Source organism: Dasypus novemcinctus (genome assembly GCF_030445035.2).
Source record: "Dasypus novemcinctus isolate mDasNov1 chromosome Y unlocalized genomic scaffold, mDasNov1.1.hap2 SUPER_Y_unloc_1, whole genome shotgun sequence".
Classification (NCBI taxonomy): Eukaryota; Metazoa; Chordata; class Mammalia; order Cingulata; family Dasypodidae; genus Dasypus; species Dasypus novemcinctus.
This window is the reverse complement of record NW_027261977.1, coordinates 2,939,054-3,011,142: the sequence shown is the minus strand read 5'-3', so window position 1 is coordinate 3,011,142 and position 72,089 is coordinate 2,939,054. Positions and strand designations below refer to the sequence as shown.

Genomic DNA, 72,089 nt, shown 5'->3' with positions numbered 1-72,089 from the left:
TCCCCAGGGTATGAGTGAGACAGGTTCTGGAACAAGGGCTAGGAGGGAGACTTGGGCTAACCATGTCTTCCACCTGGTGCAGGGTGAAGATGGAGAGGTCATCCCCAAATTAATTTGGTGGCCTTTCAAATTAAAAGGGCTGTTGCCCTCACTGCTGTCAGGCAAAGTAGCTATTCCTTTAGCTTATAGATATGTTCATTAACTACTTAGAAAATGCACTTTATCAGTACTTTTGACATATTCAATATTTCTTTGCACATGGTCTAACAGAAAAGATACCACCATAATGATCAGACATTTATCAAAGCAGGAGATATGCACAGTACTTAATATTAATTAATGCTACACAATGCATAAGTGTCTCTTTTAGCTGCAATTAATAGATCTAAGCTCTAAGTTTGCAATACCATATATATTATCTCTCCACAAGAGAAGGCCATAAAGCCAATTGTTTAAGTTCTACTCACCAAACTCTGGTATTCATTGCTCCACTTTGTATGTCCATTACACAGCCAGCATCCTGCAGCCCCACTGGCCCTGGACATAAGCTAGAAACCTTTGGCACTATGAAACAGTGCTAGTCTGGATGTGATATCCTTTGTACATTTAGCTGTATCGAGCCATCATTAGCTGCTGCAGGAGTTGAAACTGTAACATAATCCCATCCACTTAAGGAGCAAAACCAGACATGTAATGGACACCTGTATTGTTTTATTTTTTTTAATTCATTTTTTAAAAATATTACATTCAAAAAATATGAGGTCCCCATTCACCCTTACCATCCCCACCCCACCACTCCCCCCACAGCAACACTCTCCCCCAACATCATGACACATCCATTGCATTTGGTGAATACATCTCTGGGTATCGCTGCACCTCATGGTCAATGGTCCACATCATAGCACATACTCTCCCACGTTCTATCCAGTGGGCCATGGGAGGATCTACAATGTCGAGTTGTCCCTGCAGCACCACCCAAGACAACTCCAAGTCCCAAAAATGCCTCCCACATCTCATCTTTTCCTCCCATTCCCTGCACCCAGTAGCCACCATGGCCACTTTTTCCACACCAATGCCACATTTTCTCAATTACTAACCACAATAGTTCATGAATAGAATATCAGTAAGTCCACTCTAATCCTTACTGTAGTCCACCATCCTGTGGACCTTGGATTGGTTGTGTCCATTCCACATCTATGACAAGAGGGGGCTTAGATTCCACATGGATACTGAATGCAATCCTCCTGCTTTCTGTTGTAGGCACTCTTGGCTTCATGGTGTGGTGGTTGACATTCTTCAACTCCCTGTTAGCTGAGTGGGGTAAGTCCAATAAACCAGAGTGTAGGAGTTGAAGTCTGTTGAGGCTCAGGGCCTGGCTATCATATTGTCAGTCCAGAAATTCAGATCCCCTAGATATATCTTAAACCCCAGCACCAACTACAATTCCAGTAAAGTAACAGGAAAGTCTTGTGAAAAGAGATCACATCTGAGTCCAGCTCCATCACACAGAAACACCAACTCCAAGAAGGGCCAACTGACATGGCAGTGAACTCCATCTGCCATGACCATAAAACCTGTGGGTCTCTTTAGCCCTCAGAAGAACCAATACCTGGGGTTGTATCTACTTTATCTGTCTCTGAGACTCTGCTCAGGTGTGCATAAGGGCAATCCTTCTGACATGCTCCAGACTCTTTTTTAGAGATTCATAGCCATATAAACTCATTTGTCCTTTCCATTTCCCCTCTTAATTTAGGCCAAAAAGCATTTTTGACTCCTGTTATTATATGTAGACAGGGATATTCTGCTGGTCCACATTGAACCTTAAATTCAAGGTCATTTTCTAGTTATGTCACCAGCTGGTACTTGGTAGTGATCCCTCGGTGCCAGGGAGGTTCATCCCTAGGTGTCATGTCCCATACTGGGGGGAAGGCAGTGCATTTACATGCTGAGTTTGGCTTTGAGACTGGCCACATTTGAGTAACACGGAGGCTGTCAGGAGGGAACTCTTAGGCACAGTGCTGCTCTGGGACTTGTTCTTATTTCAGGTGTATAGGCTCACAAGCATAGTCATTAGTATCAGGGGCTCACTGTTGGAGACTCATTCCTTCCTGGTCCTTGCCGTTGCAACCAGGACACTACTGCTGCTCCCGTAGGGACCACAACAGAGCCTCCCCCCCAGCCAGGAATCCAGCACCGCCCCACCCAGCTGTTGTTTTTAATTGTTTCCACTATGAGTATATCCAAACATTTCCATGCACCCCAGACACATGCCCTGTATAACTCCCTGTCAACCATATGTCCCCTGTCAATAACATCCCATACCAGTATTCTTCTGCTGCCATTGTTCAACCACTCTGCGATCCAAAACTTCCTGAACAGTGAAGCCCAATATAATGTCAGGTTCCCTTAATAGTAAAATGGAATACAGCTATGAGTTTAAAGGTTAGATATAGAATACATATTGATTTGGAAAAATTCTACATCCTATATTTTTCTTTTCTTTTTTCCTAATTATTAAGCCTCTCTTCACAAGAGCTATAGATCACAGTAATTTATATATACAATATACAGTATTCCCACATATCCAATATAAAACTTTTTCCCTTCCACAGCAATAATCTTTTAACATATTCATACCATATTTACTGAAACTGATGTACAGATATTGAGACAATAGCTTTCAAACAAGGTAACGTCTGTGTTTACATTGTGGTTTATACTTTAGGCTATACAATTTTCTAAATTTTTGGTTATCCTATGTTTTACATTATGATTTACATTATTAGTCTCTCAGCCCCTAAATATTTTTGGTGTAATATTACATGTTTTATATTCATCCTTGCATACTCTTGTGAAACACTTCTATTGCCCTCACAGTTACGTTGGTTCCATCTATTCAATATCTATTTCCCCCTCCCCTTGGGGCCCACAGTGACAGTCAATCTTCATTTCTTGAGGAGCCATGTTCAGAGATACTTGCAACAGTGTTGAAGGCTTGAAATGCTCAACTGTTCTAATGCCCTGGGAGCCACCATTTCTCTTGAGAGATACAGTTCCCTCTATTTGATGGCATCAGTCCTCCCCAGGGTGTGGGTATACCTTCACTTTCATGATAAGGGTCTCTACCCAATGATATAACCCACTCTGGCAAAATGAGCATTCACATATTCCCTAGGAGTCTGTCCTACATCAGATTTTCCCCTTTAAGTATCTTAAACAGGTAACTTTCCTAATTGTATTTTGAAAAGGTTTTCTCAACATTATACTCTCAACCAACACCTGGCAATCTCCTATGTTTGTATGTTGCCCCACCCTTCCCCCAATTTCTTGGGCAATATTACCCATCCGCCCATCCCTAGAACCCCTCAAGCCTGCAAAGCCCCACCCAAATGTAAGCCTATGCCCCCATTTTATCCCTTCCTTGTACAAATATTTACCTCCAGCTTATCATAAATTTCACCCATGTAGATGTCAGCTTACATCCTTCCTCTACCCCCCGATTTCCTGTAAGCCTATCATCCAGTCTCTAGCTCTCTGAGGCAGCTTGGTTTACTTATTTCATATCATTGAGGTCATGTAGTATTTGTCCTTCAATGCCTGGGTTGCTTCACCCAACAAAAGGTTCTCAAGATTCATTCATGTTATCACGTGTGTTTGTAGTGTATTTGTTCTTAAAGGCGAGTAGTATTCCATTGTATGTATATACCACATTTTATTGATGTACTCATCTGTTGATGGGCATTTGGGTTGATTCCAACTTTTGGCAAAAGTGAACAATGCTGCTATGAACATTGCTGTGCATATATCGGTTTGTGTCCTTGTTTTCAGTTCTGCTGTGTATATACCCAGCAGCGATATTGCTGGATCGTATGGCAAATTTATGGTTAGTTTTTTGAAAACTGCCAAACTGTCCTCCAGAATGGTTGGATCCTTCTAAATTCCCACCAGCAGTGGATGAGTGTTCCTATTTCTTCACATTCTCTCTAGCATTTGTATCTTCTGTTTTTTCCATAGCTGCCAATCTTATGGGAGTAAGATGGTATCTCATTGTAGTTTTGATTTGCATTTCCCTGATAGCAAAAGATTTGGAGCTTTTTTTCATGTGTTTTTTAGCCATTTATATTTCTTCTTTGGAGAAGTTTTTGCTTAAATCTTTTTCCCATTTTTTAAATGGATTGTTTATCTTTTTATTTTCAAGATGTAGGAGTTCTTTATATGCAAGATATAAGTCTCTTATCAGATATATGGTTGCCAAATATTTTCTCCCATTGTGTAGGCTCCCTTTTCACTTTCTTGACAAACTCCTTGAGGTGCAGAAGGCTTTAATTTTGAGAAAGTCCCATTTATCTATTTGTTCTTTTGCTGCTTGTGCTTCTGGTGTGATGTTCATGAAGCCATTTCCTATTACAAGGTCTCGTAGGTGTTTCCCTACACTGCTTTCCAAAGTCTTTATGGTCGTGGCTCCTATATTTACATCTTTGATCCATCTTGAGTTGATCTTTGTGTAAGGTGTGAGATGGTAATCCTCTTTCATTCTTCTACATATGGATATCCATTTCTCTAGGCACCATTTGTTGAATAGGTCATTCTCTCCCAGTTGAGAGGGTTTCGTGGTTTTATCAAATAATATATGGTTATATATATGAGATTCTATATCAGAACTTTCAATTTGATTCCATTGGTCTGTGTGTCTCTCCTTGTGCCAATACCATGCTGTTTTCACTATTGTAGCTTTGTCGTATGCTTTGAAGTCAGGAAGTGTGATTCCTCCAATTTCATTTTCTTTTTCAATATGTCTATGGCTATTCGGGGCCTCTTTCCTTTCCAAATAAATTTCATAGTTAGTTTTTCTAGTTCTTTAAGAACACTGTGTTGATTTTTATTGAGATTACATTGAATGTGTAAATCAATTTTGGTAGGATAGACATCTTCATAATATTTACTCTTCCTATCCATGAATAGGGAATATCCTTATGTTTATTTAGGTCTTCTTTGAATTCATTGAACAGTCTTGTACAGTTCTTGGTGTATAAGTTTTTTACATCTTAGTTAAATTTATTCCTAAATATTTGGTTTTTAAATTTAGTATTGTAAATGGTATTTCTTTCTTGATTTACTCCTGAGCTTGCTCGTTATTGGTGTACAGAAATGCCACTGACTTTTGCGCATTGATCTTATAACCTGTGACTTTACTAAACTCATTTATGAGTTCTAGAAGCTTTGTGGTAGACCTGTCAGTGTTTTCTATGTATAGGATCATGCCATCTGCAAATGATGAAATTTTGACTTCTTCCTTTCCAATTTGAATGCCTTTTATATCAGGTCCTTGCCTCAGTGCTCGAGCAAGTACTTCTAAAACAATGTTAAATAGAAGGGAGACAGTGGGCATCCTTGCCTTGTTCCTGACTTTAGGGGGAAGGATTTTAGGATTTCTCCATTGTAAACGATGTTGGCTGTGGGTTTTTCATATATACTCTTTATCATGTTCAAAAAATTTCCTTCTATTCTGATCTTTTGAAGTGTTTTTATCAAGAAAAGGTGCTGTATTGTGTCAAATGCTTTTTCTGCATCTAATGATATAATCATGTGATTTTTTTCCTTCAATCTGTTTGTATGGTGTATTACATTGATTGATTTTCTTATGTTAAACCATCCTTGCATACCTGGAATGAATCCCACTTGGTTGTGGTGTATAATTCATTTACTGTGTTGTTGAATATGATTAGCAAGTATTTTGTTAAATATTTTTGCGTCTAGGTTCATTAGAGAAATGGGCCTGTAATTTTCCTTTCTTGTGGTTTCTTTGTTTGGCTTTGGTACTAGGGTAATGTTGGCACCATAGAAGGACTTAGGCAACATTCCTTCTGTTTCAATTTTTTGGAAGAGTTTCAGCAGGATTGGTGTTAGTTCTTTCCAGAATGTTTTGTAGAATTCACCTGTGTAGCTCTCTGGCCCTGGGCTCTTTTTAGTTGGGAGGTTTTTAATTACTGATTCTATCTCTGTACTTGTGATTGGTTTGTTGAGAGCATCAATTTCTTCTTTTGTCAATATAGGCTGCTTATGTGTTTCTAGGAATTTGTCCATTTCCTCTGAATTGTTATTTTTGTTGGAATATAGTTTTTCAAAGTATCCTCTTGTGATAGTCTTTATTTTGTGGGATCAGTGGTGATATCTCCTTTCTCATTTCTTATTCTGTGTATTTGCATCTTCTCTTTTTTTTTTTCTTTGTTAGTCTCACTAAGGGTTTGTCAATTTTATTGGTCTTCTCAAAAATCCAGCTCTAGGTCTTGTTTATCTTTTCAAGTGCTTTCTTATTTTCTATTTCATTTAGTTCTGCTGTTATCTTTATTATTTCTTTCTTTCTTCTTCCTGTGGGATTACTTTGTTGCTTTTTTTTCTGATTCTTCCAAATGTGTGGTTAGTTCTTCAATTTTTTGCTCTTTCTTCTTTTTTGATGTATGAATTTACGGCAATAAATTTCACTGTCAGTACTGCTTTTGCTGCATCCCATAAGTTTTTGTATGTTCTGTTATCATTATCATTTGTTTCAAGATAGTTATTGATTTCTTTTGAGATATCCTCTTTGACCCGCTGTTTTTCTAAGAGTGTGCTGTTTAATTTCCATATCTTGGTGTGAAATCTGGGCTTCTGACCCTTGCAGATTTGCAGCTTCACTCCACTGTGGCCAGAGATATTATTTTGTATGATTTCCATCTTTCTTAATTCATTAAGCCTTTCCTTGTGGCCTAGCATATGGTCTATCTTGGAGAATGATCCATGTGTGCTTGAGAAAAATGTATATCCTGCTGTGTTTGGGTGTAATGATCTATATATGTCTATTAGATCCAGCTCCACTAATATACTGTTCAAATATTTTGTTTCTTTAGTGATTCTCTTATGAGATGTTCTGTCCAGAGTTGATAGTGGTGTATTAAAATCTCCCACTATAATTGTAGAAGCATCTATTCTTTCCCTTAGTTTTTCCAGTGTTTGCCTCATGTATTTAGAGGTGCCCTTGTTAGGAATGATTGTTCATTCTTCTTGATAGATTGTCCCTTTCGTTAATATGTAGTATCCTTCTTTACCTCTCACAATTGTTTCGCATTTAAAGTCTATTTTGTCTGATATTAATATAGCTACTCCTGCCTTTTTTTGGTTATTGTTTGCTTGTAAGATTGTTTTCCAACCATTCACTTTCAGCCTCCATGAATCTCTGGGTCTAAGATGTGTCTCTTGTAGACAGCATATAGATGGGTCATGTTTCCTTATCCAAAGTTCCAGTTTGAATCTTTTGATAGGTGAGTTTAATCCATTGACATTCAGTGTTATTACTTTCAAGGACTTGTTTATGTTAGCCATATTTTGATTGGGTTTGTGTTTGTCATATTTTGGTTTTTCTCTTCTCTTTTTGTCTTTTTTGTTGCTTCTACACTCTCCTCCAACTCTGCCTCTCCTGTTTTTTTCCATTCTTCCTGCAGATCTCCCTTTAGTATGTCTTGAAGGGGGGGTTTCTTGTTGGCATACTTTTTCAATTTCTGTTTATCTGTGAATATTTTGAACTCTCCATCATTTTTGAATGCTAGTTTAGTTGGGTAGAGTATTCTTGGTAGGAAATTTTTTTCATTTAGTACCTTGACAATATCATACCACTGCCTTCTTGCCTCCATGGTTTCAGATGAGAAAGCAGCACTTAATCTTATGGAGCTTCCCTTTTATGTAATGGTTTTCTTTTCTCTCGCTGCTTTTAGAATTTTCTCTTTGTCTTGAGCATTGGATAATTTGACAAGTATATGTCTTGGGATGGACCTGTTGGTTTTTATGATATTTGGTGTGTGTTGTGCTTCTTGGATATGTACATCTGTCTCTCTCAGTAGACTTGGGGAGTTTTCAGCCACTATTTCCTACAATACCCCTTCTGACCCCTTTCCCTTCTCTTCTGCTTCTGGACACCTATAATATGTATGTTTGTGTGTTTTGCATTTTAATTCAGGCCCCTATGTCCTAGCTGGATTTTTTCTATTTTTTATTTGATCAATTCTACTATCTGTTTGATTTCTGATATACTGTCTTCCACATCACTAATTCTCTCCTCTGACTCTTCTAATCTGTTGTTATTTGCTGCGAGTGTATTTTTTATTTCATTCCCATCATATCTGTTATCTTTTTGCACATGTCTGCTATTTCCTCTCCAATTGCTTTCTTCATATTGTTAAACTCTTCCTTTACTTCATTAAGTTTGTCTCTGATATATGTTCTGAGATCTTTCATTACTTGTCCGAAGTTCTGCTCCCCTTCCTGTTTTTTAGTTTGTTTATTGGATTCAGCCATGTTTTCCTGATTACTGGTTTGGTTTGTAGTTTTTTGCTGCTGTCTGGTCATCATTTTATCTTGACGGGTTTCATCGGTTTCTCACCTTCTTTGTCTAATCCTGGGGATTATATAGCTGTTGTTCTTGCATAAGTGTTATATCTTCTCTTTGTCACTTGTTCTTTTTATGCTAATTTCTTGTTGTTGGCTAAGTTCACTTTGAAGGAAAATATTACTGCCAGGGAAAGACAACTGTGTAAAAAAGGAAAATGTGTAAAGTAGAATTTGTAATAAATGTTAACAGAGCAACAATATGAGATCTGGGAGGATGGATATTAGATTCATGTAAGTTGTGTAGAGTTATAGCAGTAAGTAGACTACCTATAATGAGGTATTTGACTGAATATGGGAGGAATATATTATGAATTAAAAAGCCAGTGTTTTAATGAGAGAGGGAAAGAGAAAAGAAAGACAATAGTATCAAGAGTGGATAAAAGAGAGTCAACAAAACAAAGATATTAGAAATTTAAAGTTAGACAATTTGGTGGCCAAAGAAAGGGAGATGGAATATAGGAGAGACAGTAGATGATGGGCATATCAAGATGTGGGGGAAAGGGATAGTGTAGGTTGCCAAAATCAGTTTACACAGAAACAAGGAAATGGAGGATGAGGAAACCCAGCAAATGTGAGGTGTTCCCTGCAGCACCTATTGTATAATTAAGATAAAATAAAATAAGAGGAAAAAGAGGTAGAAGAAAAAAAGGAGGGGTTGGCAAAGAAAAAGGGGGGAAACAAGCAAGAAAAAGGAAAGAAGAAAGAGAGAAAAAAAAAACACCAACCACTAAATAAATGAAAAAAGACCTTAGGTATACAATGGGAGAAAAGACTAGGAGATAATGCAATATTAACAACCAAGACAATAAAAAAAAGAGAGAAAAGAGAAAAAGGAAAGAGAAAAAAAGGGAAAAAAACACAAAAAACAAAAAATTGCAAACATCAAGTGCTAGAACAATCAACGACCTCAGATGGACCTCAGGGTGTGGTGGATTCGGGGATGGGAAGTCTGTGATATTGAAGACTCAAGAGGTGTGTGTCTCTGGGGTGTAGGCCACCAGGGTTTAGGGGACAGAGACCTGGGAACCTCAAATCTGGTTAACAGGGAGCCTGGGAGCACCACAGTGCAACAAAGCCTTCAGGATCCCCGCAGTTGGGTGCCATTCCTATGGGAGGGGTCACATCTGCAAACTCTGACCTCTGTGTCAGAAACCCAAAATTCCCCCTCTCACAAGAGTCTCTTCTGTCACTGTCTCACCAATTTGACTTCAGGACACCTCCTGCCCTGCAAGCCCCCAAAACAGCCTGCTGGGGGTGCCTCTATATTGCAACCAATTTAAGGATGCTGCAGATCGGCAGCCTGGCCTAGGGGGCAGGGCTCTAGCCAGAAGCACTGATCTCTGTGTCAGAAACCCAAAATTCCACACCTTGCAAAAGACTCCTCCATCTCTGTTTCACCTAATTGGCTTCCAGATACTTCCCACTGTGCAAACCCCCAGAACAGCCTGCTGGTGACGCCTCTTTATTGTGACCAATTTAAGGACCACTGCAGATCAGCAGCCAGGTCTAAGGGTCAGGGCTCTATCTGGAAGCGCTGATCTCTGTGTCAGAAACCCAAAATTCCATGCCTCACAAAAAAACTCCATCTCTGTCTCACCAAATCGGTTTCCAAAGACCTCCTGCCCTGCAAGCCCCTCAATAGCCCGCTCAGGGCTTATGAATTCCCCAGCACCACAGAGCCTCCAGGAATCCCCACTGCCATGCTGCCCACCCCAAGAGGGAGCATCCTGTGTGCAGCCCCTATCTCCATGAAAGAGAGCCTCAATTCTAACTTTTACACAAATCTTCTCTGTCACCGTCCCACCAAATCCATGTCCAGACACCTCCTGCCCTGCAAACCCCCAAAACAGCCTGGTCCTGAAGAATTTCCAACACTGCCCAGCCGCTTCTTTGCAGGAGAGACTATAAGCTGCACCCACTCAGACACCATCTTGCCCCCCCTGTATTGTTTTAGTGGTCAATGACAACTTAGCCAATAACTCAAATGGAGAGGCAACCTGCAGTGTATTGAATTGAAGGCCTGGTTTGAATGCACAAGAGAGCTTGACAATGCTAAAGTTGATTTCTTAAACAACTTTGCAAAGTTTCTCTGCTTTTCTAGCAGTTGAATCAATTCCACCTGTGATTTAAACATTAAATCCACTCACAGGGCATTACTGATGTTTAAAGACCATTTTCAGGTTACCTTTCACAATTATCCAGTTTGAAAAGGTGAACCCCAAACCTGATTTCCTAGGCACAAGCAAACTGACAAAGTTAAACACAGATTTCAAAGTTAAACACAAAATTAAGCAATGATTTAAAAAGAACAGAGAATTTTATACACTCATATGTGTAGGAACACTTTGATTTTAGATATGATTTCTTATTTTCCAGGAGAGGCTTAGTAACTGGTCCAGATCTTGATCTCTAGTCACACCTTTTATAGCTACAGCTGAGTTTAAACTAATCTAAGTTTGTGGTGTACTTCCTTATTTCTCTAAGGAGACACAACATGAGGTTTATGGGCCTCAGATCTGTTCTCTTTTCTTACACTGGTTTAACTGGAATTCAAGGTTTCATACAGAGGTTGCTCTTGGCTACACTGCGGCCACATGGTAGGCAGAATTTATTGTTCCTTAAGAACACACTCATATAGGGAATTTACTGGTGGGCTAGAGACAATGCCCATTATTCTAGGAAGAATGAAGAAGCACTTTTTAGTCAACTGATCTGGCATCACAGAGCCCAAGCCTGGCTAAAATATTCACCACTCTACATAATTTGGAGCTAATGTCCTATTCTCAGCATCCTGAGAATTTTAATTTCTGGCATTGCTGTGGGTGACCTTGGTCCTGGGGGATGCCTGAAAATTCTGGAGATCAGACCAATGTAGCGAAGTCAAGTTGGTGGGAGACATTCTGAGCAGTTACCCCAAATCAAAGTGTCTGAGATGTTTCAGGAGATATTTGGCTGCCCTCTGAATGGAAGGGGCCAAGGAATGGGGGTGATTCAGAGTTTACTGCTTTGTTTCTCAGCACCCCTACCTTCTATGGTCCAAGACTGGCTGCACCAAACAGAAGCACCTGAGCTAATATCCAAGAATAGTTAGCTGCTGTCTGATTCCCACCACCCCAGGAATCACAGAGCCCCTCCTGCTGGGTGTTTCTGGGGCCATTCTGGACTTGAAAGATAGACTGAATAGATAAGATGCCTTTCAAGCCAAATATTGCTCCTCCCTGGAGAAGGGGCAGAACGTTTCTTCCTCCTATCCTTCCAGAGGTCTTAAAAGCAGTCCTAGTTTTAAGACTACTGTCCAGGAGTTTCTGAGATAGACCAGACATCAAAAGGGTAAGTGATTTGAGATCAATTGTTCTAACAGGTCTTGGGGGCCCTGAGACAATCACTGCCTTGCCAGTGAAGGCATTTTCAGTGTTACAGTTTTTAAGACATTTCAAATATTTTAACAAAAACCTGTAATGAGAGATTCAGTAGCAAGAAGTAGGAAGGCAAAGCATGGGTAAAGATTAACTATGCAGGGTTTCCTGGCCTGTGAAGCCCTGAGGAAGGGAATGCCCACAACATCCATTTTGGCCCCTCCCACTTCCTCCCAGTCTAGGTATGGAAGGTAGGCTTGCAAAGACATGGGCCCATTTGGAAGGGCCAGCCCCTGGCTCTTAATCATTGCCTTGTTGCCACTGAGGGGAGAGGGAGGAGGCAATGGCAGCCAGGCCTAATGACAAAGCTTGCTGGCTTTGGAAAGGGCTTGAAAACCTACTTTGCAGAACCTAGTCCTCTGCCAGGGAATCTCTGTCCTGGCAGGGCCATGATTTGAACTCCTACCTTGTGCCTCAGCCCTCTCAGCTAGGATGAGATCTATCAATCTGGTATGTGTGGCATGGAAGCAGAGAATTCCCATGCCCCAGCCTCTTCCCTCCCAGGATTACATCCTCTGGAGGCTTGTAGGTGAACCCATTTAAGATGCAGAGCCAAAGGAATGCATTTAACAGGTTGTAGGCCTTAGTTTCACTCACCAATAACCTCCTGATTGGTTCACCAAATACATTTTGTCAAAAAAACAGATTTTTTTTAGGTTCTTGATTATGCTACAGAAATGAATTTCAAGAGTATGTTGGGTAAATAAGGTCAGTAATTTATTCAGATAGTGTATTAGTCAGGTTCTCTCTGAAAACAGAACAAGAGATATCCATCGATAGTAAGAAATTTATCAGAGTCTCTCATGCAGCTATGGGGAGGCACAAGTCCAGGTTCTACATCAGGCTGCAACCAGGAGTGCCAATGAAAGTCCAGTGAAGAGTCTTGGTGAGTTTTGGGAGATGCTGGCTGTCCAAAGATGAGTTGGGAAATTCGCTCTCAATGCTGGTATCACTTCCCCTTCTAAGGGATTCAATTGATTGGGTTAAGGATCACTCATTGCTGATGGTATTCTTCCTGATAGATGTAATTATAACCAGCTATCTGTGATTCACCACTGCAGTAAAGTCAGTGGTGACTAAAGTCCATAAATGCCCTTAGCTCAGGGCTTGCTTGGCAAAACAACTGGGCACAATTACCTGGGTGAGTTGACACAATAGCCTAACCATTAAAGGTAGGCAGGGAAGAGAAATGGGAGAATATAATAGATCATGGGTCCCAAGTAGAGAGGAAGGGGCTGAGAAGTGATAAAGTGGGCTGATTTACAGGCTATAGTTTCCCATTATAGATTATAAATGCCTAGGTTTTACTTGCATGATGATCCATGTAGGGAGGCACAATGAGAACTGGACACAGAGGGCAGGAACAGGGAAGGACATGTACTAGGACTGGTACCAGGTCAAGGTGATGGCAAGAGAGCAAGAGAGCTTGACATTTCTTTATTAGATCATTAATTATCCCACCCTTTGCTAATGACAGGGGAGGAGTCCGAGCTGTTTGCTGTTTTGATTGATTACCTCAACCATCAATCACCCAGGAGGGCCCAATGGTAAAGTCCTTGGGGTATATCTGGTGCTTATTCTGGCTTCCAGATGAAATGTTGTTCTGAATGAAAGAATCTTGTGTGCATGTGCATGTGTGTGTCTCCCAGCAGTCATTGTGGGAATATTAATGTTCACATGAACTTTTTGCCAGTCTCCAGATTTCTATTGATTATCTTACTAACCAGCTTCACTTAGACAACTCCACAGAACATCAAAGTGGAGTGGCCCCAGGTGACCTGTGACATGGCAGGTAAGACTTTTTCATTGATATGGGAGTCACCTCTTCAGGTGTGACCTATCACTCCAAACCTCCCTCTCCCCAAACCTCTCCAGTAGGGGTGTTGACAGTAATTTCTAAAATTAGGTCCTTTACTGAGACTTTCTTCTGCCAAATAAGAGACCTAATCATGAGCTAATCATAAGCTATAAATTTTTAATTGTCCCTGACTGCCACACCCCTTTTCTGGGATGGGGTTTACTTCATACTCTGGAAGTATGTATCCAACTAGTAGGGATAAATAAAAACTCTAAGGTGCCTCTAGCCCAGCACTCAAGGGAAGAATGTGGAACATTGTGTTTAGTTGTGGTTCTACATAGGGAACTAGATACTTTATCAACAGCTATACCCAGGAAATCAATAGTAAATTAAATCCTATAGTCTGGAAAACTGGACATACCCAGAAGGGCCCTCTGGCTTCCTCTAGTTTCCACTGCTTATTACACCAACCAGACCTCCCCTCATAGAAAGCAGCACCCCCTCAAGGAAGAAGCTGTTAAAGGCCTCCTGTCCATGATTAAAAAGCCCTGGGAATGGTCTCCTAATTCCCTGCCAACCTCCTTGAAGCATTCCCATTCTTATATAAAAAAGCCCAACACCTACTGGCTAGTTCAAGACTTGAGGGCAGTCAATGGTTTTGTGATACCAATCCATCCCTTATATGCTGCTAAACCAGGGCCCAGAACCTACAGCTTGGTTTAGGGTTCTTATCTTAAAGGATGTCTTTTTCTGCCTGCACTCTACTTGGACCCTCCATTCCTGCCTTTGAATGGCAAGAGTCCAGCTATAAAACTCCAGTCCAACTACATGGACAGTGTTGCCACAAGAGTTTCAGGATGCACCCATATTTTTGGGAATGCCTTACCTCAAGACCTAGCTCATCTCCACTTGCTGCAGAGTGTGCTTTTACAATAGGTGGATGACCTATTGCTTTGTAGTCTGATGAATAAGTTTCTGATGCCAACACCACTTTAGTCCTTAATTTCCTAGCTGATAAGGGCTATAGGGTGTCGGCATTCAAAGCATAAATCTCTTGGTGAAAGTCTCCTATGTAGAGTTTATTCCAAATCAGGGGAAAGGTCTCTGTCTCCAGAAAGAGTTTAAACCATCACTAGTATTCCCAAAGAAACAATTTTGGGATTTCCTAGGGAAGGCTGGTTACAGTAGACAGAGCATACCCAAGTTTAGCAAAATAGCCTGGCCTCCATACGGTACTATAGTGGGGGCTGATAACCATCCCTTAGAATGAGGAACAAGCCAGGAGACTGTCTTGCAAGCCTCCAACAGGCCTTAATTAGCCCTCTTGCCTTAGGAATCCCTAGCTAGATTCTCTGGATGTGTATAACTTAGAAGCTCAAGGAGAGCTAGTCAAGAAACTGGGTGGAACTACTTGACCTGTAGCTTATTTCTTCAAACTACTGGATAACACAGTGCAGGGATGTCCACCTTACTGGAGAGCAGTGGGGCAACTGCCCTTTTAATAGAACAAGCTGGGAAGATTGTGGCTCAAATGATTGAACTCCTGTCTACCACATGGGAGGTACTGGGTTTGGTTCCTGGAGTCTCTTAAAAAGGAATACAAGCACACAACAGAGAGCGAGCACAAAAAACAATGGGGTAGGGAGAATAAACAAATAAATCTTTAAAAAAATAAAATAAAATAAAGCAAGCCACCAAATTAACCTGGGGCAACTTCTCAGAGTCTTCACTGCATATCAAGTCAAAGACATGCTTGAGGCCACAGGCCAGCAATGGCTTAGAGGTAAGCAGTTGATTAATACCCATCCTGCCAGGGCTAAGTGTCTCCCTCAGGGATGGAAACAGCAAGTGAGGTGAGTAGGATCCTTTCAGCTTAGCTTCTTCAAGGTGGCCTATGGGTAACTTTTGCTCACCCAGGACTTGAAAACCAGGATTGAAAACTGGCAGGAGAACACGCCTCACTCCCAAGTAGAGCCAAAATAGAAGGGACCTTATTCTGTGGTTTTAATCACTCCCACAACTATTAAAGTTAAGGGAATTGCCAGGTGGGTGCACTAATCCTGAGTGAGGCCAACTGCCCAAGGAAATGCCAGCTCCATCAGAAGCACTTGGTGGGATGTAAGAGTGCCAGTCACTGGATGATCTGAAACCCCTCTTCAAGAGACAAAGAAAAGTAGTGTCTGTGTCAAATTGAGATGTTCCCACTAACTCTAGCCCAGATGCCTGTTGTTGGGGGATGTGAAACAAGGTACCCCTGCTCCCATTTCCTATAGTTTCTCCCTAAAGAATAGCTAAAAGGACAGTGCCTCTCTTCATCCCTCTCCTCATTGTCCCAGGCTGATTTACAAGCTACAATTCCCTATTATAGATTACAAATGCCCAGGTTTTACTTATGTGGTCATCACAGCAGAGGGAAAATGGCAAGAGCAGGGTGCAGAGGGCAGGATCAGGCACATGGACTGGCACCCAGAATGGCAAAGTCAAGAGAGGGTGTCCAAAGAAAGAGAGTTCAGGCCTTGTGCCTACCTTTTGAACTATGAATTATCCTACCCCTTTGCTAATGGCAGAGGAGGAGTCCCAGCTGTTAGCTGTTTTGATTGATTACTCCCATCCATCCCCCAAGGAGGGTATAATGATAATGCCCTTGGGGAATATCCAGGGCTTTTCCTGGCTTCCAGAGGGAATTTTGTTCTGAATGACAAAATCTTAAGGCGGTTCTTCCATAGCCATCTTGGGGGTATTGATGTCCCTGTGGACTTCTTGCCACATTCCAGATCCACCTAATGATTCCCTATCTTACTAGCAGGCTTCATTAGGGCCCAGTGCCTTTGTGTGTGTGTGTGTATGTGTGTGTGTGATTCTGAGCATGTGCTCTGCCCTTGATATAGCATGTGCTTTTTAAAGTCTTTGTTTCCTAAAGTATCTCATTCCCATCTCCCCAGTTTTTGGTTAATCTATTATTTGTGCCAAATGTTATCATTTGTCATAGGTAGCAAAGATTAAATCATTTGTCTATATATGTCTAAAAAAACCACTTTCCATTTAGCAGTTTTAACATCTGGCAGAGTTTTGAGTTAAGTGAATTTAGAGAAAAGTCTTTTGAGCCAGACTTCCAGGTATTCACAATTCAATGTGATGAATTTGCTCCCTTTGGCACTAGTATCTGGAATGTGGGCTATTATTTTTCAAGGCTACCAAACTGGTTTTGACAGGTTTTGCCAGTTTTTAAATTGCTTTTATGAAGAGGTAAGGTTTTTCATTTTCTCAATATGTAATTTTTGAGGACACCCAATACATTTTTAATTCTAATTTTTTTGTAAGGTGGAAAGGGAAGCGTTGTTATTATGAAACTGTGAACCTTTAGCATGTTTTCTCTGAGTATTTAGCATGATGTTCTGCACTATGTTGGGTACAGAATAGGTGTAATTGGCCCCTTTTGGCCATAGACTGCTCCAAAAATGACTGACTCCACTAAATGGAGCTGCTCTGCTTCAAGATTTAGATCAAATTCAAACCTATTCACTCTCTCACTCTCATCTCCAGAATGGAGAAAGATAGGAAGTTCCCATAAGGATAGTAGTAGACCCTTCCCATACAAGTAACTGCATCTATTGCAGCTTTGATTATATTTGCAGATACAGCATCACAGAGCTCTTCTCCCAAACACCTGCACTAACTAGATGCTGCTCACTCCTTAGAGGTGTTTTTCAACTCCACAAAATGTCACTTATAAATTACTGAATTATAATAATCTTAATACCTTCCCTTTGTTCCCCTCATTTGTTGCTAATGTATTTCTGTAACATGCTGAATATTCCTCTCACTTTTTCAGTGAAGAAATGATCAATTCTTTATATAAAATCATCTCTGCCAAAATAAATGGGGAGGTATTTGCTTTCTGATTCAATTGGCTAATTCCTAATTGTGAGATTCCTCTCAAGAGTTTCCTTTTGATATACCATATGACATCCTCCCCCATTTCCCACTTCTCACTGTCCTCATTTTTGTCATAGAACTTACGGTGCTGAATTGTTTTGACTTCTCAGCATCTTACCTCAGGCAGGACTGGGTATAAAAATTGTGGGGTCCAGTAAAAAAATGAAAATTCAGGCACTCTGTTAAAAAGACATTATTAACAATTGTATGGGGAGGTGGATGTGACACAGGTGATTAGAGTCCCCTTGGACCGGGAACCTCCTTGTGAAGGCAAACTGGCCCACATCGCTGTGGAGAGCTAATGGCAGACAGCTAGAGCAAACAAGAGGGGTAGTGGAGAATAAATAAATATTTTTTTAATTAAAAAAAATAACTGTATGGCAGTGATAGCAGGGGATTAAGCCAAGGGTCCTCTAAGCTAAGGCCCTGAGTCTCTGTACACGTCAAAAGCCCATGACTCTGTCTCTGATACCAGGACAATAGCTGTGTAGGTCCATGATCATCTCTCCTCTGGGTACTGACAAATCAGGCAACTTTGAACATATGTGATGAGTAATTTAAAAGAATGAATTAAAGTAACACAGGAAAAAACGTAAGTGATTAACGTGAGTTTTGGAAGGCTCACGTAACATCATAATGGGAAAGTTAGATAGAAGGCTGTGGCACCCATCTTTATACAACTGCAACATCTTAATAAAATGAACTGGAGGTGGGGCAAGATGGTGGTTGAGTGAACTTACCTGATAATATCTCCTGCAAAGAAGTGGCTGGGCAGCGTTGGAGGCTCTTTGGGACAAGACTGTTTCAGGATTTTTGCAGGTCAGAAGGTATCTGGACATTGATTTGATGGGAAGGTAACAGAGAAAATACATCTATAAAATATACATGGAGGTCCCGGCTGCATGCAGAAAGTTCCCTCCATGGCATCAGGTGCTGCTGCAGCATGGGGTGCTGCCGCAGCGGTTTTTTTTTTTTTTTTTTTGGAGGCTCTGCAGTACTGGGGAATTCATAAGGCCTGAGTGGCCTATTGGGGGCTTAATAGGATAGGAGGCGCTTGCAGACCAATTTGGGGAGACAAACAGGAGTTTTATGGCAAAGTGGGGGGGGGGATTTTTGATTGCAGACACAAACAATAGTGTTTCCGCCTAGAGCCACACCCCCCCCCAAACCCAGCTGCCAATCTACAGTGGACTGAAAGTGATAGCAATAAAGAGACACCACCAGGGTCTGGCAGGGTGGGAGATGTTTGGAAGCTGATTAGGGGAATATTTTGTGAAGCGTGGGAATTTTGGGTTTGGACTCTGTTATTAGTGTTTCTGGCTGGAGCCCCTCCCCCCAGATCTGGCTATTGATCTGCGTAATTAAATTGGCTGCAGCCTAGAGGCGACCCCAGGAGGTCATTCTGGGGGATCACAGGGTGGGAGGGGTCCTGAAGTCAATTGGTGATATATCCATAGAATAGACCCCAGTGAGTAAGTGAATTGTGGGGTACAGAACACAGGATAGAGCTTGTGGATGTGACTTTACCCATAGGGCTGGCACCCAGCTGCAGGGATCCCTGAAGGCTGTGATGCACTGTGGTGCTCCCAGGCTTCCTGTTAACTGGACTTGAGGTTGCCAGGTCTGAGTCCCCTAAACCCTGGTGGCCCACACGCCAGAGACTCACACCTCTTGAGTTCTCAATATTTCAGACTTTCCATCTCTGAATCTATCATGGCCTGATGTCCATCTGAGGTCTTTGAATGTTCTAGCCCTCAATGTTTGCGTTTTTTCTTTTTTGTTTTGTTTTGTTTTTATTTTTATTCTATTTTTATTTTTTATTTTATTTTTTTAATGTTCTGATTGTGAACATTGCACTATCCCCTAGTTTTTCTCCCAGCATATCACCCAAAGTCTTTTTTTTTCCCTTTCTCTCTCTCTTGTCCCCCGTCTTCTTCTTATTCTATTTTATCTTAACTATACAATAGGTGCTGCAGGAAACACCTCACATTTGCTGGGTTTCCTCATCCTCCACTACCTCATTTCTGTGTGAATAGATTTTGGCTATCTACACTATCTTCTTTCCCTACATCTTGATATCCTCCATCATCTACTATCTCTCCTATATTCCACCTCCCTTTCTTTGATCCGCAAAGTATCGAACTCTTAATTTCTAATACCTTTGTTTTGTTTTCTGTCTGTTATCCACTCTTGAAACTATTACCTTTCTTTTCTCTTTCCCTCTCTCATGAAAACAATAGCTTTTTAGTTCATACCATATTCCTCCCATATTCAGTTGTCTACCTCATTATAGGTACTTTACCTACTGCTATAACTCAACACAATTTACATGAATCTAATCTCCATCCTCCCAGATCTCATATTGTTGCTTTGTTAACATATATCATCAATACTACTTTATACTTTTTCCTTGCATACACAATTGCCTTTCCCCAGCACTAATATTTTCCTTTAAAGTGAACTTAATCAGCAATAAGAAATTAGAATAAGAAGAACAAAGTGACAAAAAGAAGATATAACACTTATGCAAAAACAACAGCTAATTAATCTCCAAGACTAGACAAAGAAGCTAAGGAACTGATTAAACCCATCAAGATAAAATGATGACCAGACAGCAACAAAAATCTACAAACCAAACCAGTAATCAGGAAAACATGGCTGAATCCAATCAACAAACTAAAAATCAGGAAGGGGAACAGAACTTCGCACAAGCAATGAAAGATCTCAGAACATTTATCACCAACAAATCTGATAAAGTAAAGGAAGAGGTTAACAACATGAAGACAACACTTGGAGGGGAAATTGCAGACATACGCAAAAATATAACAGATATGATGGAAATGAACACCACACTTTAAGAAATCAAAAATACACTTGCAGCAAATATCAGCAGACTAGAAGAGGCAGAGCAGAGAATTAGCGATGTGGAAAACAGTACATCAGAAATCAAACAGATAGAAGTGGTTGATAAAGGATAGAAAAAATCAAGCTAGGACTTAGGGACCTGAATGATAATGCAAAATGCTCAAACATATGTATATAGGCATTCCAGAAGGAGAAGAGAAGGGAAAGGGGTCAGAAGGAGTGTTGCAGGAAATAATGGCTGAAAACTTCCCAATTCTACTGAAAGAGACAGATGTATATATCCAAGAAGCACAGTGCACTCCACTGGTCATAAACCCCAACAGGCCCACCCCAAGACATATACTTGTCAAAATATCCAATGCTCAAGACAAAGAGAAAATTCTAAAAGCAGCAAGAGAAAAGAAAACCATCACATACAAGGGAGGCTCCATAAGATTAAGTGCTGAATAATCTTCTGAAACCATAGAGGCAAGAAGGCAGTGGTATGATATAGTCAAGGTTCTAAAGGAAAAAAAATTCCAACCAAGAATACTCTATCCAGCTAAACTAGCATTCAAAAATGATGGAGAGTTCAAAATATTTGCAGATAAACAGAAACTGAAAGAGTATACCAACAAGAAACCTCCCCTTCAAGAAATTCTAAAGGGAGTTCTGCAGGAAGAAAGGAAAAATCAGGACAGGCAGAGTTGGAGGAGAGTGTAAGAACAACAAAAGAGACAAAAGTAGAAGGGAAAAAAGTACAAACAAAATATGACAAACACAACTCCAATCAAAATATGGCTAACACAAATAATTCCTTGAAAGTAATAACACTGAATGTCAATGGATTAAACTCACCTATCTAAAGATTCAGACTGGGACATTGGATAAGGAAATATGACCCATCTATATGCTGTCTACAAGAGACACATCTTAGACCCAGAGATTCATGGAGGTTGAAAGTGAATGGCTGGAAAGCAATCATACAAGCAAACAATGACCAAAAAAAGGCAGGAGTAGCTATATTAATATCAGACAAAATAGACTTTAAATGCGAAACAATTGTGAGAGACAAAGAAGGATACTACATTTTAATGAAAGGGGCAATCTGTGAAGAAGATTGAACAATCATAAATATTTATGCTTCTATCAAGGGTGCCTCTAAATATGTGAGGCAAATGCTGATAAAACTAAGTGAAAGAATAGATGCATCTACAGTTATAGTGGGGGATTTTAATACAGCACTATCAACTCTGGACAGAACATCTCATAAGAGAGTGACTAAAGAAACAAAACATTTGAACACTATATTAGAGGAGCTGAATCTAATACACATATATAGATAATTACACCCAAACACAGCAGGATATACATTTTTCTCAAGCGCACATGGATCATTCTCCAAGATTTATCATATGCTAGGCCACAAAGAAAGGCTTAATGAATTCAGAAAGATTGAAATCAAACAAAACAATATCTCTGACCACATGGAGTGAAGCTGGAAATTTGCAAGGGACAGAGGCCTAGATTTCACACCAAGATATGGAAATTAAACAGCACACTCTTAGAAAAACAGTGGGTCAAAGAGGAAATCTCAAAAGAAGTCAATGACTACCTTGAAACAAATGATAATGATAACACAACATACCAAAATTTATGGGATGCAGCAAAAGCAGTACTGAGAGGGAAATTTATAGCCATAAATTCATATATCAAAAAAGAAGAAAGAGCAAAAATTGAAGAACTAACTGCACATTTGAAGGAATTAGAAAAACAACAACAAAGTAACCCAACAGGAAGAAGAAGGAAGGAAATAACAAAGATAAGAGCAGAACTAAATGAAATAAAAAATAAGAAAGCAATTGAAAAGATAAACAAGACCAAGAACTGGTTTTTTGAGAAGATCAACAAAATTGACAAACCTTTAGTGAGACTAACAAAGAAAAAGAGAGAAGATGCAAATACACAAAATAAGAAATGAGAAAGGTGATATCACCACTGACCCCACAGAATAAAGACTATCATAAGAGGATAGTTTGAAAAACTATATTGCAACAAAAATGGCAATTTAGAGGAAATGGACAAATTCCTAGAAACACATAAGCAGCTCATATTGACGAAAGAAGAAATTGATGATCTTAACAAACCAATCACAAGCAAGGAGATAGAATCAGTCATTAAAAATCTCCCAACTAAGAAGAGCCCAGGGCCAGATGGTTCACAGGTGAATTCTACAAAACATTCCAGAAAGAACTAACACCAATCCTGCTGAAACTATTCCAAAAAATTGAAACAGAAAGAACATTGCCAAACTCCTTCTATGATGCCAACATTACCCTAGTACCAAAGCCAAACAAAGACACCACAAGAAAGGAAAATTACAGACCAGTTTCTCTAATGAACCTAGACATGAAAGTACTTAACAAAATACTTGCTAATCATATTCAACAACACATTAAACGAATTATACACCATGACCAAGTGGGATTTATTCCAGGTATGCAAGGATGGTTCAACATAAGAAAATCAATCAATGTAATACACCATATAAACAGATTGAAGGGGAAAAAAAAAATCACATGATTATATCTATAGATGCAGAAAAAGCATTTGAACAAAATACAGCACCCTTTCTTGATAAAAACACTCCAAAAGATCAGAATACAAGGAAAATTTTTGAACATGATAAAGAGTATATATGAAAAACCTACAGCCAACATTGTTTACAATGGAGTAATCCTAAAATCCTTCCCTCTAAACTCAGGAACAAGACAAGGATGCCCATTGTCTCCGCTCCTATTTAACATTGTCTTAGAAGTACTTGCTTGAGCACTGAGGCAAGAACAAGATATAAAAGGCATTCAAATTGGAAAGGAAGAAGTCAAAATTTCATTATTTGCAGATGACATGATCCTATACATAGAAAACACTGAGAGATCTACAACAAAGCTTCTAGAACTCATAAATGAGTTTAGTAAAGTTGCAGGTTATAAAATCAATGCACAAAAATCAGTAGCATTTCTGTACACCAATAATGAGCAAGATCAGGAGGAAATCAAGAAACAAATACCATTCACAATAGTAAATTAAAAAAATCAAATACTTAGGTATAAATTTAACTAAAGAGGTAAAAACCTTACACACCGAGACCTATACAAGACTGTTCAAGAAAATCAAAGAAGACCTAAATAAATGGAAGAATATTCCTTGTTCATGGATACGAAGACTGAATATTATTAAGATGTCTATCCTACCAAAACTGATCTACACATTCAATGCAATCCCAATAAAAATCAACACAGCCTTCTTTAAGGAACTAGAAAAACTAACTATGAAATTTATTTGGAAAGTTAAGTGGCCCCGAATAGTGAAGACATATTGAAAAAGAAAAATGAAATTGGAGGAATCACACTTCCTGACTTCAAAACATACTACAAAGCTACAGTAGTGAAAGCAGCATGGTATTGGCATAAGGAGAGACACACAGACCAATGGAGTTGAATTGAAAGTTCTGATATAGAACTTCATATATAATGCCATATAATATTTGATAAAGCCACGAAACCCTCTCAACTGGGAGAGAATGGCCTCTTCAACAAATGGTGCCTGGAGAACTGGATAGCCATATGTAGAAGAATTGAAAGAGGATTACCATCTCACACCTTATACAAAGATCAACTTAAGATGGATCAAAGACCTAAATATAAGAGCCAAGACCATTAAGATCTTGGAAAGCAGTGTAGGGAAACATTTACAGGACCTTGTAATAGGGAATGGGTTCATGAATATCACACCAAAAGCATGAGTGCAAAAGAACAAATAGATAAATGGAACTTCCTCAAAATTAAAGCCTTCTGCACCTCAAAGGAGTTTGTCAAGAAAGTGAAAAGGGAACCCACACAATGGGAGAAAATTTTGGCAACCATATATCTGATAAGAGACTTATAACTTGCATATATAAAGAACTCCTACATCTTGAAAATAAAAAGACAAACAACCCATTTAAAAAATGGGAAAAAGATTTAAACAGACACTTTTTCCAAAGAAGAAATACAAATGGCTAAAAAGCACATGAAAAAATGCTCCAAATCTTTTGCTATCAGGGAAATGCAAATCAAAACTACAATGAGATACCATCTTACTCCCATAAGATTGGCAGCTATGAAAAAAAAACCGAAGCATACAAATGCTGGAGAGGATGTGAAGAAAGGGAAAAGCTCATCCACTGCTCGTGGGAATGCAGAAGGATCCAACCATTCTGGAGGACAGTTTGACGGTTTCTCAAAAAACTAACCATAGATTTGCCGTATGACCCAGCAATACCACTGCTGGGTATATACCCAGCAGAACTGAAAACAAGGACACAAACCAAATATGTACACCAATGTTCATAGCAGCACTGTTCACTATTGCCAAAAGTTGGAATCAACCCAAATGCCCATCAACAGATGAGTGGATCAATAAAATGTGGTATATACACACAATGGAATACTACGCGGCTGTAAGAACAAATACACTACAAACACGCGTGATAACATGGATGAATCTTGAGAACCTTATGTTGAGTGAAGCAACCCAAGCATTGAAGGATAAATACTACATGACCTCAATGATATGAAATAATCAAGCTGCCTCTGAGAGCTAGAGACTGGAAAATAGGCTTACAGGAAATCGGGGGGTGGAGGAAGGATCTGAGCCAATATCTGCAGCGGTGGAATCTATGATGAGCTGGCGGTATAAGTATGAGCAGAAAGAAGAGATAAAATGGGGGCAAGGGGTTGCCTTTGGATGGGGCTTTGCCGGTTTGAGGGGGGCTGGGGATGGGCGGATGGGTAATATCGCCCACAAAATTGGGGGGAGTGCGGGGCAACATACGAACATAGGAGAGTGTCAGGTGTTGGTTGAGAGTAAAACGCTGAGAAAATCGTATCAAAATATAATTAGGAGGGTTACCTGTTTAGGATGCTCAGAAGGCATGGTCTGATGCGGGACAGACTCCTGGGGAAAGTCTGAATGCTCATTTTGCCAGGGTGGGTTGTACTATTGGGTAGAGACCCAAGAAGTGAGAGTTTGGGTGGACCCACATCCTGGGGAGGACTAATGCCATCAAATAGAGAGAACTGTATCTCTCGAGAGAAAATGTGGCTCCTAGGGCATTAGGGCAGTTGAGCAAGTCAGGCCCTGAACACTGTTGCAAGTATCTCTGGATGTGGCTCTTTGGGAAATGGAGATTGGCTGTCGCTGTGGGCCCCAAGGGGAGGGGAAATTGGATGTTTAATGGATGGAACCAAGGTAAATGTGGGGGAAAGAGAGGAGTTTTGCGAGAGTACATGAGGATGAATATAAAACATGTATTATTACACAAAAACATATAGGGGATGACAGACTAATAATGTAAACCATAATGTAAAACATAGGATAACTAAAAAATTTAGAAAACTGTATATCCTAAAGTATGGACCACATTGTAAGCACAGATGTCACCTTGTTTGAAAGCTATTGTTTCGGAGTCTGAACATCAGTTTCAGTAAATATGATAGGAATAAGTTAAAAGATTATCACTGGAAGGGAAAAGGTTTTATGGTAAATGTGTGGGAGTACTGTATATTGTATATATGAATTACTTTGATCTAAGACTCTTGTGAAGAGAAGCTCAATAATTAGGAAAAAAGAAAAGAAAAAGATAAGATGTAGAAATTTTTCCAAATCTATATGTACTCTAGATCTAACCTTTAAACTCATCGCTATATTCCATTTTACTAGTAACGGAACCTGACATTATATTGGGATTCACTTTACAGGAAGTTTTGGATCACGGAGTGGTTCAACAATGGTGGCGGAGGAATATTGGTAAGGCATGTTATTGACAGGCGATAAATGGTTGACAGGGAGTTATACAGGGCATGTGTCCAGGGTGCATCGAAATGTTTGGATATACTCATAGTGGAAACAATTAAAAACAAGAGCTGGGGGGTGCTGGGTTCCTGGCTGGGGGGGGGGGGGCTCTGTTGTGTTCCCTAGGGGAGCAGCAGCAGTCCCCCAGTGTAACGGTAAGGACCAGGAAGTAATGAGGGTCCAAAAGTGAGCCCTTGATACTAATGACTATTCTTGTGAGCCTATACACCTGAAATAAGAACTAGGCCTAGAGCAGCACTGTGCCTAAGAGTTCCCTCCTGAGAGCCACCGTGTTACTCATCTGTGGCCAGTCTCAAAGCCAAACTCAGCATGTAAATGCAATGCCTTCCCCCTAGCATGGGACATGACACCCAGGGATGAGCCTCCCTGGCACCGAGAGATCACTACCAAGTACCAGCTGATGACATAACTAGAAAATGACCTTGAATTAAAGGTTCAACACGGACCAGCAGAATATCTCTGTCTACATATAAAAACAGGAGTTAAAATGCTGTTTGACCTAAAGTAAGGGAGGAATGGAAAGGAAAAATGAGTTCATTTGGCTATGAGTGTCTATAAAAGAGTCTGGAGGTTGTCAGAAGGATTGCCCTTATGCACACCTGAGCAGAGTCTCAGAGACAGATAAAGTAGATACAACCCCAGGTATTGTTTTTTTGAGGGATAAAGAGACCCACGGGATCTATGCTCATGGCAGATGGGGTTCACTGCTATATCAGATGGCCCTTCTTTGGAGCTGGTGTTTCTGCGTGATGAAACTGGACTCAGATGGTATCTCTTTTCACAAGCCTTTCATGCTACTTTACTGGAATTGTAGTTGGTGCTGGGGTTTAAGATATATTTAGGGGATTTGAATCTCTGGACTGACAATATGATACCCAGGCCCTGAGCCTCAACAGACTTCAGCTCCTACACTCTTATTTATTGGACTTACCCCACTCAGCTAACATGGAGTTGAAGAAGGTCAGCCACCACACCATGGAGCCTAGAGTGCCTACAACTGAAAGCAGGAGGACTGCATCCAGTATTCATGTGGAATCTAAGCCCCCACTTGACATAGATGTGCAATGGACACAACCAATCCAATGTCCACAGAGAAAATGTGGCATTGATGCGGGAAGGGTGGCCATGGTGGCTGCTGGGTGCAGGGAATGGGAGGAAGAGATGAGATGGGGAGGCGTTTTTGGGACTTGGAGTTGTCCTGGGTGGTGCTTCACGGAAAAGGATGGGACATTGTAGATCCCCCCAGGGCCCACTGGATGGAAGGTGGGAGAGTGTGGGCTATGATGTGGACCATTGACTAGGGGGTGCAGCGATGCCCAGAGATGTGCTTACCAGGTGCAATGGATGTGTCATGATGATGGGAGAGAGTTTTGCTGTGGGGGGAATGAGGGGTGGGGGCGGTGGGGGTGAATGGGACCTCATATTTTTTTTATGTAATATTTTTTTTAAAAATGAATAAAAAATAAAAAATAAAAAATAAATAAAATGAACTGAAAAGAACAAGGGAGAGTTAGCTGAGACTGCACAGAACAGTCAGTGACAGCGAAGGGAGAGTAGGTAGACTCTTTCCCTCCTCTGGAGAAGACAAGTAACATCCTCAGAAGCGGATCCTCTCCCAACGCCGTTCTGGGCATGTATAGGAACCCGCCCTGGTGCAGGCGCTGTAGTTTCCTCAGTAACCGGAACGGCGCATTTCCGGTGGGAGATTGCATTCTCTAAATACCACTTAGGCTACCCGAATCTACCACCCTTCCAGTAAGCACCTGCCCTCTGGGTCCTACAAGGAAATCTCGCGAGACCCTTTCGACAGTCCCTAGCGGCGCCATCTTTGTTCAGGGCAAGCGCCAGGGTCGAACTGGGTCATTGAAGGGGGCGGTTCCCTTGCCGAGGTGTAGCGGAGGCTGGAGCCCCGAGTCGCAGACTGGCTTGTGAGGGGGTACGCACCCAAGGCAGAGCGGGAGAAAGGGCGCGGGGCGGCATATGCCGGATTGGGTCCCCTAGCTGTGTGCCTCTGCAGAGAGTGGGTTCGGGTGGGGAAACGCTGCCCGCCGGGGTCCGGGCGTGGTGGCTGCGTGGGACCCGGAGCTGCGGCCGCTTTGTAAGGACAGGTTTGGAGTCCTGTCACCTGAGCAGGCCGGGGCGTGGGGGTTAGGGAAAGCCGCCCCGGGGAGGTCCAGGTGACTCCCACACCCCGGGTGGGGCGGTGTGTGTGCGCGTGTGTGCGGGTGTCCCGGGCTCTGTTCCGCCTAGGACAGCAAACTCCCGAGACTATGATGCTGTAGCATGTTTGCGCGGAGCCTAGTGCGTGGACGCCTGCCCCAGACGCCGCAGAAGGCGAGGAAAGAGGGAGGATGTGCAATTGGGGAGGGCACTTAGGTTTCGTCTTCCGGACTATATGGAAAGGTGGCTTGGGTAATCTTTCAACACCAGCAAAGTGCTGGGGAATGGGGCCTAGTAGACCGAAGCTGAGGCTGTTTAGAGTGTCGCGAAACGTGGGGAGGGTCAACGGTAGTAGTAATAGTTCTAGCGGCGTATTGCAATTGAGTGTTGGCAGGTGTTGATTAAAGAGAATGCTTACATTCACGTACAGAACATCGTACAAGCAGTCATCAGATTAGATTTAGTCTTAGTTGGAAAAACAAGAAATTGGGTATATTCTTAGTTGGGGAAACAAATTAGGTTTCCTTCTTGTTGGAGTTACGAAGTTTACTAGTGTGTGAGGACTAGTCAGTTCATAGCAGAATATTTTGGAATGGGGGTTAGGCAGAATGTAATGTAAGCTTCATATGTAAGTCCCCATTTTTGATGAGTTTATATATAAAGCATTTCTGTTTTATTTAGACTTAATTTCTTTAAGTTTCTTAAAACTAGTCACGTTTCGTTAAGATAGTATGGTCTGCAGAGATATCACAAAATGTACTTTTGGCATGTAAAGGTTTTTATTTTTGGTTTGTAGAAGAACAATGAATGGGGAGAAAAGTCAATAATCTTTGTGTTTTTCATTTAATCTCTGGAAGGAGGATTAGGGGATTTTTTGTTTGTTTGCTTGCTTGAAAAACGATTTACAGTAGTAGGCAGGAATATTTTCTAAAAGGAAGACAAATTTTGATGCCTGGTTTCTTATTTTTTTTTTTCAAGTTTTTTTTTAATTTTTTTTTAAATATTACATTAAAAAAATATGAGGTCCCATTCAGTCCCAGCACCCCCATCCCCCACTCCCCACTCCCCCCACAGCAACACTCTCTCCCACCATCACGACACATCCATTGCACCTGGTAAGTACATCTCTGGGCATCGCTGCACCCCTAGTCAATGGTCCACATCATAGCCCACACTCTCCCACGCTCCATCCAGTGGGCCCTGGGGGGATCTACAATGTCCCATAATTGTCCATGAAGCACCACCCAGGACAACTCCACGACCTGAAAACGCCTCCCCATCTCATCTCTTCCTCCCATTCCCCGCACCCAGCAGCCACCATGGATGCCTGGTTTCTTAAAGGAAAGTTTAATTTTGCAAAGTTAAATTAGAAAGAGATTACCCATGTAATTTTGAAGTCTTTTATGAATTCTGGAAGAATGCAAGGATACGTAAATACTACTTTTAGGTCACTGTGTTACGAAATATTCCAAGTTACCGTTTCAAGTAAACTTGTGACTTAATCAAAAGCCAGCTAGATATCAATGGACGTAAATACTAAAAATATTTTTTTCTTCTTCACATTTGACAGAAAGTAATCTGCTCAGTGTGGTAGACAACATCGAAAGTTTCTTCATGGACCTCCTGGTTTTGAGTCCTGGATAATTCCCTTCTCTTTGACTATTTACTAGAAATGACTTATTTCTGTAGAATACAATACATACAGCAAAAGTAATGCTACTTTCATTAATAGGTTACAAAAAGATTCTGGTTTCAGTCTTGTTTGGCCTCTCTTCTTGCTGATTTTTGCTGTAATCCACTTGCCATATTGTGAACTGTTCAAAAGAGAGGCCCCTTGTGGCAAAGAGCTGACAAAAGTTTGTGGCTAGTGAGAAACTGAGACCACACTCCAAAAACCTGTGGCTTGTGAGGAACTGAGGCCCTCACTCCATAAAACAAGGGACAAAATCCTGCCAATGCCCCATGAGTGTCCTTGGATGTGGATACTACCCCATTTGAATCTTGAAATGGCTGCAGCCCCTCCTGACATTTTGGTAATAGCCTGTGAAAGAGACCAGAGACAGAAAACCCAGAAAAACCTTCCAGATTCCTAACCACTGAAAAGTGAAAAATTTTTTGTTTTGAGCAGCTGATTTTGGGCATAATATTTTACATAATCAATGTTAACTAATTCACTTAGTCAATATGACATTTCTTTCCCTTCTTTTTTTTAAAGATTTATTTTACTTTATTTATTTATTTCCTCTTCTCCCCCACCCCCAAGTTGTCTGCTTTCTGTATCCATTCACTGTGTGTTCCCCTGTGTTTGCTTGTGCTCTTGTCAGCAGCACCCAGAATCCATGTCTCTCTTTGTTGTGTCATCTTGCTGCGTCAGCTCTCCATGTGTGCGGCCCCAATCCTTGGGCAGGTTGCAGTTTTTTCGTGCAGGGTGGTCTCCTTACAGGCATGCTCCTTGTGTGGGGGGCTCCCCTTCCTGCGGGACACCCCTGTATGTCAGGGAACTCTTTGCATGCATCAGCAGTGTGCATTGGCCAGCTCACCACACAGGTAGGGAGACCCTAGGTTTGAACCTCGGACCTCCCATCTGGTAGGCAGATGCTCTATCCATTGAGCCAAATCCGCTTCCCTTCTTTCCCTTTTTAAAAAAAAAACAAAAACACTTCTTTTCCTTAGTTATGGTTACCTTGCTAGGTACAGATTACACTGTGGGGGAAAGGGGCATGGGAAGCATGCTTATATTGAAAATATTCAAGTACTTGGTTGCTAGGTTATGTAAGTTAACATTTAATCTAGACAGCTACCATATGCTGTTAATAGTCTTAACACATTGTACATAATGTCTCCAATCTCCAGTATTCTTCAGTAACATTCCGAAGGACATCATGCAGGTGATAAGCTGTAGACAAAACCTCAAATTAAGTGTATCTGTTTCTAAAGAACATACTGTTTCTTCTATGCATAAGCCCCCAGATGAAGAGACTTAACACCAACTTTATATACAGAAGATCCACTTTATGTTTCCTTCCAGTCCCCTATACCTCCCTCAGCACCTAACATAATAATTTCCTGACTTCTAACCCTATATATTAGTTTTCTTCTTTTAGTAATTAATATGAATTGAATCCTATGTTATTATTGGTTGTGTGTGACTTCTTTTGTTTAATAGTGTTAATTTGAGATTCTTCCATACATTAGATTCCTCCAATGTACTCTAGTATGTTTTCCTTTCTGTTGTGGATGGACATTAAATGTCAGTTTGCACATTTGTGACCTTGGCCTGTAAAAGAGAAAGATTCTTAAACAGAATGCAAAAAATAGTAACTACATTTAAAAAATTGAAAATTGGAACTTCATTAAAATTTGGGATTTTATTCATCAAAAGACAGCACTAATGGAGGAAAAGGGCAAGCCAAAACTGTGAATATATATGTTGGAGTATCATATACACACTGTTTAAAGAGGACTGCAAAGTGAGAAAATATCCAGGCAAATCAATAGAAAAATAAATAAATAAGCAATTTACAAAAGCACATTCTAAAATATAATAGCTATGTGAATGAAAGATATACAGTCCTCATTACTCATCAGGAAAGTGCCCATCAAGATAACAGAAATCTTACATACCTGCCAGATTTGCTTATATGAAAAACACAGAAAATATCGAGTGTTAGCCATGATATGGAGCAATCAGAAATTTCATAATGTTGGTGGGAATTCAAATTCGTGCAACCACTTTGGAAAACTGTTAGGAATACCATTAATACAGTTCTGTCATGATTTTGTAATTCCACTCCCAGGGATATGTATTCAACTGCAACATGTATTCAAGGGAAACTATATAATAGATTTTTTTACCCATCATTATCCATTAATAAAATGATAAATCTGTGGAACATTTTATATTGTTCCTTTTCCTCCTTGAAACTCTGTTTTTCTATTTTCCAAATAATTTTATTATAATTATTTCATTTTACAACTGAAGCTTTTTTATTATAATGTTCTGTAAAAAAAAAGTATATAAATTGAAATAAACTTTTTTCTCTGATCATAAAGCTTTGTAATGTTGACTGTTACTCTAAAATGTGATTAACTTATAATTATACTTATTTTAAATACACAATCAAAACAACATTAATTACAATGTAAGAAAAACAATGTAATATATCACAATAGAATGAAGGGAAAAAACCAAAATCGTCATCTCAGTTGATTCAGAAAAGGCATTTGACAAAATCTAGCACCCTTTACTCGTAGGAACATTCATAGGACTAGGAATAAAAGAGAACTTCTTCAATATGATAAAAGCCATCTATGAAAAAGCCACAATTAAAATCATACTTAATGGTGAAAGACTAAAAGCTTTTCTTTCTAAAATAAGGACCAAGACAGTGATGCCTGTTTTAATACTGTTTGACATTGTACTATAAGTTCTGGCCAGAGCAATTAGGCAAGGATCAGTCTAAAAGGCATTCACATTTGAGTGGAAACAATATTACTGTTTCTCTTCACAGTGTCAGGATCTTATAAATCTATAAATCCCAGAAAATCTACAAAAAAGGTAGTGGACCTAGTAAATGAATTCAGCAAAGTGGCAGGGCCCAAGGTCAAAGCACATAAATCAATAGTTTTTCTATATTCAAGCCAGAAACAATCTAAAAAGAAGAACAAGAAAATTCTATTTACAGTAGTACCTAAAAAATAAAATATTTAGGAATTAACCAAGATTGTAAAGGTCTTGTACATGGAAAATTGCAAATCTTTATTACAAGAAATCAAAGAAGACCTAAATAAATAGAAAGCAGACCTGTACCCTGGATTTTAAGACTTAATATTGATAAGATGTCAATAATATTCAAAGTGACTTAGAAGTTAAACTTAATCTCAAGAGAAACCCAACAGTCTTTGGAAATTGGGAAAACTAATTTTCAAACCCATTTGGAATGATCTTTTAAAGAACAAAGTTGGAGGGGTCACACTATCTGATTTTAAAACTTATTTTAAAACTATTGTAGTAAAAGCAATGTGGTACTGCTGTAAGGAAAGATGTATAGGCCAGTAAAATAGAACTGAGAGTTCAAAAACTCATCTATGGCCAACTGATTTTGACATGCGTGCTATGTCCATTCAATGGGGAAAGAATAGTCTGTACAAAAAAATGATGCTAGAAAAATTGGATCTCCATATCAAAAAAGAATGAAAATGGATGCCTACCTTCTACTGTGTACAAAAACTCACTCAAAATGGATGAATGACCTAAGAATGAGAGCTAACACTGTAATACTTTTAGAAGAGAGCAAAGTCACTTAAGGACCTTGTAACAGGCAATGGATTCTTAAACTTCTTAACAAAATCATGAACCACAAAAGAAAAAATAGATATATTGGCCTTCATGAAAATTAAAACTTTTGTTGCACAAAAGGACATTATCCAGAAAGTGAAAAGACAACAAAATGGAAGAAAATATATCAGATAAGGGTTTAATATCCAGGATATAAAAGACCACCTATAACTTAGTAACAAAAAGACAACCCAATTAAAAATGGTCAAGGTACTTGAATAGCTAGTTCTCCTGAGAAGATACACAAATGTCCAATAAGCATATGAAAAGATTTTGGACATATTAACCAGTAGGGAAATGGAAATAAAAATCACGAGATAACCTTCATACCCTCGAGAATGGCCATTAAAAAAAAAAAAAAAAGGTAAAATACCTGTTAGCAAGGTTGTGGAAGTTTAAAATGGGGAAGGTGCCTTGGAAAACAGTTTTATGGTTCCTTAAAATGTTAAACATGGAAGTTACCATGGGAGCTGTCAAATCCCAATCCTGGGTACCTACCCAAAAGAATGAAAAGCGGAGACTCATAGATACATATACATTGATATTCTTCATAACAGAAAGGTGGAAGTAATACAAATATTCACCAACAAATGAATGGATAAACAAAATGAGGTATATTCATAAAATGGAATATTATTTAGCTGTAAAAAGGAATGATGAATGCTACAGCATGGATGAGCGCTGGAGACATGTTGAGTGAAATAAGGTAGAAAAAGTAGGACAAATGTATCATTCCTTTTATGTGAAATACCTAAATATGCAAATTTACAGAGACAAAAAGATTAGACATTACATAAGTGGAATGAGAGGAGAGTTAATGCATAATAGATGTAGGGTTTCTGTCTGGGGTGATGGAAAAGTTTAAGTATTTGATGTTGATGATGGTAACATTACAAACGTTACTAATCCCATTGTATATTTAAAAGTGGTTGAGATTTGAGTTTTTACGTAGTATATAGGTTACAACACTTAAAAATATGCTAGGTGGGTAGAGGGTACTGAAAAGACAATGGCAATTAAAAGCAATTGGGTAAGAAAGTGAATGTGGCACCCACCTAACATTTGGAAGTCCTGGATTTGGGTCTGCTGCCTCCTAAAGAAGATAAGCAGATCCCACACCCACCACAACAAGCGAGATGCTCCATCCACCGCAACAAGCAGATGATTAAGTGAGCAGATGCCACAGACCATCAGATGCTGCAGTTTGTGTGGAGCAAATGTGATTCAGGCTGTTGGGCACTCACTTCTCCAGTGGGAAGTCCTGGGTTCAGTTACCAGTGTCTCCTGGAGAAGGCAAGCAAACAATGAGCAGAGAGATGAGAGAACCATGGAGGGAAGAGAGGTATAAAAAATAAAAATTAAAAACAACAACAACAACAATTGGACCTAATAATGAAGGAGAAAGTACACAAAAGAAAACTACCGGGACAAATGAAAAAACTGGAATATAGGCCCTCTGCTTTATATCAATGTTAAATTTCTTGAATTTGATTTTTGCGCTTACTGTGGTTATATAAGTGAATATCCTTGTTCTTATGAAATATATCTGGAAATGTGTGTGAAATGAGTATGATGCTTACTCTGCTGCCATCTTCTATATCTTCTTTTTTTTTTTTAATGGATTAGTCTCACTAGAGGTTTGGGGCTTAGTAGGTTTTACGAAGAACATTTTCACATTTGTTGCTCCTTTCTGTGGTCTGCTTGGTTTCTGTTATTATCTGTGCTTTTGTATTTTTTCTATTATAGTTTGATTTTAGCTTTTCTAACCTGTTGAGATATAGTATATAGCTTATTAATTTAGGCCTTTTAAAGACATGAAGAACTACTAATTTTACTTTTAAGGTACTGTATTGCTTTAATTTAATCCTATAAATTTTGATACATAATATTTTTATCCTTATCACTTGATATCTAAATTGTTGTGATATCTTTGATACATGTGATTGTTAAAAGAGGTTTATGAATATCCAGACATACGGGGATTTTCTAGTTATACGTTTTTTTTTAATTGGCTTCTGACATGATTGCAGTTCCTCATCAATATTCTTCACATGGTTTCAAGGCTTTGAGCTTTCTTAGAACTTACTTTATGGATCAGCATGCATTAGTTTTTGAAAATGTCATTAGACCCAATAGTGAGTCCAAAGAGCATGGATTCTGAAGCTGAAAGTTACAGTGTGTATATATGTTTATTAATAAGTTTCTTAGATTTTTTAAAAATTCTCCATTTATTTTTATTTTAAGTTGTTTATTCTTCCAACTACTGAGAAACATGTCAAAATCTGCCTCTTGTTGTAGTATGTCTAGTTCTCTAGAAGCACTTTACAAAGGTTAATATCCATAATATAAAATTAACTTATTTTAAGTTCACCTTTAAGTGACATATTAAATGCCATGAGTTGTGCAGGCAATATCAGAACATTTCCATCATCCCAGAAATATCTCAGGTACCCTTTTGCAGCTGATTTTATTTTCTTTCCAATTCTTAACCCCATGCCAGGACTAATTTGTTTTCTATTTTTGACAGTCCTGTCAAATTTAGCTTAAAGATTTTGAGGCTGTTATGCATGTAATACTACCCACTCTCCCTTTCACCACCTCATTATTGATGGTCCTGGTTTGTGGTAGATCTCAGTCAATACCAGGATGATGGGCAACCAGATTGTCAGCCTCATTCTGTATGACTCTTACTAGGTGGGTGTGCAGATTCTCCTTCCACTGACCCCTGCTAACACCAGTATAGGATGTAGTCTAAGTACCATGTTTCTACCGCCAATTATTTGGAATATTTTCCCAGGTTTTTGTCATTTATTTTGTTGATATTTTTGATGATACAGTCCTCCTCTTTTTTGTTGTTTTTGTTGCTGTTCTTTCTACTTATCAAACACTTTGAAGAAGTATAAGTTCTAAAATAAAGTTTATTCACATTCCTTTTGTCTTATTTTCTTCTATATTAGTCAGCCAAAAGGGTGCTGATGCAGTGTCAGAATTCTTTTGGCATTTATAAAAGGTATTTATTTGGGGTAAAAGCTTACAGTCACAAGGCCCTAAAGAGTCCAACTCAAAGTTACTTCCTTCCCCAAAGTCAGTTGCTGTGAGTTGAAGCAAGATGGTGGGCGACGTCTGCAAGTGTTCAGCCTTTCTATTCCTCTTAAAGCACCATGGGCCCAGCTTTTTCCTCTCCCAATTGTAGGCCAGAGGGTTCATAGATTTCTGGACTCAACTGCTTTGTTCTCTTCACAAGGTCAGTTGTAAACTATCAGGTGAATGGCTCATCTCTCTTCCCATGACTGAAGAATCAAAGCTGACAAGTTCTCTCCTCTTCTGTGTCTGTGGAGCTCTCTCTGTTTTTCTGTGTACCATCTTCTGTGTGTCTTCTTGATTGAATGTCCATTTTTATAGCCCACAAAGGAGGCAGGGATTCAGCCTTGGCCACCTCCTAATGTTCTTGTTAAATGAAAGCCCTACTTTTAACATAATCAAGTAAACAAAAACCTTTATTTAACACAATGAAAGCATGTCACACCCAAAGGAACAGACCAGTTTGCAAACATAATCAGTATCTTTTTTAGGCATTCATAAATAATATCAAACTGTCAGACCTTCCATTGAAATAATTCATCTCTAGAATGGAATATGACCCTCCACTAAAGAAAGGGGCAACCCAGGAACAGTTGTAACTCTCCTTTTATTGAAATCCTTCATAGGATCTTGGGAAAAGCATTTCTACCCTTCCCACTGGTTTTCCTCATATACATAGTCAGAATATAGCCTAAATCTATATACAGGTGAGGTTAAGCTACAGTAGAGTTTCATGGAATAATGGTGGTAACAGAGGTGCTTCCCTTGTTACAAGCCCTTCTAATAGGTTTAAACCTTTGCACTTACGGTTTTTGTGTTAGCCTGCTTCTTTTTCCTAGACTGAATCTACCTTAGCTCCTTTTTTTGTCTTTATAAGAGCAAAGATAGCTTCCTTGGAGTGAGACCAAGAAAGTGTTGGGCTTCTCAGTTAAACAACTATCCTGTCAATCATCTTCCTCAGCTATCTTGGGACCCCGTGTGCTCTGCTGTTGTGTGTTTTTATTATTTAGCTCTTCATTGCATGGAGTTTCTAAGGCCCAGATTCTTCTCTTAACTAAACTAGAGGACTGGAACTTGAAATTTAACTCAATGAACATTTGTTGATAGCTTGCTATGTGAAATACAATAAAAAAGGGAAAAAAACCCTATTGTGTTGTTTTTCTCCTTTTTTTTCTTACCACCTGCTGGCTCTGGATATTTGTTTCCAGAAAAATATGTGCAATTATGTACTTTACATTTAATACTCAACTCTAAGGTCTCTCTCTTGGTTATTTCTCAAATCAGAATCATTTTTAAGAATCTGAATCTCTTTCTTAATATAACCTGAACTCTTTTATCTAACTAAACAATTTGATTTCTTTAAATTTCTTCATAAATTCCTTATCCAATTTTATCTATTGATGTATTTTTATTTTTTATTTATTTTATTTCATGCCATGCCATGCCATTCCATTTCCAGGGCCGGGGATTGAACCCAGGATCTCATATGTGAGAAGATGGCTCTCAAGCACTGAGTCACATCAGCTTCCCTTTATTGTTGTTTCTGTTTGTTTTACTTGTTGTTTGGTTTTTGTGTTTTCAGGTGACACCGGAAACCAAACTTGGGACCTTCTGCATGGGATGTAGGAGTTCAACTGCTTGAGCCACATCTACTGTCCTTATCCACTTTTAAAATAGATGGTTAGTTGTAGAGTCTTTCCCTTTTAAATTTAACAGTCAGTTATAGCCCTAGAATCTATTCTGATTCTGTCTTTTTGTTGTTTTTACAGAGCATTTATTACAATTGCTGGTAGCATTTTTTAATTGTAGTACTTTATGAAAAGTAGTTACCTTTGTAAAAATTGATGAAACATTGTTTAAATAGTTTCATTGTCCATTATATACACTGGGTTTATTTTTTCTCATGTACGTCCCTAATATTACCATCTTCAATTAGTATCATACCTTTGTTTTATTCATGAAAGAACATTTTAGATCATGTACTTTATTTTTTCTTCTTCTTTATTTTCTTTTAAATGTTACATTAAAAACATATGAGGTCCTCATATAGCCCCCATTCCCCACACCCTCCAAATACCAACCACATGTGTGGTAAAAGTAACAGAAGAGGTATGTGTAGAAAGGTCATATCTGAGTCTAACTCCATCATACACAGGGACACAAACTCCAAAGTAGGGCCAACTGACATGATGCTGAACTCCAGAGCCATCCGCCATGACCATAGAACCTGTGGGTCTCTGTAACCCTCAGGAAACCAGCACCTGGTTTCTATCTACCTTAGTTGTCTCTGGTACCCTGCTGAGGTGTGCATAAGCACCACCACTCTTATGACCTCCTGATTCTTTTTTGGAGACTCACAGCCATATAAATTCACTTGTCCTTAAAGATGTTTCACTGTTTGATGCTGAAGAGGAGACAGAGAATAGGCCCCAAAAATCCTAAATCAGACACCCAGTGGCATCATTTTTTCATTTATTTTTAGTCAGTGCAATCATAGTCTGTCTTCTCTGTGGATTGTTCAGCAACAGCTTTATTGCCTGTATGGTGACAATTATCTTGTTGTCATGTGACGTTTGGGCAGTGAAGAACATCACAGATAGACTAATGGTTGTCTTGCATTGGTGAAATCATGTTGATGGAGATGGAAAGAGCTATTGTGTGTTCGAGTCCAGGAAGGCATCCTCTCAAGAGAATAAAACTATTTCAGAGACTGAATCGAGGATCTTTTTGTTTAGGACTTATTACATGTCCAGTGCTGTGGGTGATCTTTGCCTTCAGTGCTCTCTTCTCTTTCAGAGCGAAGTGGTTGGCAGTGGTTATCATGGGCGTGGTGCTCCAGGTGGCCAACCTGTATGGCTACATCAGGTGCAAAGTGAGCAGCCAGAAGAACCTCACCAGCATTGCTACCTCTTACCTTGGAAAGCAGTTTTGTTTTCAATTATTGTTTAGGTTTATTTTATTTCTCCATATACTCTCCATCCCCCTCATCCCACTCCTCCCTCCATAACAACAATCTCCTCCATCATAATGAGACATTCATTGCATTTGGTGAATACATCTCAGAGCACCGCTGCACCTCATGGTCATTGGTCCACATCATAGTCCACACTCTACCACGTTCCATCCAGCGGGCCATGTGAGGACATACAATGTCCAGTAACTGTCCCTGCAGCATCACTCAGGACAACTCCAAGTCCTGAAAACGCCTCCACATCTCATCTCTTCCTCCCATTCCCTACCCCCAGCAGGCACCATGGCCACTTTCTCCACACCAGTGCCACATTTTCTTCTATTACTAATCATGATAGTTCATGAATAGATTATCAGTAAGTCCACTCTAATCCATACTTGATTCCTCCATCCTATGGACCTTGGAATGGTTGTGTCCACTCCACATCTATAACAAGAGGGGGTTTAGATTCCCCATGAATTCTGGATGCAATCCTCCTGCTTTCAGTTGTAGGCACTCTTGGCTCCATGGTGTGGTGGTTGACCTTCTTCAACTCCATGTTAACTGAGTGGGATAAGTCCAATAAACCAGAGTGTAGGAGAAAGCAGTTTTTAAGACAAAACTTGAAAAATGATCAGACTTCCTGAAGAGAGAACAAAGCTTATGTGTGCTGTTACATTGGGGAACAACTGAAGCGATTCTTGATGCTGAAGCATTTAGAGCTTAGTGTGTCTTGCAGAGGAGGGTTGAGTTCATTTCTCCATTGAAAAAGTTTATTTAAAAAAAGGAAAGGAAAAATAGTTTTCTTATTGTTTTTTCTTTCTAGTACTTAAGGCTTAAAGGTATGGTGTCACTAGAAACATTGTCATAATTTATTTCATGATATACTTACCATGTAATATCTTGTAATTTCCATATATATCTCTCCACATGGTCTCATAATCTCCATGTATCCCTAATTAATGAAAGCATTTGCATTCACACACATGGGTAATGTAGACCTTTGCATTTTGATTTCTAAATTTTGTAGATGTTCTTGCCTATCTCAGAGCTCTATGTGTTTACATATTATTTCTGTAGATTATTTTGAGAAGAAAGTTTTCTTTCCATGGTAAGAGTAAGAAAGTTAATTTTACAACCTACTACATACTCCATGGTAAAACATCTTGTCTTAGACATACACAGGCAAGTGAAAACCTAATTTTTAAATTTTATTTGTAAAGGTGATGTACTTAAGGCCCAGTTTATATAAGCAGATTCTTCATAGTTAATATTTAAGCAATATCTAGAGATTGCTGCTGTTCTATTTATTATGTGGAAAGGTAGCCAGATTTTTCTTTGGAACTTGCTGGATGCTCCCCAGTGGTCCTTGGCCTAATGAGATATATCTTTTACCAGCAAAAGAGTATTATTCTTACATCATAGTGAGAATAATAAGTTAAATATTTGGCTAATGAATGCTTAAAAGACATTTTATTTTGTGAATCTCTATTATGAGTATATTGTAAATCATACATTTGTATTAATGGTATTTCTTAAAACAAAGCAATATATGTAACTAAACTAAACCAATCTACAAACTATTATAGGGATCTGTAAATTCTGTTGTAGGTACTGTAAATTTTGTTCAGATCTTTACATCAACAGAATCTTTTGTGAATGTATTTATATATTATTAAAAATTTTTAAGAGATGATGTGTTTAGTTCAAAAAAATAAAATAAATTCACTTGTCCTTTCCATTTCCCCCTTTTATCCAAGTCAAAAAGCAGTTTTTAGCACGTGATATTACATGTAGGCTGAGATATTCTGGTCCAAGTTGACCCCTTTATTCAAGATCTTTTTCTAGTTACATCATCAGCTGGTGCTGGGTAGTAATCCCTTGGTGCCAGGGAGGCTCATCCCAGGAGTCATGTCCCATGCTGGGGGGAAGGCAATGCATCTACCTACTGTGTTTGGCTTAGAGAGTGGCCACATTTAAGCAACATGGAGGCTCTCAGGAGGTAACTCTTAGGCATCCCGCAGCTCTAGGCCTAGGTCATATTTCAGGCACACAGGTGCATAATAGGAGCCATCAGGATCAAGGGCACATTTTGAACCATCTGTCTTTGTTGGTCTTTTTCATTGCACTTGGGGATTGTTTCTGTTCCATTGGAGAATGTGATAGGGCTCCCCTGGCCAGGAACTCAGCACTCTCAACTTTCTAACACTTTTTAGATTGATAGTACTTAATAGCTTATACTTTCAGTTAAAATTTTTGGTAGGAAAATATACTTATTATATGTTAAAAATTGTTGAAAAGGCTGACAGATTTAAACTTTGTCTTATTGGATTTGGATTCTTTTGTAACTACTAATTAGTTCACTCAGTTCAGTGTAGAAAACATTAAATATAGGATTATTGGTCAATATTATATGGTAATGACTGCAAAATCGAGGTTTCAAATGAAACTCTCAAATGTAATGTTCCCTAACCAATTTTGATTTCCTTTGGATATCTGTCAGGGATACTTTCTATTTGACACTCAGTTGAATCTTTTGAACCAAATTTTCTCTTAATACCCACTTTTCCCCCTTTTATTACCATGATTTTTCAATGGGATAGAAAGAACCATATTCTTGATCTGTGGTACTCTTCTTTTTAAACTTCAACAAATACATTTTCCTAATCAGAAAATGTCTTAAAAGGTGTGTAAATTTTATTTCTAAAGCTTTATATGAGGGAAGGGTAGAAATTATTTATGAAGTTGTGACAAAGTTAATTCTTTAGCCTTCCTAGATTACATATTTTACAAAATTGTGCTTGACCTATTTACTTTCTCAAATACAGCAATTTACTCTTAGCATAATATGCACTCCTTTGAAATCACTGTTTTAATGAAAGAGCAGTGGTATTCAGAAGACCAAAAATCTAGAATTAGTTCTGTTTAAGTTTAGTGCTTATTGTTAAACCATGTAACTTCCCAGATTTGTCTTTCTTCATCTCTGAATTTGAAATGAGTTGAAATCATTGATCTCTAAGGCACTGCCGTTCTAAACTTACTGTAATGCATGTTGTGTTTTAGATTTCATTTCATCTGACTTGATTCATGCTTAGTCAATGCTGAATATTTTCTTTGACCCTTATCTAAAATATCATGTAACAGATAGATAATATGATAGGTAATGTTTGTTTTTGGATATATAGGAGTAACAGGAAAATACATGATAGTTGAAAAACTTCTGTAGATTATTATAAAGGCAAATAATACACATTTTAAAAAATAATTCAAAATTCTTTGTTTTAGTGGAAAACTTTCATAAGGCCTCTTAGATTTTTTTAAAAGAGAAAGTTTAATATGAATTTGTGTGGATATGTAAAAATTTCAAATCAATAAAGTGGTTTTGAAAGTATACCAAGATACTTTTTATTGGAAAAAACTTTTGAATATTGAGAGGCAAAAGAATTTTATTAGAATAATAAAGATCAATTTTTCAGCTACATTGTGAGACCACAGTTCGAATATAGACTTGTTTTTTTGCTGATTTTTTCTTTAGCCTAAATATGTCATAAAGGTGCTGTATTACTCAGGGTTCTATAAGGAAACTGAACCAACAAGAGATACCTGTAAATAGTATGAGATTTTATAAAATTATCTCATGCCACCATGGGTTGCAAAGGTCCAAATTCTGTGGGGCAGACCACAAACCAGGGACTCGGATGAAGGTCCATGATGAGTTCCCAGGGCACACTGTCTGAAGTAGAGATGGGAATTCTCTGAATGGTGAAATGACTTCCCTGTTTAAGACCTTTAGCTAATCGGCAGATGGTAATCTCCTCAGTTGATTGTAGATATAGTCAGCCATCTATGCCATCAATTCACTGATTACTAAAGTCCATAAAATGTCCATATTTTACAGTTAGCCCAGTGCTTGCTTGACCAAACAAATGGGCACCATTTCCTGCCCAAGTTGACACATTAGCCTAACCATCACAAGTGCAGACAGTTAAAATTATGTTGGGGTAAATGTTTTTCTAAAAAGTAAATGTTGCTTTAGAATATTGATTGTTTTGGCTTTTAGGAGTTTCATTTTAATGCTTTACTTTTTTGTGATTTCAGTGTCTTTTGGAAACTTGATTGTAATTTCCACATTTGCCAGTTTTAAATATTAGGGATGTATGTTACTTATAAAAATTAGTACAATTAATTGTTGAGATGCAGAAAGTCTAATATGAGTCTTACATTTAGAGTGAGAAAACTTGGGATTGAGAAACCATGTCCATGTGCTTATTTTTACATTTCTGTTGCAGCATGAAAGTACTAGAAATGGGAGCTAAGTATTTGAAAATAATATGAATCCCTTTGGGCCTCTGTTTTTGGAATTATGGTCTGTAAAGCTTAATACCACATTTACGGTGTGACAACTTAATCAGAATTACTGTTAACAAGGCATTTTGTCAATGTTTCTTCAGATTTTGTCTCCAGGATAATAACAATCTTGAAGACTTTTGCCAAGCCCTTTCCCAAGAGTAGCAAACCAGTATATGGAATACCATAGTCCAGATGACTCAGGAGATGGGGCTTAACTTAATGGTAGCTAGTCATTTGTAAATAGCTCAAGTAAAGGATATATTAATACATAGCTACTGCAGGTAAACAACTGATACATTTAGTTCAGAAACCATCCTCATTCCCAACTACTTTGGCTGCTAGTCCCAAAGTCAGTCATTTTTTAAAAATGAATGAACAGTACAAACTGCAGCTGCTTGTCTTCCATAGCCACCTCAACAGCCATCTTCCCTGCAAACAAGAATGACTCCTGCTATGAAAGGGTCTTTACCACCTCTGGCAACAATTCCTGCATAGATGCATATACCTAGTGTGGAGAACATCCAATTACTGTTACAGTATCCCCAAACCACCCATCTATACGGACTGTTGGAAGGGATTTACAAACCTTCCATAAATTCCAAACAATGTCCATATGCTTCCTTATTCTGTTTATATTAGGTAGGTATCCCAGAGCTCATTAGAAAGACAAACTGCTCAGAAAATGATATGGTGGCCCTCGCCACAGGGCCCCATTCATAATTGGAGTCAATATCCTTTACCTTTTTATCAATATCAGCAGCACTATCAATCTTGTCAGTATTCTCCCAAACAACACCAGATGCCTCAATCTGTTTATCACTCACCACCTCCTTCTCAGTGTCCATCCTTCACCTCTCCACAGCATCAGGCCCAGTTGGGCCACCCAAGTTTCCATGTTTTTATGCCAATTGATCCTTCAATTACTCTGTCCTATTCATATCAACAAGGACTGCCTAGTTAACAGAAACAGAGAAATCAACCAGTAGTCTATCTCCCATTCCCAGCATCTAGCTTATCAAAACAGATCCATGAAGAAAATGGAAATCAAAATTGAGCCCTCTCAGAGACCTAGGACAGCAATTAATAGGAGTCCTTCACCCTTTGTTTATCAACCATTTTCACCGAAGCAGCACCCACTGTGTACAGATGCTGTATCACTTTCAGGTTCTCTATCAAGAGGAGTATCTAGTCAACCAAACCTCCTTTTAGTGTTAATTCTGTGTATATTATGTATACAAAGCCAACTGGATCTCCATCTGTTCTGTCACCCTCTCCTTGGGTAAAACCAGTATCAACTACAGTTTTTAAAATTACTGTAAGCCAAACCATGACTCAAAATCTCTTAAATTTAGTGGATCAAGAAGAGCATTCTGCAGGATCAGAACCTATTCAATCCATTTCAATAACAGCAGGCTCTGGGGAAGAAAAGGGAAATGATAAATATCAGAGGAGTTCTAGTGCTGGATCTAATGAATATGCCCATACAGAAGGTAAAATTTAGCTGTTTAATGAAACTTAAACTTTGTTTTGAGGTGGCAATCTCCTGTTCAAAATAAAGTAATTTAAATTAGCTATTTAGTTTTCTTTCCATGTTCAGATTATTAAAAACTGGAAGATAGTGTTGCTGTTAAGAATAAGGTTAATGCTTCCAAGTCATCCTCAGAGTCATCTCTAGTCACCTACATTTTACTTTTGAAAATGTCAAGAAAAGAAGATCCAAAAATAGTTTCTTAGGAAAAATGAGGAAAAAATAGACAAAATATATATTTTCAGAAGTGTGAACTATAAAGGAAAAAGTACATACTTAGTAGGAAGATTAATATTCTTTGAGATGAAAGAATTTTGATCTTTTTGAGTATGGTATTCATATTTATGAATTCATATGGTAAATAATATTTATTTAAAAGGAGTAGAATTAATGATGAAGAACATTGTTAGATTAGTTAATAGTAGGCCTAACAAAATATACAGAAGAGTTTATTTTTGAAATGTATGTTCAGATTCTTAAAAAATATCTGATAATTTCAAAATTTAAGGAGAAACTACTATTTTAATTCAGTTATGGCTGATATCGAGCCTATTTAAAATACATGTAGATATAGCTAAAGAGAATCTTGGAAACTAAGTTGTCAGAACAGATGGATGTATATGTGATACAAATTTTTTTTTTTTCTTTTTATTTTGGTACTGGCGCTAGAACCTGGGATCTCATAGGTAGGAAGCTGGTGCTTAACCACTGAGCTAGTACTCAGAATCCCTGAGTTGTTTTTTCATTTGTTTTGCTCATTGTTTGTTCTGTTTTTTCCTCTCTCTATTTTTCTTTAAATGTTACATTAAAAAATATGAGGCCCCCATATTCGCCCTACACCCCACTCCTCCCACATCAACAACCTCTTTGGTCATCATGGGACATTCATTGCATTTGGTGAATACATTTTGGAACACTGCTGCACCACATGGATAATGGTTTACATTATAGTATACACTCCCCCAGTCCACTGAGTGGTCCATGGCAGGTTCTATGGCGTTGTTCATTTTTGTTTCTTCAAGAGGCACCAGATCCTGAACCTGGGACCTCCCCTGTGAAAGCTAGAGGCTCAACTGCTTGAGCCACATTCGCTGCCATGATACCATTTTGATAGCAGTTATAAGAGCTAAATGAAAGCAGAAGTAGAAGCAGAATAGCATTAGAAAGTCACGGGAGTGAATATCAAGCAAAGTTGGAGACAGCGGATATATAATGAGTATTTTAAACATTAATATTGTACATAAAATTTCCAGGTTACTTGTTCACTGTAATTCTTTGATATGATGTAATGTATTATTCTATAGCTTTGCTGTTACATCATCAAGGAAGAATGGAGAGATTAACAAAGCAATTGAAACTTGAGAAAAATGAGCTAGAACTGTTGAAGGCAGAAGTTAGTGGTATGGAGCATGGCCTGCTGCAGAGAAGGCTCAGAAGTGTCATCTGTAACAATGCAATCCCAAAGGTAAGTGACTTTTGGGATATGTTGAGGGGAGTGTGGGGGAAATGAGCTGTCTGGCCCTGTATATATGTTCCTGGCATAGTGTTTGAAAACAATGACTTTAAAGAACTTTTATGTTTATAAGCTCTTGCTAAAATAAATTGCTTTATTTTCACTTGTGTGAATTCTAGTGACTCATCAGTTTTTTCAGATACTGACTATAATCAAGGTATAGCATTCAGCTAATATAATTGCTTGCCATCTAAATAGAAATGAAAACTGAACCCGGGCCTAATAGTTTGTTATTCTCTTTAAATTCATTTATTCTAAGTACATTTTTTATATTTAGTCAAACATTTATAACTTATTCTTTAAAGTCAATGCAGATCAGTTAAAAATAGACTAGTATGAATTTGGAAAAGTATTAACCATAGACACATTTTAAGACTGGTCCATTTCCTTAATTGTTGAGTAGCTGTAGAAATAGATTATAGTATTGGAAATTAAGGCTATTAAGGGGAATTAATCTGATGAAAAAATTAGGATAATATATATTTTTTCTTTAGATTTTATTGTGGTGTATATCTTTATATATTCAAGATAAAACTCGTGTCTTAACCATTTTTAAGTATGTAATTCATTAGTATTAATTATCTTTACAATGTTGTGCTGGCATCACCACCAAAATTTTTTATCACCCCAACAGCAACTCAACCCAATTAGCATTAATTTCCCCATTTTCCCTTCCTTAAGTTCCTGGCACCCTCAGCTTTACTTTCTGTCTTTGAATTTGCTTGTTCCTGCAATTTCATACAGTATTTAGCCTTTTCTGTCTAATTTATTTCATTCAGCATAATGTTTTTGAGAATCATCCATATTGTAGCATGTATCAGAATGTCATTCTTTTTATGGCTAAATACTATACCATTCACTGTGTGTATATATATCACTTTTTGTTTTATCTAGTCATCTGTTGATGGATGTTTGGGTTGTTTCTACTTTGTGGCTATTGTAAATTTTGCTACTCTGAATGATTATAGACAGTTAACTGTTTCAGTCACTGCTTTTACTTCGTCTGTCTGCCTAGGTATGGTATTGGTGGGTCATAAGTAAAATTTAGAGGAACCACCACACTGTTTTCCACAGCTGTGCTATGTTACATTTAATGTTGAAAACTCCAATGCTTGAGGGTTCTAGTTCCTCCACATCCTGTCCAAAACTTTTTAAGTTTTTAAAAAATAACTATTCATTAGTTAAAAAGTAGGCATCTTTTCATTTTTCTTGTTTTTTGAATGACTAAAGATGTTGAGGATCCTTTCATCTTCCTGTTGGCCATTTGTATATATTGTTTGTAGAAATGTCTATTCAAGTCCTTTGTCCATTTTTTACCGGTTATCTTTCTTTTGTTGAGATTGAGGGAATTCTTTATATATTCTGCATATTAAAACCTTATCAGATACGTGATTTCCACATATTTTCTTTTATGTAGATTGTACTTTCACCTTCTTGATAGTGTCCTTATAATGCACAAAAATTTGTAATTTTAATTCCAGTTTATCTGTTTTCTAAAAATTATTGATGTGCTTGGTTTCATATCATCCAAGATCATTAAGATTATTCCCCCAGGATTTCTCCTATAAGTTTATAGGTTCAACTCTTTTATTTGTACCATTGGCAACAATTTTTATTTTAACTTTGTTGTAAGTTTTGATTTTAGGAAATGTGAGACCTCCAGCTTTGTTTTTTTTCAAGATAATGTCAATTATCTGGGACCCTTGCAATTCCATATGAATTTGAGGATTGGCTTACCCATTTCTGCAAAAAAAAAGGGTACAGGGATTTTGATAGGGATTAAACTAAATCTGTAGAGTGTCTGGGGAGAAATATCATTTTACCAATATTAACTTTTCTAACCCAGGATGCCTTACCATTTACTTAGGTCCTCTTTAAAGTCTTCAGTTTCAGTTTTCTTTAATTTTGTATTGTTCAGTGCACAGGTTTTTACCTCCTTGATTGAATTTATTCCTAGATTTTTTTAAAGTTTATTTTATTTATTTCTCACCCCAGGCCTTTTGTTATTTGCACTTGCAGTCTGCTCTCCAAGACTTCTTTGGGTGTCACCAGAAACTGAACCTGGGATCTCCATGTGGTAGGCGGGCACCCAGCTTAAGCCATGTCCACATTTCAACTAGGTATTTTATTTTTTTAGAAGCATTAGTATATGGAATTGTTTTCTTAATTTCCATTGCAAATTGTTAATTGCTGGTGTATGGAAACACAAATGATTTTTATGTGTTAATTGGTACCTTGCAACTTTGCTGATTTCATTTATTAGTGCAATTAAAATCTCTCTATGATGGAAATCCTATGTTTTGCCCTATCACACCTCTTTGTACTAGTCTCTCAAACGAACTCTTATCATCCCCTTATAGACACCATCCTCATTTCTTTTCTTCTCATCCCTAAAATCAATCATTTTACCCATTATAACACCATTACTGATACTATTGCTGTTTCTTCTTTTTGGTAGTTGTTTCTTATGGCTTTTCATCTGATTCTTACACTGAATACCACAGTCAGCAACTGAGGAACACATGAATGGCATCTTTTTGCTGTGAGAACAACTATACTGAAGCCTGCTAATAAGACAGGGAATTAGGCTGATCTGGAACCTGGCAAGAAGCACATGTGGATATCAGTAACCCCAAGATGGCTGCTGGAAGACTCTCATGAGAAATCCAATTCAGAGCAAGATTTACTTGGGAAGCCAGGAGAAGCCCTGGATATTCTCCAGGGGCCTTATTATTGGGCCTTGCTGTGGGATTGATGGGTATGGAAACCAATCAAAACAACAAACAGCTGGAACTCCTCCCCTGCCATTAGCAAAGGGGCAGAATAATTAATGGTTTAAAAACCAACATGAAGACTTCTTGATCTGTCTTGCTCATTTGCCTTCACCCTGTCCTGGTGTCTGTCCTGGTGTGCCTGTTCCTGCCCTCTGTGCCCTGCTCTTGCCATTTCTCCTCTGCCAGGATGGGGATGCAAGTAAAATCTGGGCATTTATAATCCATAATGGAAATTGCAGTCTATAAATCAGCCTTCTTTATCACTTTTCAGCCCCTTCCTCTCTACCTGGGACCTATGATCTGTTATTTTCTCCCATTTCTCTTTCCTCTCTACCTTAATAAATTACTGGCTTAATTAACCTGATATGCTCTTGAAATTCATTTCTGCAACATAGTCGTGAACCTAGACAAAACCTAGAGCTTGGTGACTATACCAACCTCTACAGACTAGAACCCAAAACCTACCAGATAGAATGGAAGGGCACCCTTCTCTGCTGCCAGATAGCAGGAAGTATCCAGATTGAGACAACACCCCAAATTCCCTCACCCTACTGTTCAGCTCAGTACTTTCATCACTCTGGGCCTTCTAGACTTAAGAATGTTAGAGATTCCCCCTTACAAGGTTGTAATGAGTAACAGGTCATAATGCTATACTCTATTACCATTAACTGAGAAAACTGCCTATGGGCTAAGGCAACCCATCCTCCCCCAAGAATAAACAAAGTGGAGCAGATAACAGGCCTCTAGGCCCAGGCACCACAAACCCCTCCCACATTCAAAGACCTCCTAGCCTACTTACCCCTGGTCATTTGGATCCAGATTATATGTTGTTTCTCCACCTATTGATGTACTGAATAAAGTCATACCCACCACCCTCCAGGGGAAGATGAAGTCACTCTTCAGACCCTCAGGTGGGGGGGGGGGTGCTAAAATCTATTCTTCAAACCCTGTCCACTGGGAGAGCTTTCCAATAAACTTCCTACCTGCAATCCGCAGTCTCCATGTCCCAGTGAATGCTGTTTTTCTCTAACACTGATCATATCATTTCTCACTTTAAATACCATAATGGCTTCTATCTCATATTAAATTTTTACATATTCATGGATTACACATCTCTATAGGATTTAAAAGTTTCTTCTTTCAAATTTTATGACTTTTTAAAATCATGTTTGGTTTCTCCAATTTGAGCTTCAGAATATTAATTAGCCAATATATATGTGCCTACTTAATTATTAGCAATTGAATAGAGCCTTTTAAAGAATTTCATATCAAAACCTGTTAAAATTTAATTAGGGAATTACAGGACAGACTATACAAAGCAAGGTTTATTCTGTAATATCCCCTCTGTCTCTGTTATTTTAATTTCCATGCCTAGTAGACAGAATTCTGAGCTAAATTTACATCTCCCCTATCTTTTCACACCCAGTCAAGTTTAGGAGAAGACCCTGGGGGCATGATAGGTTTTAGAAAGATTATGAGAGAATTCATGGTAAAAGTTATAGTTTCTTTTTTTATTCATATTTTATGTGACTTTTTATGCTGTTTGGCTTTACTAATGTGGGCTTTGGAGTATTCATTTAACTGTACAAAGCACCCATCTAATTTTTAGACATTTGAATAGAGTTTTTTTATGAATTTTCATTTGTTAATATAATAACACCACCTGGAGTATGAATATATATATAAAACAGAAAAAAAAGTTAGACATATCAACAGAAATACAATTCAATCATTTGACTCACAATTCTCACTTCTTTGGTAAGGCCATGTCCCAAGCTGTCCATAATTACACATCTCTGAATTTTATTACTTTTAAGATATACTCTGAAATCAGTATTGCCTGTAATATGCAAGACTATTCTTGGAAACACTTTTAGTAGTGACCAGCATCCACTTAGGAATATTAAGCACTGTAAATTAAGTCAAGCACTAATTTAGAAGTATAGACACCGACATTTAACATATATATTCTTGATTACTACTCATCAGGAGTGTACTTAGACTCCCAGTTCAGAAGTAAGGTTTTATTTGACAGTTGAAAGTTATTTTTAACATCTTGATAACAATTCTGATTTTAAAAATGTAAAACATAAAACACTGTCAAAATGACGTCCCCTTTAAACTTTTCTCATTTACACAAGTATGAATTTTCAGTTTTATAATACAATTTTTCTCTCTTTATTTTATTTATTTTTTAAAGTTACATTCAAAAATACAAGAGGTCCCCATATACCCTTCATCCCCCTCACCCTGCTCCTCCCACATCAACAACCTCTTTCATCATCATGGGACAGTCACTGCATTTGGTTAATACATTTTGGAACACTGCTGCACCACATGTACAGAGGTTTGCATTGTAGTTTACACTCTTCCCCAGTCTACTCAGTGGGCCATAGCAGGACATACAATGTCCAGCATCTGTCCCTACAGTATCACCCTGAACAACTCCAACTCCTGAAAATGCCCCCATATCATATCTCTTCTTCCTCTCCCTACCCTCAGCAGCTACTGTGGCCACTTTCTCCACATCAATGCTACAATTTCTTCCATTATTAATCACAGTAGTTCCATAGTAGAATATCAATAAGTCCACTCTAATCCATACTCCGTTCCTCCATTCTGTGGACCCTGTGATGGTTATGTCAACTCCACCTCTATATTGATAGGAGGCTTAGATTCCACATGGATGATGGATGCAATTCTCCTGCTTGCAGTTGTAATAAGCACTCTCAGTTCTCTGGTGTGATGATTGACCATCTTCACCTCCCTGTTAGCTGACCAGGGTAAGTCCAATGAACCAGAGGGTAGGAATTGCAACTCTACTGAGGCTCAGAGCCCAGCTGGCACATGGACAGTCCAGAGATTCAAGTCTCTTGATTATACTCCAACCCTAATGTCAACCACAGGTTCAGTAAATGTAACAGAAGAAGTATGTGTGGAAAGATCGAGCTGAGTCCACCTCCATCACACTCATGAACACAAATTCCAAAGTAGGAACCACTGACATGGCACTGAACTCCAGAGACATCTGCCATGACCATAGAATCTGTGTTTCTCCATAGCCCTTAGGGGAACAAGTATCTGGGGTGTTATCTTCTTTGGCTGTCTCTTGGATCCTGCTGAGGCATAGGTAAGTGTGACCCCTCTGATGACCTCCCAACTCTTTTTTGAAAATTCTTAGCCATATAAACACATTTGTCTGCCATTTCCCCCTATTATTCAAGGTCAAAAAGCAGTTTTTAACACATGATCCTATGTAAGTCTGAGATAGCCTTAAAAATGTACATTTTCTTTCATTTGGGAATGCATTAAATGTATTTACATTATTACTTATGGAGAAAATCTGTTTAATACTCATTAATTTTGTTATTTGTGTGCTTCCCAGAACCAATTAATAACAAGTACTGAAGTACTACTGTACATCATATCATTGTCCTGTGGTCTGCAAGATTTCTAATAAGGTATTAGTATTCAGTGTTATTGAGTATCCCTCTGTTGATATAAATTGCTTTTCCCTTGCTTCTTTCAAAATGTTCCCCTTATCTTTGGCATTCTGATTACTATGAGCCTCAGGGTAAATCTATTAGGATGTATTGTGTTGGAAGCTTGTTGTAATTCCTGGCCATGTGTATTTATGTTTTTCATAAGAGTTGGAAAATTTTTGGCCTCTATTTCTTCAAATATTCTATCTGCCACTTTTCCATTTCCTTCTCTTTCTGGGATACCCATGACACTTATGTTTCCATGCTTAATGTTGTCACTCAAATTCCAGAGACCCTACTCAATTTTTTTGCATTACTTTTCTTCTGTCTGCATGGTTTCAATTTTCTTCTCTTGTAGTTCACTGGTGTTCTGCCATTTCAAATCTATTTTTATACACCTTTAATGTACTTTTAATTGTTCTGTTGTACCTATATCCTTATAATTTCTTTTTACATCTTCAAATTTTTCTTTATGCTCACTCATTATCTTCCTAATATGCTTTATTTCTTTAACCATATTTTCCTTCATCCCCTTGATTATGAGACTTCTTTGAACATATGTAATTATTATTACAAAATCTGTGTCCCCTCTGGACTTTTAAATTTTCCCTTGAGTGAGTCATATCTATCTATTTGTGTGGCTTGTAATTTTTTTTGCTTGTATGTAAGCATCTGAGTATGACGATGAGTGAACTCTGAAGGTCAGATTATTTTTTCTCTTGTCTAGGGTTTTATTGTTAATTTTTTTTTTTTTGTTAAGGCTCTTCTTTGATGATTAGTACAACTTACTCTGGATGCTTACAATAGCCCAAGTTTAGATCAGGTTTTCTTACCTCTTCTTTATCTGACTCTTGCCGTGGATCTGTGATACATTTTGGGAGATGATGTCTTTTTTTGTGTGTTAATTGTTTCACCTACAGCAGAAAGCTTCTTTCTGTTGTTTCCTATCCTGTAATCTTGATTTGTTCTGTTTGTGTCTTCAAGAAATTACTCATTAGCTCCTAAAATTTATTTAAAAAATGGATTCCCTTAATGTTTCTTTTTCCTTACTCTTTTCCTCCATCCCATGTTCCCCCAATAAATAACTGCCCACACCAGTGTTCCTCCCCTGCCATAGTTGAATATCATGGTGGGCAAAAACTTTTTCAACAATGAAGCCTAATATAATGCCAAATTCAATTAATAGCAAATTGAAATATATTGATGGTGTAAAACTTAGAAATAGAATATATACTAATTCAGAAATATTAAATTAAAAATGTTGATGTATTAAAAATATGAAAAACACTATAAAACTTTGTTTTGAATGACTTGCCTTTCATCGCTGTAATATGTACAGTGGCAAAGCACTTTCTTTCATTTCTTCCTCAGTGTCTACATCCTTTCTTTTCTTTTGTTTCTTATTTATAATTTTTCCTTCAGAAATTTTTGAGATCACATTAATTCACACATACAATATAGGGGATTCCCATAAATCAAACATCAAAGCCTTTTCCCTTTTCCACAGCAATAAAGGATTTTTTTTTAATGTTAAATACAGTTTTTAATTTATTGAAATATATTACTCATACATAAACATACTTAATAAATGTGTAATAGTTGTGAACTTAGAAAACAAACATATATAACATTAAACAAACATATATAACATCTCACCCTACCACCAATAACTTGCATTGTTTTTAAACCTTTTTAACTAATGATTAAAGAGCATTGAGAAAATATTACTACTAAGTATTTTCCACCTAACCAATCCAATTATTATTATCTTTAAATCATTTATATATGAACATACACAAACTATTAAGTGTATAGTAAAAGTTGTGAACTTACAAAGCAATCATACCTAACATCATACAGGAGTCCCATACATCAACCCTTCACCAATACCTTTCATTGTCATGAGATGTTTGTTACAAACTGTGAAAGAACACTGTCAAAATCTTACTACTAATTATAGTTATTTTCTTATGTTCGGTGTGTTTTTCCCCCAACCCATCCTATTATTATTTTTTAAATATGTTTTTTTTTTATGACAGAAGTTGTAAACATGCAAAACAATCATGCACATGTGCAGAATTCCCAAACAACACCCCTCCATCAACACACGATAATGTGATGTGTCATTTGCTGCAGATGAAATAATATCATCTGATTATTGCCATGTCCATAGTGTACATTTAACTCACATTTTCCATACTACCTCAGTATCAACACAGTACATCTTTCACATTGATGCTCCAGCTGTATTTTTCCCATGCTTCTTCACATGTCCAACACCCTATGGTAGTGATATATATTTGTTCTAGTTAACAAATGACACTCTTGCATCTCACCCACCTCTTGTTTTACTGTGCTATCCAGTTCCTAGATTATTATCAAGCATTCTGTCAATTGGCATTTACATAACTAGACTGCCATTTTCAGTCATATCCCCATTTATAAACCAGCTGTTACTTACTGTGTGTTACCATCAACTTTATACATTTCCACAATTTTGCAGTAAAGCTAATTAAAACTTCTACATATATTAAGCATCAGTAGTCCACTCAGTCCTTCTCTTATCTCCTACCACCAGGTCTTGAAGATATTTTCCAATAATTTCTTTTAGAAGTTTTATAGTTCTTGCTTTTATTTTTATGATCCATTTTAAATTAGTTTTTGGATAAGGTGTGGGAAAGGGGTCCTCTTTCCATCTTTCAGCTATGGATGTTTCAATTTTTTCAGCATCATTGGTTGAATGGATTGTTCTGCCTGAGCTGTGTAAGTTTGACAGGCTAATCAAAAATCACTTGACAATACCTGTGAGGATCTCTTTCTGAACAATAAATTTGGTTCCATTGGTCTATTGTGCCTTTTTTAATGCCAGTACCATGTTGTTTTTACCACTATAGGTAGGTATTATGATTTAAAGTCTGGAAACGAGGGTTCACTTTTCCTTTTTATGATTTTTCTGGCTATTCAGGACTCCTTACCCTTCCAAATAAATGTGAAGAATGTGTTTTCAATTTTCTCTTTAATGGTGGAAATTATATCGGGATTGCATTAAATCTGCATCTCAGTTTGAGTAGAGTTGACATCTTAATGATATTTAGTCTTCCAATCCATGAGCATGGAATGTTCTTCCAGTTATTTAGGGCTTTTAAATTTTTGTTTTAGCATTGATTGCAGTTTTCTGAATACAAGTGCTTTACATTATTGGTTAAGTTTATTCCTGACTATTTGAGTTTTATTCATCATATTTTATTTTCACCACTCTTTTAATACTTTCAGTTACTTTTTAAAAATATAATCTTCATTTCTAGACTCTCTTCCAGGCCCCTCTCTCCTGTCTTTTCTTTTCAGGCTCTAGCACACCCTTTAGTATTTCCTGAAAATCTGGTCTCTTGCTTAGAAATTCTCAGTTTCTGTTTATCTGTGAATATTCTAATTTTGCCTTCACTTTTGAAATATTGCTTAGAAATTCTGTTTTTGTTTATCTGTAAATATTCTAATTTCACCCTCATTTTTGAAAGACAGTCTTGCTGGATATAAGATTCTTGGCTGGAAGTTTTTCTCTTGTAGTATCTTAAATATATCAGACCACTGACTTCTTGCCTCCATGGTTTCTGGTGAGAAATCAGCACTTAATCTTATTGGATATCCCTTATAAGTTATTCATTGCTATACTCTTGCTGCTCTCAGAATTCTCTCTTTGTCTTTGGCCTTTACATTCTGATGAGTTTGTGTCTTGGAGTTGGTCTATTTGGATTTTTTCAAATGGGAGTACATTGCGGTTCTTGTACAGGGATATCTATGTCCTTCACTAGGGTTGGGAAATTTTCTACCATTATTTCTTTAAATATTCCTTCTGCCCCTTTTCCCTCCTCTTCTCTTTCTGGGCCACCCATGACATATATATTTGAATGCTTTTGCTATCATTTAGTTCCCTGAGACCTTGTTCAATTTTTTCCATTCTTTTTTTCATCTGCTCTTTTGTATGTTCACTTTCAGAGGCCATTTATTTCTTCAAGTTTACCAATCTTTTCTCCTGCCTCCTCAAATATGCTATTATATGATTCCAATGTTTTTTTTTAAATTTCATTGATTGCACCTTTAATTCCCATAAGATCTGCTATTCTCCTATGTATGCTTTCAAATTCTTCTTTGTGCTTATCCAATGTCGTCTTAATATCCTTAATCTCTTTCACAATCTCATTGAATTTATTAAGGAGATTTGTTTGAACATCTTTGATTAGTCATCTCAACTCCTTTTTGTCATCTAGAGGCTTATCTTGTTCCTTTAATTGGGCCATAGCTTCCTGTTTCTTGGGTGGATGGTAATTTTGTTGGTGTCTTCGCATCTGGCTTACTAGAGTATTTTTTTCTTGGTGTAGTTTTTCTCTCTAGTTTAGGGCTTCCTATCTTTTCTCCCTTGCTGGTTATGCAGTACAAGCCAAGCATGTAGTTGGTGCTTAAGCTGTGGAGCCTCAAGCTGCCCTCATTGCACCACAGACCAATGAAGCTTCTTCCATCTTTCTTCTTTGCCAGAGGTAGGGACAGAGTCACAGCTATGTGGAATAATCCACATGCAGGCCTAGACTGTCATTGTCCAGAGAGACTGATGGAGCTTCAAACTCCTTTCTCCCCTACATGGGCAGGTGGGGGCAGCAATCTATACAGTATGGGTCCTAAGGTGACCACAGTTGCCATTGTAGGCTTCTGATTTTCAGTCTATGCCAGCTGAAATTCCCTGAAGTTACCTGTATAGGCTGGTGCAGGGCTCCTCAGCCACTTCCCACCAGAGGTGGGGCTGAAGCCTAGGTGGACTGCAAGCTGATCTGCCTGAAAGAAACTGTCAGCTGGACTTCCCCTTAGGCTGGGGGTGGAGTCAGAATGGTGGCTACTGGCCTCTTCCTTACTTGGGCTGGTTCTCACCCCAGCTCTTCCAAGGGTTATCTCATAGCCAGTCGAGTCTCCCAATCAGTAGCTGAAATTGACAGCTCACTGTCTTCTTCTCCCATTTCTGGGAAATGGAGCTTACAATTCCCATCACAGAGCAGTTCCTGGGTTGGCTTGTACCACCTGAGTAGGACAATCACTGGCCTTCACGGCTTGGCTGGTAATTTCCCAGAGAAATTTCCCTGGTGCAGGTCCCTGCAGCTTGCTCCCTGCTGGCGGTGGCACTGGGGCCAAGGCTAGACCTGAAATATGATCTGGATGGGAAGAAGCCAGTCCCCTCCATTTCTGGGATTTTCAGTCTGTACCACTTCCCATCATGCCAGGCGCTGAGTTAAGATGGCAGCTCCTGAACACTCTGATCTGGATATGCACAAACTTTAGCTGTTTTCAGGAACACACTGTAGCCCACTGAATTTCCTCATCATAGCTGAAATTGGTGCCCAATCATCTCTTCCACCTCCATTTTCGGGAAGTGGAGCTTTCCCATGGAACAGCTCCCAAAGTGGCTTGTGCCTCCAGTGGAGGATGAGCAATGGCCTCCACAGCTTGGAGTGCTCTACTTATGAGTCTTCTCTGTAGACAGGCAGTCTCCTCCTTCTACTCCCCCAAGAACATGGTAGGGTGCTCTTCTGGCCTCCTGGAGCCCCCGGCTATCTCCAGAGAGCTCTCAGTGTTTACTAACTGCCCTGTACCAGGTACTGACTCTAGGAGCTCTTTACTCTGCCATGATCTTGCTGGTTCTCCAGCAATGATCTTTTAAAATGTTCATGTTATATTTGCTGCAGCTGATGTATGGATTTTGAAACGTAGCTACGAAACATGGTTCCTTTTTGGTTTACAATATGGTTTGTATCTTAGACAGTACACATTTTAGAATTTTTGTTTCCTTATGCTTTATGTTATAGTTTACATTTCAGCTTATAGACTTTTATACACTTTTGGTGTAAGTTAACATGTCCTATATCCATCATTACATGATCCTGTGGAGCACTTCCATTGCCCCCCCCCATCCCCTGTTGTCTCATTTCCAGGTATTCTATACATCTTTCCCTACCCCTCAGGGCCAAAAGTGACAATCAATCTTCACTGCTGGAGGGACCAGATTTATAGATACTTGGAACAATGCCTTGACATACTAGACTGCCCTAACCAATTGGGAACCCCTGGTTTTCTCAAGAGACACAGTTCCCTCTGTTTGATAACATCAGGTTTCCTAGGATGTGGGTACACTTTCACACTCATTGTATGGGTCTCCACCCAATGAAGCAATAACTATGTCAAAATGAGCAGCCACATACTCCCGGAAACCTAACCCTGTACCCGATGCCCCCCTTAAGCACCTTAAACACGTAATCATTCCTTATTATATTTTCTAAAGTGTTTTCTCAACATTATAGCTTCAACCACATACCTAACAGTCTCCCATATTCAACTGTTCCCCTATACCCCCCCCAATACCTCGGCCCATCTGACCCATCATGCCAAACATAGACCCTCCCAAGCCCACAATGCCCCACCCAAAGATATCTTGATGTCCCCAGCTTATCCCCTCCCTGTACAAATACTTACCTCGAGCATATCATAGACTTTACACAGGTAGGCATCAGCTCACAACCTTCCTCTTCCCCCCAAATTCCTTTAAGCCTATCATCTAATCTCTAGCTCGCTGAGATAGCTTGGTTTGCATGTTTAATATCAGAGAGGTCATGTTGTATTTGTCTTGCAATGCTTGGTTTGCTTCATTCAACATAAAGTCCTCAAGATTCATCCATGTTATCTCAAGTGTATGTACTCTATTCCTTCTTAGAGCTGAGTAGTATTCCATTGTATGTACATACCACATTTTACTTATCCATTCATCTGTTGATGGGCATTTGGGTTGGTTCTAACTTTTGGCAATAGTGAATAGTGCTGCTATGAACATTGGTGTCCATATATTGGTTTGAGTCCTTATTTTCAGTTCTTCTGGGTATATACCCAGCAGCAGAATTGCTGGGTCATATGGCAAATCTATACCTAACTTTTGAGAAATTGCCAGACTCTCCTTCAGAATGGCAGGATCTTTTTGCAATCCCACAAATAGAGGATGAGTGTTCCCATTCCTTCACATCCACTCCAACACTTGTCGTCTTTTTTTTTTTTAAGATGTATTTATTTCTCTCCCCTTTCCCCCCATCCCAGTTGTCTGTTCTGTGTCTATTTGCTGCATTTTCTTTGTCTGCTTCTGTTGTTGTCAGCAGCATGGGAATCTATGTTTCTTTTTGTTGCATCATCTTGTTGTGTCAGCTCTCTGTGTGAGTCTTGCCATTCCTGGGCAGGCTGCACTTTCTTTCATGCTGGGCGGCTCTCCTTACAGGGTGCACTCCTTGCACATGGAGCTCCCCTATGTGGGGGACACCCATGTGGCAGGGCACTCCTTGCATGCATCAGCACTGCGCGTGGGCCAACTCCACATGGGTCAAGGAGGCCTGGGCTTTGAACCTCAGACCTTCCATGTGGTAGATGGATGCCCTAACCACTGGGCCAAGTCTGCTGCCTTTTTTTTTTTGATAGCTGAAAGTCTTATGGTAGTAAGATGGTATTTCATGATAGTTTTCATTTGCATTTCCCCAATAGCTAGTGATATTGAACATTTTTTCATGTACTTTTTAGCCATTTGTATTTCTTCTTTGCAGAAGCATCTGTTCAAATCTTTTTCCCATTTTTACATGGGTTGTTTTGTTTTTTCTATTTGTGATACAGGAGTTCTTTATATATGCAGAACATATGTCTCCTATCAGATATAGGATTACCAAATATTTTCTTCCATTGGGTAGGTTCTCTTCACTTATTTGACAAACTCCTTTGAGGGGAAAAAGACTTTAATTTTGAGGAATTCCAATTTATCCAATTGATCTTTTGCTGTTCATGCTTTGGATGTGAAGTTCATGTAGCCTTTTCCTATTACAAGGTCATGTAGATGCTTCCCTACACTGTTTTCCAGGGTCCTTATGGTCTTTGTTCTTACATTTAGGTCCTTGCTCCATCTTGAGTTGATTTTTGTATAAGGGGTGAGATGGGAATTCTCTTTCCTTCATTTGCATATGGAGATCCAGTTTTCTAGGCACCATTTGTTGAAGAGACCATTTTCTCCCAGTTGAGTGGGTTTGGTGACCTTGTCAAATATCAGATGACTGTATATATGAGAATCTATAGCAGAACTCTCAATTTGGTTCCATTCTTCCGTGAGTCTATCCTTGTGCCAATACCATGTTGTTTTCATTAATGTAGCTTTGTAGTACATTTTGAAGACAGGTAGTGTGATATCTCTAATTTCTTTTTTTTTTTTTTCAATGTATCTTTGGCTATTCAGGGCTTCTTTCCTATCCAAATAAATTTCACGATTGTTTTTTCTAGTTCATTTAAAAAATCATGTGTTGACCAATAGACATATTGCATTGGATCTGTAGATCAGTTTTGGTAGGATAGACATCTTAATATTCTTAATCTTCCTATCCATGAACAGGGAATATTCTTCCATGTATTTAGATCTTCTTTGATTACCTCGAACAGTGTTGTGCAATTTTTTCTGCATATAAGTCTTTTTTATCTTTAGTTAATTTTTTCCAGGTATTTGATTTTTTTATTTACTATTGTAAATGGTATTTATTTTTTTATTTCCTCCTCAGATTGCTCATTATTGATGGACAAAAATGCTACTGACTTTTGTACATTGATCTTCTAGAACCTTTGTTGTAGACTTCTCAGGGCTTTCTTTGTATAGGATCATATCATCTGCAAATAGTGAAATTTTTACTTCTTCCTTTTCCAATCTGGATGCCTTTTATTTCTGGTTCTTGCTTCAGTGCTTGAGCAAGTACTCCTAATAATGTTAAATAGAAGGGGTGAGAGTGGGCATCCTTGTCTAGTTCCTGATCTTAGAGGGAAAAATTTTAGGATTCTACCATTGTAAATGATGTTGTGGGTTTTTATATCCTCTTCATCATGTTCAGAAAGTTTCCTTCTATTCCTATCTTTTGCAGTGTTTTTGTCAAGAAAGGGTGCTGTATTTTATCAAATGCTTTTTCTGCATCTATTGATATGATCATGGTTTTTTTTCCTTCAATCTACTTATGTGATGTATTACATTTATTGATTTTCCAATGTTGAAACATTGTTGCATATCAGGAAAAAAAAACATTGTTCATGGTGTATAATTTGTTTAATGTATTGTTAAATATGATTAACACATGTTTTGTTGAGGATTTTCACATCTAAATTCATTTGAAACATTGGTCTGTAAATTTCCTTTCTTGTGGTCTTTGTTTGGCTTTGGTATAAGGATAATGTTGGCATCATGAAATGGGTTAGAAAATGCTGCTTCTATTTTGATTTTTTGGAAGAGTTTATGCAAGGTTGGTGTTAGTTCTTTCTGGAATGTTTGGTAGAATACATCTGTGAAGCCATCTGGCCCAATGCTCTTCTTGGTTGGGAGGATTTTAGTGACGCATTCTATCTCTTTACTTGTGGTTTGTTTATTGAGACCACCAATTTGTTCTTTCTTCAGTGTAGGTGTCTTATGCGTTTCTACCAATTTATCCAGTTCCTCTAAATTTTCATTCTTGTTTGAAGTATAGTTTTTCAAAGTATCCAGTTATGACCGTCTTTATTTCAGTGTGGTCAGTAGTGATATCCCTTTTCTCAATTCTTATTTTGTGTATTTGCCTCTTCTCTCTTATTTACTATGTTACTCTATCTAAGGTTTTGTCAATTCTATTGATTTCTCAAAGAACCAGCTCTTTTTTTGTTGTTGTTTATTTTATTACTTTCTTATTTTTTATTTCATTTATTTCTGTTCTGATCTTTGTTATTTCTCTCTTTCTTCTTTCTTTGGGGTTTGTTGGTTTTTTTTAACTAATTCCTCCAATTATGCTGTTAGTTCATGAATTTCCCTCAGTACAGCTTTTGATGCACAACATAAGTTTTGATATGTTAATGTATCATTTTCATTAGTTTCAAGGTAGTTATTGATTTCTGTTGAGATTTCCTCCTTGACTCACCATTTTTCTAAGAGTGTGTTGTTTAATTTCCATGTCTTGGTGCCCAATCTGGGTCCCTGGCCCTTGCAGATTTCCAGCTTCATTCCAATGTGGTCAGAGTAAATATTTTATATGATTTTAATGTTTTTTAAAAAAATTCATTGAGAATGATCCATTTGTACTTGAGAAGAATGTATATCTTGCTGTATTTGGGTGTAGTATTCTGTATATATATGTTAGGTCCAGATCCTCTAATATATTTTTCAAAATCTTTGTTTCTTTTTTCATTCTCTTTGAGATGTTCTGTCCAATGGTGATAGTGATGTGTTAAATTCCCCCACTCTAATTGTAGAGGTATCTATTCCTTCTCTTAATTTCTCCAGTGTTTGCCTCATATTTGAAGGAACCCTTGTTAGGGGAATAAATGTTTATGATTGTTCTTTCTTCTTGAGAGAGTAACACTTTCACTATTAAGTAGTGCCCATCTTTGTCTCTCACAACAGTTTTGCATTTAATGTCTATTTTGTCCAATAGTAAAATAGCTACTCCTGCCTCTTTTTGGTCATTGTTTGAAGGTAAGATTTTTTTCCAGCCATTCACTTTCAATTTCTTTGAATCCCTGTGTCAAAGAAGTGTTCCTTATAGATAACATATAGATGCATCATATTTGCATATCCAGGCTACCAATCTGTGTCTCTTAACAGGTCAGTTTAATCCATTGACATTCAGTGTTATTACTTTCAAGGAATTACATATATTAGCATATTGTCTTTAGATTTGAGTTTGTCATATATCATTTAATTTTTTCCCCTCTTTTTGTCTTTTTGGTTGTTCTTACACTCTCCTCCACCTGTCTCTCCTGCTTTTTTCTCTCCTCCTGCAGAAGTCCCTTTAGTATTTCTTGAAGGGCAGGTTTCTTATTGGTAAACCCTCTTAGTTTCTGTTTATCTGTGAATATTTGAACTCTACATAATTTTTAAATGCTAGCTTTGCTGGATAGTGTATTCTTAAGTTGGAAATTCTTTTCTTTTAGTACCTTTACTATGTCATACCACTGCCTTCTTGCCTCCGTGTTTTCAGATAAGAAATCAGCATTTAGTCTTATGGAGCCTCCCTTTTATGTGATGATTCTCTTTTGCTGCTTTTAGTATTTTCTCTCTGTCTTGTGCATTGGATAATTTAACAAGTACATGTCTTTGGGTAGACCTGTGGGATTTATGCTGTTTCAGGTGTGTTGTTCTTCCTGGATATGTACATGCACCTCCCTCAATAGGTTTGGGAAGTTTTCAGCCATTATTTCTTCCAACACCCCTTCTGTCCTCTTTCCCAATACTTTTCCTTCTGGGATGCCTAGAATGTCTATATTTGAGTGCCTTGCATTGTCATTCAGGTCCCTGAGACCCTGCTGTGTTTTGTTTTTTTCCTATTTATTGATCAATTCTACTATGCATTTGATTTCAGGTGTACTGTCTTCCACATCACTAATTCTTTCCTATGCTTCTTCAAATGTTTTTATTTACTGACAGTGTATTTTTTATTTCTTGAATTTTACTCTTGATCCCCATTATTTCCTTTATCTTTTTGTGTATGATTACAATGTCTTCTGTATTCTCTCCAAGTGTTTTCTTAACATGCTTAATCTCTTCCTTCACTTCATTAAATTGGTCTTTGATACATGTTTTGAGAACTTTAATTAGTTGTTCGATGTTCCACTCTTACTGGTTTTCAGTTTGTTCATTAGATTGGACAATGTTTTCCTGATTATTGGTATGATCTGTAGCTTTTTCTTGCTCTCTGGTCACCATTTTATCTTGTAGGTTTTAGGAAGTTGATTTGCTTATTTGTCACTGGGTTTAATTAGTTTTTGTTTGTGTGTGTGTGTTAAGCCTTCTCTTTGTCACTTTGTTCTTCTTATTCTATTTCTTTGTTGTTTGCCAAGTTCCCTTGAGCAAGCACTAATTTGTCGTAACCACTTCAGATTGATGGCCAGAAGCCTCCTGCTTTTTAGGTTCCCAAAACAGCATGCTCCTGTGGGATTCTGTCACTACTCTGTCAGCCCTGGGGTCCATGTAGGTCTTTGGCAAAGGGCTGTGAGGATGCTTTTTATTCAGCTGGCAGGAAATTGGTGAGACTTGCATGTAGCTCACACTTGCTATTCTGGGATAGTGAGGAGCCTCAGGGTGGAGGTCCCTTGTCCTAACGACCTGTCTCACAGTAAAAGGTAGCATCCTCTCCTCTCACTGCTCCTGAGGAAAGGCATGAATTCAAGCCCCAGAAGGCATGCACTACCCTCCTGCCTGTGGCTCCCACTCTCCCGTTCCCTTTCTCCCACTCTTGGAATCCCTCTCGTGTTATCTTGTATGTATGGCAGCAAGGCAGTCTCTTCCATTTTTTCCTCAGTGTCATCTCTTTTCTTCCCATTATATCTTCAAATCATTTTAGGTCACAGTAAAGTCACATACAGAATACAGGGAACTCACATATATCAAATATTGTCCTCTTTCCCCCTTCCCTACAGTGATCTTGTTACATATGGGTGTTGTATTTGCTACAACTGATGTACAAATATTGAAACATAACTACTATCCCTGGCCAGTAGTTTACATTATGGTTTACATTTTAGACTGAACACTGTTATAAATTTTGGTGAAATTTTACATGGCCTCTAACCATCATTGCATGATTATGAAGAACACTTTGATTACTCTCCAATTACTCCTACTCCCACTTCCATCTCTTCTATTCCGCTCTCCCCCTCCTCTCAGGGCCCACTGTTACAACCTAGCTTCATTGTTAGAAGGACAAGATTCATAGATACTGGCAGCAAAGCTGAGGACTTGACATACCAGTCTGTCCTCCCACATTAGGATCCACTCATGCGCTTGTGAAACATCTTCCTATTGTTTAAGAAAGCAGGCCTCCCCAGGATGGGGGTATAACACCTTCCCACTCATTGTATGGGTCTCCACCCATACAAGGTTAATAGTAATATTGATAGTGAAATTGAGCAGAATAACCATATTAGTCCTAGGATAATAAATGTTTAACTCATTTAAGCCCTGTAGAGTTATAGGAATAAAAAAGTGGAGTATCTACAGTGAAATGGGAAACTGAATATGGAGAAGTATATAGGATGAATTTGTAGGACAGAATGATGAGGAGAGAGGGAAATAGAACAGAAAGAGAAAAAGAGAAAGAACTAATAAAAGAAAACAGAATAGAAGAGTAAGAAAGAAAGAAAAAAAAAAAAAAAAAAAAACAGAAACAGCCAAACAAAGGGAGGTGGAATGTAAGAGCAATAACAGAAAGCAGAATATAGAAAGATGTAGGAAGGATATTGGTAGCCAAAATTGGAACACACAGAAAAAAATAAATGAAGGAAGAGGAAGCACAGCAAATAAGAAATAAGCCAACAGCATCCAATTTTTAAAAAATAAAATAAAAATTGGGAGATAAAGAGGAAAGAAAGAAAGAAAAAAACACAGAAAACAGACAAACCCATAGGCAAGGAGTCAACCAAACACTAAGGAAAAACATCCTTCCCTCTTAAGCCTCTGTGGAGCTTCTCAGGATGTCAGTGTTTATCAGTTACCCTGACACTTTCTCATTGCAGGTTTTGAAGTGAGTTTTAGCGTAAACTAAGTTAAATTATAAAACAAAAGTAACCTCTTTTTTTTTCTGAAAAATAAAAAATACAAGGGAAGCTAATACAAGAATAATGTCTATGTTTTCCCTGTCCTAAATTATCAGCTAGTTGTCTAATATCCTGGTGGGCCACAACTCTAAGTAGAACAGGGAATTGAACTAGAGACCTTATATATTCCAGGTGGAAATTACCCCCACTTAATTTTCTTGTTGGGTTGACAGAAAGCTATCATTCCTTTCCTTTGGGCATGATTGACTCTTCATGATTGGATAAATTGCTGATCGGCCATGTCTTTCCCTCTTTTCATTCTACTTTCAGTCCCAGGGCAGTAAGAAGCAATAGCCTGTATGAGAGTTCCCTTTTGAAATTCAAGTGGGACCATGGTGATTTAACTCATTGCAGAAAAATGTGAAGCTTAGCCTCTTTGAGAGTGCCTACTTCTCACAGAGAACACTAAATATGCTCTTGGAATCTTATGAAGCACTTTACACTCTCCCCCCACCCTTAGGGGAGTTGTACAGGACTAGTTAATTGCATGACTCCACCTTTTCCCAAGCCAATTTTCCCCATCTCAGGGCAGTTAGATAAATCAGACTGCCTGAGCAGATTTGCCCCTCCCCTCTTCCCAGGTTCTCCTCAAACCAGTTGCTATACTCCTCAAAGCTCTAAAAAGGGGGTCCAGGCAATCAGACCTACACAGGGTAGACCACTTCCACTCTGCACACAACCCTCCCATTCTCAGATATGCCACCTTAGTCTGGGTAATTGGGAAGAGTCAGGGATTGCTGAGACTTCCTGCCCTGAGGCGGTGGGGCTCAGCCATACCACAGCTTCAGGCTCAAGTGCCAGAAATTCATGCTTTTACCTTGAGCAGCCAATCTTTTTGTTGCACTCTCCAGATTGATGCCCTGAAGCCTCCCATTGTATGGGTTTCCAAAACAGCTCACTGAGGCAGGATTCTGCTCTGCACTCAGCTGTTTTTTATAAGAGAGATGATGTGGGTGCACTTTATCCAACAGCATCTTACCCCTCCCTTGCATGTTGAATCTTACTTCACTGCTTTCTTCCTCTATTGATTGTTATGTCAATCAGTTCCTTTTGTGATATGTTGTCTTTTTACACTTCTTTCAATATTTCTTTGTTTTTTTCCTTAAGACACTTTGGCTGAATTTCATCTAGGTTTGAATATCTTCAGGTTTAATCTACTTAGATTTATTAAAATAATTAGGTCTATAAATTAATGCTCTCATAAAATTTGGGAAATATGTATCCTTTCCTTTTTGCCTTTATAAATTGAATTATATTTATATTTTATTTAATGGTATCATACAATATGTTAACAATATATTTTGCTCATAATAACACAAACAAACAATATTTCTCCTTTTGTGTCTGGCTTTCTTCACTCAACATAATGTTCTGTGGGTTCATGTTGTCATATGTAAAACATAAGTTTTACAACTTCATTTATTCTTAGAGCTGCAGAATACTATATCATGTTCATACACCCCAGTTTGTTTATCCATTCTTCAAGTTGATGGACTCCTGTGTTGTTTCCAATTTCTGGCATTTTGTGAATAAACACCTTGGTGTGCAGATATCTATTCATATCACCACTCTTATTACTTCTGGATATATACCCAATAGTGGTATTGTATGGTCATATGGAAAATTTATATTCAACTTCTTTAGGAACTGCTAAGCAGTTCTTCACCATGGCTGTGCCATTCTAAATTTCTACCAACAGTGAATAAATTTGTTCATATCTCTACACAACTTCTTCAAGACTTGTAGTTCTCTCTCTTTTTATTAGTGGCTATTCTGGTAGGTGTGAAATAATATCTCATTGTAGTTTGGGTTTGCACTTTCCTAGTAATTAGTGATGTTGAATGGTTTTTCATGTTTTTTTTTTTTTGCCATTTGTATTTCTTCTTTGTGCAAGTGTCTATTCAAGTCTTTTGCCCACTTATAGTCTGATATTTTGTCTTTTTTATTGTGAAGTTGTAACATCTCTTTAGATATCATGGATATTAAACACTTATTAGACATGTGAATTCCAAATAATTTTCTCCAAAGAGCCAGCTGACTTTTCACCCTTTGGACACATTCCTGGTGGTGCAAAAGTTTTTAATTTTGAGCATGTTCAATTTATCTATTTTTTCTTTGGTTGCTTGTGTTTTAGTTGGAAAGCCTGAGAAAACAGCTCACCACCAGGTCTTTAAGATATTTCCCTACATTTTTCTGGCTTTTATATTTAGTCTTTAATCCATTTTGAGTTGATTCTTGTATATGAAGTGAGATAGTCATCCTCTTTCTTTCTTTCGGTTATAAATATTCAATTCTTACAGCATCATTTGCTGAAGAGACTGTTTTTTCCTGATAAAATAGACTTGGTAGGTTTGCCGAAAAGCAGTTGATTATAGAGGTGGGGGTTTATTTCTGTACTCAATTTTATTTCCCCTTCAGTGTGGTTTTCTTTATGACAGTACCATGTTGTGTTGACCACTTTGTAATATGTTTCAAGGTCAGGCAGTGAAATATTTCCCATGTTTCTCTTCTTTTTTTAGAATGATTTTGGCTATTCAGGAGCATTTTCCTTTCCATATGAATTTGGTAAATACCTTTTCCATTTCTGTAACTAAGCTGTTGGAATTTTGACTGGTATTGCATCAAATATATAAACCAACTTGGTAGGATTGACATTCTTCATGATATTTAGTATTCCAATCCATGAATATAGAATATCTTTCCATTTGTTTAGTTCTTCATTGATTCCTTTTAGAATTGTTTTGTATTTTCTGCATATAGGTCTTGTACTTCTTTGGTTAAATTGGTTTAGGTATTTGAGTTATTTGTTGCTATTGTATATGGAATTGTTCCCTGACTTCCTCCTCAGGTTGTTCAGTACTAGTGTAAAAAACATCACTGCTTTTTGCCTGTTGATTTTATATCCTGCCAAGTTTCTGAACTTATTCAGCAGCTCAGGTAGCTTTGATATAAACATTTCAGAATTTTGCAAATATATGATCATGTCATCTACAAATATTGAGAGTTTTACTTCCTCTCTTCCTTTTTGGCTGCTTTTAACTTGTTTTCTTGTCTTATTACTCTAGATAGAACTTCTAATACAATGCTGAATAGTAATGATGACAGTGGGCAATATGTGTTGTTCCCATTCTTAAAGGGAAAGATTTCAACCTTTCCCATTGAGTATGATGTTGGTTGTGAGCTTTTCATATATGCTTTTGATCAAATTGGGGAAATTTCCTTCTATTATTATCTTTTGAAGTGTTTTCATTAAGAAAGGATTTTGTCAAATGCTTTTTCTACATTGACTGAGGAAACCATGTGTTTTTTCCCCTTCAGTTTGTTAATGTGGTATATTAAGTTGGTGTAAGAGCAAAAAGATCTTGGAAGAAAATGTAGTGAAGCATCTGCAAGACCTTGAATTGGGAAGTGATTCATGAGCTTTACACCAAAGTCACAAGTAATGAAAGATAACATAGATAAATAGGCCCACCTCTAAATTAAAACATTTTGCACATCTTTTTTATTTTTTCAAGGAAGGGAAAAGGTAGCCTACTCAATGGAAGAATATATTTGGTAACCATATACCTGATATGGTTTAATACCCATCATATATAAAAAATACTACAGCAGAAAAATAAAAAGACAAAGAATTTAAAGAAAGGGCTGGTGATTTGAATAGACAATTCTCCAAAGAAGAAATACAAGTGACTGAAAAAGCATATGGATAGATGCTCTACAACACTAGCTACTAGTGAAATGCAAATCAAAACTACAGTGAGATATCATCTTATACCCATTAGACTCATGGCTATTAAAAAATCATAGGAGTGCAAGTATTGGAGAGGATGTGGAGAAATGGGAATCCAATCCAGGGCTGATGGGAATGTACAAAACTTTAGCCATTGTAAGGAGAATTGAGCAGTTCCTCAGGAAACTAACTATAGAAGTCCCATCTGATCAAGCACTGCTGGATATGTACCTAGTGGAATTGAAAACAGGGACATGAACAGATATGTGCACACCAATGATCATTGTGTAGTGGCATTAATTACTATTGTGAAGAGTTGGAAAGAACTCAAATGAGAACAAATGTATGGATAAAGATAAACAAATTGTGGCATACAATAGAATAGCACTCAGCTATAAGAAGGAAGGCAGTATTAATACAAGGGATAACATGGATGATTCTTGAAGACCTTACATTGAGAGAAATCGAGCACAGAACAAATATTACATGACCTCACTGATATGAATTAAACAAATAGAGCAGACTCACAGAGATAGAATCTGGAAAATAAGTTTACAGGATACAGAAAGGGAGAAGATTATGAGGCAATGCCCTTATGGTAAAAATCTGTGATAAGGTAGAAATATGTAGTTGTGCAGTGGATGAGTATGACAGTGGTGCACTGATGTTATTGAGTTGTGTGATGCTGGTTTGTGAGATGGGTAGGTTGTGGAGGGTGGGTTGGACTGTATTGAACTGGAGGGGTTGGCAGAGGCAGAAGTTGAACAGGGGATTTGCAGATATGTGGTTAATACTACAACAGTGAAAATGTTCTTTTGGAAAATATGGTAGGGGACAGTTGGTTTAGGATGTTGGCTATGGAGGACATATGGGACAGAGTGCATCTGGGGCTGGACTTCAGGGAGTATTTGAGTGTTCATCTTGTCATAGTGGGTTGTATCAATGGGTGGGGGCCCATATGATGTGGAGGAAATGTGTACTGCTATGTTCTCAAATATAGGGGTGGGAGACTCTTGAGAGCATGGAAGTGCCTAATAGGGGACAACAGACCAGTATGTTAAACACTCAATGTTGTTGAAAGTAACTATGAATCTTTTTTCTCAAGGAGTGAAGCTTGGTGGGCCTGAGGGGAGGGGAGAGAGGAATAGAATAGATGGAACATGGGAGAAATTGGGGGGCAATTTAAATGTTCTACATGA

The 72,089-nt window shown here is 38.2% G+C and overlaps 2 pseudogenes; both read left to right on the top strand.

Moving 5' to 3' along the window:
* The first annotated feature begins 39,124 nt into the window (after positions 1-39,124).
* LOC139438575 (Golgi apparatus membrane protein TVP23 homolog B pseudogene) lies at positions 39,125-40,544 on the top strand (annotated as a pseudogene).
* A 1,301-nt stretch (positions 40,545-41,845) lies between these two features.
* LOC139438574 (TGF-beta-activated kinase 1 and MAP3K7-binding protein 3-like) lies at positions 41,846-48,689 on the top strand (annotated as a pseudogene).
* The last annotated feature ends 23,400 nt before the right edge of the window (positions 48,690-72,089 follow it).